The following is a 72089-nucleotide window of genomic DNA, read 5'->3' as shown; positions in this document are numbered from 1 at the left end:
AAGGGCACATGCTTGAAGTATTTAAGGAACATAGATGTGGTATTTCTTCTGAATTCATATAGCCTTTCCACCAAGCAAACTTAGCCTATTTTTTCTTGATCTAGCCTCTAAATATATCTAATATAAATATATTTTTCTTGTTTCATCCAAGAAACCGTTCATACTTCCAAACCATCTATTTCATTTATGAAAACAGAGTTTAAAAAAAAAATCACAAGACCCATTGGGTCCAGTAGGTAATTCTACCCTAATCAAGTCATTATGAAATGCAAACGGATTCTAGATTATTCTGCATCTAGGGATTATGCTCCAAGTAAGTGGTTTTCCAAATCCTGAACTACTGTAAATTCTGCTTTTAAAAGCATGGAATGTGCACTTAAAAGTCATTAAATCTAAGTAAATTTGCTTACACTGAAGATTTATTGCCCCCTAGGAAAATACAATGTGTGCTTGCAATTACTGCCTCTTTGTAATTTCTCTTCTCAGGCCATTTGTTCTCTGCAAAAGCTTGACAAAGGTGACTGTGCTGGTGCTCCGCAATTCAAGCTGTTTTAATAGTGGAGAGCATTTCCCTCGGCCTGCCTCTCTCTCTTCCTGACCTCTCTGCTGTGGCATTCATTAAACTCCAGATCCTGGCTCAAGTCAAAGAGTTCAGATCTCCTCCTTGGCTAAAGAACTCTGCATTGTGGCTTTGCTTTGAACTTCAGCTCCTCCGAGTGCAAGGGTCACATGTGAATTTGTTATGCTTCCTGGCACATGTTTCATAGTAAATGGATCCGATGAAATTCTCAGGGAGTATTTGTTTTTTAGTGTTGCTCTAATACACAATAAATTGTAATTTACGAGGCATAATTGAAGAAAATTCTGGAGGAAGTTGTGTATAAGATTAGGGGGATTATTAAATCAACTTTATTGTGTTTTCAAAACTTAAAAATGGTTTACAGCCATAATAAATTGCTTGAGAGTGCTATCAACCCATAAATTTTAATAATTTAATAAACATTCTGCAGTTAAGTTGGGCTTGTAGCCAAATCCCAGGGCTGGTTTTGTGTCATGTATAGTAATGTGTGTTTTAGCTTACCTGGGTGATAAAGGAATGAGCTGTTCTCATGCAGGACACGCAGTGATGGGTCATTAATTTTAATGAACTAAAACTGGGAACTGGAGTTTGAAGCCAGAGGGGGAATTCAGCTCTGCTGCCCATCCCCCCTGGGTACCTCATTGCTTCCATCTCATACTTTTAAGGAAAGACGCCAACTTTATTTCCTCCAGCCCCAATTCTTTGAAAAAGGATAAGAAAACCAATCTCTGATCCACTTCCAGTTTGGGAGCGGTTAACTACATTGCTAAAAATTGTCTTTCAACCAATAAACTTCACATGTTTGTAGTGATTTGCAAGTTGAATGTTCCTAGTGGTTTTGACTGATTAAAATAATGCAAGCTTATATCAGTTTTACCCAGCACATACAATATGGAATATTTTTTTTGTCATCTCTTGTAAAAGTTGCAGGTCAAATTTTAAACAACCTACTGAGACGCCCATGTCTGTGTGAAGATTCTGCATCGGCTTCCAATGTGTGCCTTAATGAGCTATGCAACCAAGCATCCTATAAACATTATTCACAAGTCTGTCTCCACACACCTCTGCCTACATCTGAACCAAATTAATGGGTGTATCTGTTCAATAAAAAATGAGTTTATCCCTTTTTTATTTTATTTTACTGAAAAGAATTATATGCATCTAAAACCAGAAGGAGATTGCTTTAATGCTATGCTGTCTTTCAATGCCTATTTTTATTAGTAATTATGAAATTGTCACCAACATATAAAGGGCCACAATCATACAATTTAAACTATTGACATCAGACTGTGTATTTTGTGTTTTTAAGAGGCAAATTTAGATCCATAGTTTATAATAAAAAGTATGATAGGTTTTAACTTTTCCTCTGATTTTTAGATCCTCTCATTCTCAATTTATTAATTGATACAACTGGAAAAAATATCATTCCTGATGATTTCATCAACAAAAGAATATCCTTGGTAACTGGGCGAGTCTGTGCCTTTATTCCCTCATCCTCATAGGCACATGCAAATGTGCTCCCTTGCCATGCCTGCATTTCTCCTTAATGAAGAGCTTCATAAAAATCAGCATTCATAGCCTCTTCGCAGTCAGATAAATTAGTTAATGCACAATAAGCAGCCCTTATGTATAATGCAGAAGATTAGTCTTGTCATTTGCATAACGTGATACAAACGGCCCCCTGTTTCAAGAAGTAGCTCCCCCATTAAATTCAAGTCAAAAGCTGGATGACGTCAGTAAGGTAATTGGGCTTCATTTGGCATAGCTCATTCATTGTGTAGAGTTCAGGGCCCTATCCGTGCTTGGTTGACAGCAGTGTTGAAAGGCACTGGCCATGTCCAGAAGCAAATATGTCCAGCCTGGGAAGAAGTGTGCTCACACTGACCCCGCTTCACTACTGGATCCCAGTAGAAAATCACTGGGCACTATGCCCTGTGCACACATATACAGATAGCTAAGTGCTGACAGGAACTTGCTGAGAGGGTGGAAAACCTGGCTTCTCCCAGTAGCTTTTACCAGAATTCCTGGCACAAAGCTACTGCCCAGGACCTTCTCCTGCCCTCACAGAATATCCCATGTCTTTGAGAAAGAAGGGAGTGTTATTTGAAAACTAATGTAGTTCCGAGTGTGTGAATTTGCATGTGCACAGTACTCTCTCTTTCTCTCTTACACACACTTTCTCACACACGCATATACACACAAAGTTACATCATTTTCCTATAATTTTGCTAGAGTTTAGAAGACAAATCTCTTGGGTTTTATTCTTTGACCAATGCTTTGCTATGTTCTTTCAATGATAAAATGAGAGTAATGTTTCTTGTATTTGCTTCCCCGTCTCAAGAATGGGGAAATGATTTTAATTGCATGGCAGCAGGTGGATAGTTTTGTAAAGCTCCGTTAAAACCATGGTGACTACACAATTGTCACTGAAAGATGTTGGACACATTTTACCTATCAGAGTCTCTACATTACTTGCTCAAAAGCAGACTCAACAGGGGTTGGTGGTGGGGGTAGGAGTGGGGGCTGCAAAGACCACTCAGAGGCTACGACCTGTACCAGTCTTGCAGAGGATAGGACAAAAGTTTGGTTCCCAGTTGGATGGCTCATAGTGACCTGAGGTTTACATCTGCTTCCTGACTCCACCTCAAGGGGACTTGTCCACTGTGGCTTCTGTGAGCAACTGCATTCATATGCATGTACACACACAAGTCAACATGAATAAAAAATCAACAAAGAATAAAAAAAGCTGACTATACATACTGCATTTTTAGTTTCTTCCATAAAAATAGTATTTGGATAAACATAAACTAATAACGTCTGAAAATCATGGTTTCTTTTTAAAGATTTATTTATTCTATGTATTATGACTACACTGTAGCTGTCTTTAGACACACCAGAAGAGGGCATCAGATCCCATTACAGATGGTTTCAAGCCACCATGTGGTTACTGAGAATTGAATTCAGGACCTCTGGAAGAGCAGTCAGTGCTCTTAACCACTGAGCCATCTCTCCAGCCCCTATCATGGTGTTTTACTAACCTTTTTTGTTTGTTTGTTTGTTTTTTTGTTTTTTCGAGACAGGGTTTCTCTGTATAGCCCTGGCTGTCCTGGAACTCACTTTGTAAACCAGGCTGGCCTCGAACTCAGAAATCCGCCTGCCTCTGCCTCCCGAGTGCTGGGATTAAAGGCGTGGGCCATCATGCTCCGCTCTAACCTTTTCACTAAGGTTACTAAAGTAATTTTACAGGAAAGTGATTGTTAGGAATGCAAGTGTTTTAAATCATAGATTTCACACTGCACTTTCCATGATCATTTCCAGCATTTTGGGAAACATGATCCAAGTTTATGGGTATGCAGACAGTCCCAGTCTCATCTTGGTCTATGCCGAATTCTACTTAGCTTTGTGTTTATATGCAATCATACTGTCTTTGAAAAGGTAAGATGTACAGTGTAATGCTAAAGATTGGTTTAAATACCATCCTAGGAGTTTTTATTGTTGCTCAGAGGTAATACGAAAGAAGCCAAAGGGGAAAGCCATTGTTAAAATGTATCCAAACATGCATATATTCAAAATAGCACATAAAAGAAGAAAATGGTCTTTTAGAAAAAAAATCAATTAGAGATATAGAACTCAGAAGGAGACATGACACATGCCTGCAACCCCAGCACTCAGTTGGGAAAGGCAGGGGGATCTCTATGAAGTCAGGAACAGCTTTGCAAATTCCTGGCCAGCCAGCGCTACATAGTGAGATGCCGTCTTAAAAAGAAAACATATTTCAGTTTGATAATCTGGTAATTTGATTGCAGTAAATGTAAATCATAGATCAGTCATCTTTTACTGCAGCTCAATAATACAAGGAGCAGACAAAATGAATGCTAATTTGTATAGCTTTAACTGATCTGGAATCAAATCAAAAGTGCTGTTACTTCCCTCCTTGTACGGATATCATTTAGTCCTGAACAAAAATGACAATAAAAAATACAAGGCTGTCTTCAAATGACCGACCAGTACTCTGCTTGAAGGAATACAGAACGACTACAGCTTTTCTCCTTTGATATAGACAATTCATTATGCTGGCCTCTGATTTTGTGTGTGCATGTGGCCATGGCCGTGGGAGAGAATTTAAATGGTGTAAAGGAATTAACACAGATGCTTCAAATAGAATCGAGGCCAAAGTTTGATGTGTAATGTTTGCAATTCAGGCTTATTTCATCTAAGGGTATACTCTCATATTGTAGCCTTGATGGCAATAGAGGTTTTTATTAGGCTTTATTTAATGGTCTACCGCTATGACAGTCTGTGTTATATCTTAATTAGTCGTATTCTTTCTAGTTCAACTAAAATAGCTAAAGGGTCCTCCTGGGATCTCTTCTGGGATATGATTTTGTTTAATCTTATTATTAATGATAATAAATTTTTACTTTGTTGCTGTAGCATCCATATGCCAATGATGGCATTATTTAAACAAATAATTATTCCACATTACAATTCCTTTTAGAACACGACAATAACAAATCATAGTTATGGCTAATTCATAGCGAATTAGGTCTACAACATTAATAAAATTAATTGTATGAAATCTGATTGGATATCTAAGTCAGTTAAGGCAGGGGGTTTTTCTCTGGTCTTTGATAATGTGCTAGTGTCTGGAATGAAGCAACCAGCACAAAACAGCTCAGTGCTTGTTAGCAAACAAAGAGAAATGGAAACTTGGTTGCTAGGAGACATTATTTTTCATTGTTGACAACCCCGATTTTCTTTGATTACTGCCACTGTTGTTGTTCATTACACACACTGAATGATTTTATTTGACATTAGGGAAACATATTTGGGAGTTCAATTGTCCTGTGACTATCAAAATATGTACTCAAACAGTGTTCATCTCTCACTTTAAAGCTAAATATCTCCAGCGAGCCTTTACTCAGAAGGTTCGAAAATATGTGGGTTTTTACATTTTTCTTGTCCGATGTACATTTCAGTAGAAAGTGATTTGGTAAATTAAAAAACAAAGCAAACACCCAATGCCTAAATTTGCATAACAATGAAATTAAAATTTTCAAACAAACAAATACAATCTTATCTACATAAATTCAACAGCATTATCGTTATGATAATTTTTGCCATAATTAAGACTATTTCATTAACATCGAGGAAGATACAATAAAAGAACATGTTTTTAAATTTTGAATGGGATAGAGATTTAGACATCTTGTGTGTGTGTGTGTGATCAATAAGGTTTTGAATTTGTTTATCGAGATGAGGACCTTGGAACTTAACGTTATATGCACAGAATTTTTAAGAATATTTAAGTGTTGACACCATGATATCTGGAGGAATGTCCAGTAGTTATATGGCTATGCAAGAAAGATCTGTGAAGCCCTGTGGTCCAAATGGAGTTATCTTGATTTTCTTTTTTTTTTTTTAATTTTTTTTATTACGTATTTTCCTCAATTACATTTCCAATGCTATCCCAAAAGTCCCCCATACCCTCCCCCCCCCACTTCCCTACCCACCCATTCCCATTTTTTTGGCCCTGGCGTTCCCCTGTACTGGGGCATATAAAGTTTGTGTGTCCAATGGGCCTCTCTTTCCAGAGATTGCCGACTAGGCCATCTTTTGATACATATACAGCTAGAGTCAAGAGCTCCAGGGTACTGGTTAGTTCATAATGTTGTTCCACCTATAGGGTTGCAGATCCCTTTAGCTCCTTGGGTACTTTCTCTAGCTCCTCCATTGGGAGCCCTGTGATCCATCCAATAGCTGACTGTGAGCATCCACTTCTGTGTTTGCTAGGCCCTGGCATAGTCTCACAAGAGACAGCTGTATCTGGGTCCTTTCTATTATGTTTTGATTTTTTTTTTCTGGAATGCCAGTTCTTCTCCATACCTGTTGATTCTTGTTCTAACCTGCTTCCATTCTGAGGACCTATAGAATCCCCGAAAGCTCCCATGTCTACTTCACACAGAATCAGAAACCAAAGAACCAGTGTGTCTCTCTCCATACTGAATGGCCCTTTATTTCTGTCTATCTATGTAATATTCCTGCTTTTTCGCTCTTCTCCTTTCCTAGTTATATATTCAGCTTAACCTTACAAATTTTTGTTCCTTTGGTTTTCACTTGCTACCCTTAATGATCAACCTTTGATTATAAATTGTTATGTTGTCATGTTATACCATGTAACTTGGCTTCTTAAGTGGAATAACTGAGATCACTCTGGGATATAAATAATATGCCATGAGTAAATTGCTATCAAACTGGAACAATTATACATTTGTATAGTTATATTTAATACACACAGCATAATATGCTGAAAATATATTTCATTCAGACATGTCAAGATTTTATTTTAAAAGGAATAAGAGATATGATTAGTCAGGAGCAAATTTAAAATACACCCTTACATTACATTTGTATTCTTTTTTCTTACTTTTGGAAACAAAAGGTTATTTTGTAGTTGCAACTACAAGAAATGTCAACAAGCTACTTTGAAGGAGATTCTAAACTTCTGTGAGCAATTTTATTATGCTAATTGCTGCATGGCTTAATTATCTAGAAGGAGAGATAGGAAAGTACAGTGCTTTTATATAATAGAGGAATGAGTAGAATGTTAATGAAAAGTGTGCTGTGAAAGTGTGGTTCACATTTCAAATCCTAGAACAATCACTTGTTGGCTAAAACAGAGATATAGCCATTAGCACATCACTCTAAATGGACTAAAAAAGAAAGAAGTACTTGTCTTTAAGGTAAATCAGGAAATGGTGTGTAGAAGATTCAAAGAACTAATAGAAAAGTATGTTTAACAAATAGCATCTGGACTGAGTTAAATTACATTAAATGTGCATGGCAAACATTTCAGTTAAAAAGCAGAGATAATGTGACTAGAGGCAAAAACAACATGCAACTGCACAAACATCAGAAATTCATCACAAAATATAGTGAATCAACTAAAAACTAATAAACCAATTCAAATGCTCAAATATGACCTTATTAGCAAATTGTATTAGTTGGAAGAATTATAATTCATAATACACATTGGGCCTCACTTATGTGATGCCATGTACCTACCATAATAGTATCACACAGTCGATTCACTAGCCTATAAAATCCTCTGCCTTTTACCTATTCGTCTCCTTTAATACAATAATCACTCCTTTTTTTACTCTCTTGGTATCTTGGTCTTTTCCAGATTGTTGAAACTTCTTCATAGTGGCTTTTTTCACTTAACAACACATATTTCCATTTTCCTTATGTCTTTGAATGGTTTGATATCTCATTACTTTACAGTGCTAAATAATATTCCTTCATCTGAATCTACTACAATTTGTCCATTCAACATCTAAAAAATATCTCTGTGCTTCCAGGCTTTGGCAATTATGAGAAAAGCTTCCATAAACATCTATGTATACCTTTTCATGAGAATATAAAATTTCAAGGTATTTTAGTAAAAGTCAAGAGCAACACTGGTTGTTGGATGATACTCTAAGAAAATGCTTAGTTTTGTAGGAAGATTCTTTACAAAGTCGACATACTACTTTGTATCCTGGCCAGGATGAATGACAGTTTCATTTTCAGTCTTGGTCAGCCTTGTTTTGCTTGGTCTGGTAGAGATAATAGTTTCTTGGTGTTATAATTTTTATTTCCTAACCTGAAAATATAATGATCATCATTTTATGTTTGTTTGTTCTCTTCTATCTGTAGAATAACGCCAGAGAAGGTCTTAGTTCATTATTTAAGCTGATTATATGGTTATACTTGTTAGTTTGAAGAGTTCTTTGTATGTTGTGGATTATCGTTTATTAGAAAGTTATGTGTATTTTTTAAACTGGTGTTTAGTTAATTCTTCTTCTCATGGATTGTGCCTTTGATTTAATTTGTATCTGTAAAAGACACTACCAAGGTTATCTAGATTTTTTCTTTACTTTTTTCTTTTCTCTCCTCCTCCTCCTCTTCCTCCTCTTCCTCTTCCTTCTCCTTCTTCTTTTTTTATTTAATCTTCCAGGAGGTTTATAACCTTGATGGATGACTTATGGTTAGAAGCAACCCAGCAAAACTTACTTTTTTACGTTAATTTAAAGTAATTTCATTTTCAAATTAAATTTTTTTTTTTAAAGATTTATTTATTGATTATATGTAAGTACACTGTAGCTGTCTTCAGACACTCCAGAAGAGGGCATCAGATTTCATTAGGGATGGTTGTGAGCCACCATGTGGTTGCTGGGATTTGAACTCTGGACCTTCGGAAGAGCAGTCGGGTGCTCTTACCCACTGAGCCATCTCACCAGCCCCTCAAATTAAATTTTGATGAAGGGTGCATGCCCTGTATCTAGATTTGTATTTTCACATGGAAATGTCCATTTGCTTCCACAGCCTTTGTTCAAGGCCAACATTTTTGCTCCATTGTGTTACCTCGCATTATATTTGCAAGGGCAATTGTGAGGCTTTTTTTTTTTATTGCACTCTGCCAATCACTGCTGCAGAAGATAAAAGAAAAAAAAAATATGAGCTCCCGCTTTTTAACTCTCAGTGAACAAATGCATCATGTCTGAGGTCAAGGATGACTGGTTCCCTGGCTGTCAATATTCAGACAGACAATTGATCTTCTCATTTTATTTAATAGCAGTAGCCATTTCCTGCTCTCCAGCCCCACCACCGCTTAGAAAACTAAATGTGTCCGCTGACATCAGTGCACAGTTGAAGTGCCATGTGACATGAATCAAAGACCCTTCGGGCCAAAGTCGAGACTATTTATTACTGAGAAACTAGGGCTTTCCTGAAATTTCCTCCCGTTCAGACAGATAAGAATGAATTAGCTAAGCAAGGGGCTGCAGGTGCTGCGGTGACATCTACAGTCACCGCAAGCAGAGAGGGAAGGAGTTTTCAAAGATTTTGCAGCTGTGTAGACACTTGCACTTGAGTCTTATTCTTCCATGCAGGAAGGGCAGGCCTGCTGGTTACCTCTCATGGTGCTTTGAGCATGAGTGTTGAGCAGGCTGGGAACAGTGTAGTTCTGAAATGACAGGTGGTCTTTAGTCTCCCAAATTTTGCTTGCAGTCCTCCAGAAATGTCAGGGAGATCCGATTGTTCCATGCATCATTTCCCAGGGAAAAAAAAGGCTTCCTTGGTGTGCTTCTGCTTCCTTCTTTGTTCCCGCTCTAGAAAAACTAAATTTCAAAGTGAATATCATATCACTTCTTTTTAGTCAGCTTTAATAACATATAGCAAACTAGTTATGCTTGGCTTCATAGAGAAATGACTTAGAGAAATTCAACGCATTAGGCTTTTTCCAGAAAAAAATTTACAGTTTTAGCCTTCAAGGATGAGAGTTTAAGATCCTCTTTTCATAATTCTAAAATTTGTTCTTGGGTTTTTGTTTCTTTCTTGATTGTATTTATGTTTTCTCGCATAAATGTAGAGCTGTACTTTTCTGGAAACAGTTAAACACTTTCAGTATATAGTGGTAAGGAGTCCTTCTCCCTTTACCTTTTCTGAGCTGTCCTAAGACTTGTTCTACAGACCAAGCTGGCCTCGAACTCACAGAGATGCCTCTGTCTCTGCCTCCCCAGTGCTAGGATTGATCAAGTATGTGGCACTTCCACCTGGCTATCCCTTTGCTCCCTTTCTGATTTTGCTCTTTCCTTCTTTTTCCTTACTTTTATGTTTTTATGTCAGCTTGTAAAGGGTCTGTTGCAACTTATAGTTACTCTACACCCAACAAAGTAAATTAATTTTGCAGTAGCTAGCCCCAAGGAAAAAATAGTTCCAACTCTATAGTCAAAACAAGAGAAAAGGTAAGTAGAATACGTAGATTCTACTCTACTTGAAAACATTTCCCAATCATTGGCTGCAAAGCCTTGATGGATTCATGCTTGGGAAGACAGTCTGTCAGTAAGTGCTATATTCCCCCCTTTTATACAGTGAGATGGTTAAATTAGCTGCCAACTTTTAGAGAAATTCTTAGGACATTAGTCAAGCCAGGTTTTGGGTATATATATGAGAGTGTTTCCAGGGACAGTGACAATGTGAGGGATCTGACTTACTGAATGGTTTACCCTCCTGTTGAATTCAAATTTGAATACACTATTGGATCTAGTAAAAGTATGATTGTTAGAGGAAGTTAGAGGAAGCAAGTCCCTGGGCTTGTCTTGGGGAACCACATCTTACCTTGGACCCTGCTTGTCCCTGCTCTCGCTCTCCTGTCCACCACGATATAAGATGCTTCACAGAGGATCCTTAGGTATTTTAACACATCCCTTCCCACTTTCACCAAGATAGCCACAGAAACCTTTGTGCATTCCTCTTGGCTGCTGGTGTCCTGGAACCAGTGAGGCAGTGAATGTAGTTGTCCTGCAGACCGCTAATAGTTCTCCGGCTCCAGGCAAGTACCTCATAAATCCACATTGTGAGAAGGGAAGAGCATTAAGGCTGGAAAAGCTGATGGGTCAATTCATCTGGCCAACGCTTTGCCATTGGTCATGGAGAGGGAGCTGAACTCGGGTCAACGTGGCACATCTGTCAACACCAATGAGGACAAAAAAGGAGAAAACACAGGCTAAGGCAGGCAGTGACACAATTGTCTCTGCAGCTGCAGCATCTTCATATCTACTCAGGAGAGCAGGTTTGAGCGCGTTGTGACTTATTTTCCTGGAGCACAGTCATTGCAGCCTCCCTCGTGCCAACACACAGGATACATTCAAGCAAATTATCTTGGCTGTATTGTCCCCCACAGAAATTAACATAACAAGCAAGCATATTCACAATGGCTTTATATGTCAACACCATAGATCTTGCTGGACAATTTGTGGACAAATTTCATATAAATGTCTACTTAGGCGAGTATATTAAATTATCTCATGAAATAGGATGCACCTGCTGTACAAACATGAGGACCTGAGTTTGGACTTCTGGAACCCATGTAAAGAGCTGGGTGTGACTGGGAACAGTGGCTCATGGGAAGGCAGAGGCAGGGAGATGGATCTCCATGAGTTCAAGGTTAGCCTGGTTTCCAGAAAGAGTTCCAGACTAGCCAGGTTTACACAGTGAGTGAGATTCTGTCTCAAAACAAAAATGCACGAGCTTATAACCCCATTGATGAGGAAGGTTCGGGGACAAGAGGCTCACTGCCCCACCCCACCACAATAAAAACAAAAACAAAAACAAAACAAAACAAAACAAAAAACCCATAAAAACAAAACCCCAGAGCTCCAGGTGAGTATGAGGTCCTATTTCAAGAAGATAAGAAAAAAGTGTTAAAATAGTATGCTCAATGTCCTTCTTTGACCTTTGACCTTTACCACACACACACACACACACACACACACACACACACACACTTTCTTTCTCTTTCTCTCTCTCTCTTGCATGAGTGCCTACACCCCCCCACCACAAATACACAGACATGCACCCATAACTAAATATATATAAACAGACACATACATGCACACAAACACTTTTTCTTTTATTATTATTATTATATCTTTCCACAGTCTAGTTGTTATCCCCCTCCCAGTCCATCCTCCGACCATCCCATTTCTCTACCCCTCACCCCCTTCTGCAAGAGGATGCCCCACCCCCCACTTCACCAGACCTCCCCACTCCCAGGGGCCTCAAGTCTCTCAAGGGTTAGGTGCATCTTCTCTCACTCAGGTCAGACCAGGCTGTCCTCTGCTGTATAACACATACACTTTTTAAAAAGTGTGACCTATCTGCATCATCTTGATAAATACAGGGAATATACAGATGTGAGAAGTATGTCAAAGGCCATTTAGTGGATAACTTCACAATCAGTGTAAACAACATTTAGTAAAAGTCTATTGCTTCATTAATAGACTAACATAGCCCATGGGAAGAATAAAGTTATCAAAAAAGAAATATGGGTTTGTGACATTTTTATGATAGTAGTCATGATAACCATATGTTTGAAATGAGCACACAAGTAAAATCCAGTTTCCACTCTCCTGAAAAATAATATCCAGAGTGAATTGCAAATAACCAGAGGCAGTCATATAACTGATGTTTTTTATATTGTTTTAATGGAGTACTTGTAAAAGCAACCTAAATGTCTGATCATTTATTTTGTAAGAATGATGCTGAAATGGTTATGGTAAAATTTGTAATATACATCATTGTTAGTCATGCCAGAGGCAAGTGCCTTTATCTCTGAAGGAAATAGCAGGTGTCCCTGTTGCTCCATGTCATGTCACATCGTCTCCTGAACTTTGGTCTCAGCAAGAGCTATGGTGGACTGAGACTATGCAACTGTGGTTTGAGTGAGAATTGCCCAAAAGGCTCATATCTTTGATCCTCAGTTGGTGAAACTGTTTTGTAAAGATTAGGAGGTGTGGCCTTTCTGGAGGAGGTGTGTCATTGGGGATGGGCCTTTGCCTCCACTCTCAGCATTCTCTGTCTAGTGGTTTTGTCTCACGATAGGAGATCCCTCAGCTCCTGGTCTAGGTCCATGCCTGCCTGCATCATGTTCTTCAACACCATGGTTGTGGACTCTAGCCCTCTGAAACTATAAGCCCCAAATCAACTTTAATTGTATAAATTGTTTTGGTTATGGTATTTCATCACAGCAACAGAAAAGTGACTAACACATGGACTTTTCTGCTCTGACAGAGCCTTAGCAGATGGTTTCTCTCTCCCCTTGTTTCTGACCTGGGAACATCTGCAATCAGAAGTGAGTAAACACAGATGTGAGATAAAAGGCAGCTAACCATAGAAGGGGGCAGCACAGCTGGAGGGCAGTTCTTACGCTATTGTCTTCTTGGCTGATGTATTAGTCCATTTCAATTTGATTATTTTGATTTTATGATTATCACGAATAAACTAGGCAACTTTGCAAGGGCAGAGGCTCATTGATCGCATTGAATATCTACTCAAGGGCATAATGTCATGATGACTTGACCTGTGACTATGTCATACTGTGGTGTGACCACGTTCAAGAGAAGATAGCATGCAAAACAGCCATGGGTGGGGCAAGATGAGAGAGAGAAAGAGAGAGAGAGAGAGAGAGAGAGAGAGAGAGAGAGAGAGAGAGAGAGAGAGAGAGAGAGAGAGAGAGAGGCTTTCTTCAGTATATCATGGAAGCATATCCCCAAGTGACCCAAGGACCTACCCATGGCCATGTGTTCTATATGTTCAACACCTGCCATTGCATCACTGAAGACCAGATTTCAGACAATGAACCCTTGAGGACACATCTGAACATCTTCAGATCGTAGTGGGTGATAGCCTAGAGTACACAGCTTCCTAGGAAAAACTCTTGGAACTGCATCCTCATTCTGACCATTTCAATATGCACATGGTTGTTGCCTCCTCTTCCTGTAGCCTTGTCCTCTCTCATTCCTGTTTTCAATCATCTCCCAAGTCCATTAACTATCTCTAGCTCTGCCTTCTGAGAGCACATCTATCAGGACAACGACTAAGACAGCCTCTTCTTTTTATACGCAAAGGAGTTTTTAGAGCTCACCGAGTGTTCACCTAGAATCAGGACAATCTGAGGGGTTTAGAGTCCCCATTGTTTGACTGCTTCATTGGCCTGAGCTGGAATATGATGGCAATAGACCTGGGCCCAAGGGAGTCCCAGAAAGCTCAGCTTGAGCTTATATTTGCTTCAAAGTATTGTGTTCAGTCCTCCTGAGATGGAAGATATTCCTTAGTGGGGATGTGTGTGTGTCAGAATCACTGGTCTTACGTGAGTTTTTGATTGGTTGGTTTTGGCTTGTCTAGACAGGGTTTCTCTGTGTAATCCTGGCTGTCTAAGAATTCTCTTTATAGATCAGGTTGATCTAGAACTCAGAGATCTGCCTGCCTCTGCCTCCTGAGTGCTGGGATTAAAGGTGTGCACCACCACGCCCATCTACATATTCAAAATAGTGTAGGAACATATGGCAAAATTACAGTGGAATGAAAGGCAGGTAGTGACTGACAAGTTCCATGCCATGCCTCTTGTCTGCTTCCATGAACAGTCAACTTTAATCACCTCTAGTTTTGGTACTACAGGTGAACCCCATAATCTTAAGTGAACCACAAATGATATGATTTTTTTTCATTTAAAAATATCTAGGGTAAATAGGCATATTTTATCTCTTTAAAATATTCTATGTCTGTTATATTTATTGGTTTGTCTTTGAATAATGTTATTTGTAGTTTTATACACTATATTTTGCTTCCTGTTGTAGATCTTGATGTCATTTCTTTATTCTTCATATTATATAACTATTGTATATAGTAATATATAATAAGTGTGTTAGAATATTACCCTCCCTTATAGATGGGAGGTTCAACTTACAATTGCCTATTTTTCTATATTATTGAACTTAGCATTTACATTTAATTCATGATCATAATTATGGCTTACATGCTTTGCCTATGCATTCTAAAAGTTTAAGAGAACAAATGATAAATCCTTATACCAATAGAATCCTGTTCACTGGGGAGCCAAGAGTGTTCTGAGATTGTAAATCTTTGCCTTGGGCCCCAAAGCACAAGCCTACACTCCTGTGATGTCATTAATTCAGCATCTGAGGAATCAGCCGAAGCATCTCCAGCTCAAATTAGCTAATGCTTGAACATAATCACTGCAAGAGAAAATACTAGAGTCAACTAGGCACTTCAAAAATATCTCTATGCACATGAAAAAGCATGGTTTTTTGTTTTACAAAGTAAAACTTGCATTTTTATGCTAGGTTATAGTGTAACACATTTTATACTTTCCTAATAATTTCTCTCTTTGATCCATGAGTTATTTGTCAGACAACTTTATACTTACTCTCTCTCTCTCTCTCTCTCTCTCTCTCTCTCTCTCCCCCTCTCTCTCTCTCTCTCTTTCTCTCTTTCTCTCTTATTTTTGAGACAGAGATTCTCCATCTAGCCCTGGCTGTCCTGAAAATCACTCTGTAGACTAGGCTGGCATCGAACTCAGAAAACTGCCTGTCTCTGCCTCCCAAGTGCTGGGATTAAAGGCGTGCGCCACCACTGCCCAGTGTCAGACAACTTTAACACATTAAGTATTTCTCAGATATAAGAAGATATTTTGGATATTGTATGTACTAACTTCAAATTTTATTTTATTTTATTTTATTTTATTTTATTTTATTTTATTTTATTTTATTTGGTCTAAGGATGAGCTTAGTATGGTTTCTACCTTTAAAAATTCCATTGACATTAAAAAATGCATTGTGTATTTCAACAGTTGTAAATACACTGAGATTGCACTACCACATGTGTAGGATATCTGCTTTGCACATGTGTAGGATATCTGCTTTGCACATGTGTAGGATATCTGCTTTGCATATATGTAGGATATCTGCTTTGCTATTACTGTGTTTACGGTTCTGTAAACATCTGTAAACATCTGTCTTCAAACTGATTCAAGCCTACACAGTTCAAGTCTGCAAGTGTTCAGTTATTCTATCAGTTATTGTGAAGAGATAGGAACTCTCCAAATACTACTTGTGATTGTTTATTTTCGTCTTAAATTTATTACTTGTGAGCATATGCATGTGGGCAAATATTTGGTGTAGTATTTTTATGGATATATAGTTTAAGTAGCTACCATTTTCTGATTAGTATTTTTCAAATGACCTATACTAATACTTTTATCTTGCTGTCTAGTTTTAAAAGAACGTAGTCATCAGTTTTGTATGGTTGCTGATATCTAAGGTTACCATCACACATGTGCTGATATTCTTTTTTTTATTACGTATTTTCCTCAATTACATTTCCAATGCTATCCCAAAAGTCCCCCACACCCTCCCCCCCCCCCACTCCCCTACCCGCCCATTCCCATTTTTTGGCCCTGGCATTCCCCTGTACTGGGGCATATAAAGTTTGCCTGTCCAATGGGCCTCTCTTTCCAGTGATGGCCGACTAGGCAATCTTTTGATACATATGCAGCTAGAGTCAAGAGTTCTGGGGTAATGGTTAGTTCATAATGTTGCACCTACAGGGTTGCAGATCTCTTTAGCTCCTTGGGTACTTTCTCTAGCTCCTCCATTGGGGCCCTGTGATCCATCCAATAGTTGACTGTGAGCATCCACTTCTGTGTTTGCTAGGCCTAGTCTCACAAGAGAGAGCTATATCACGGTCCTTGCAACAAACGCTTGCTAGTGTATGCAATGGTGTCATCATTTGGAGGCTAATTATGGGATGGATCCCTGGATATGGCAGTCTCTAGATGGTCCATCCTTTTGTCTCAGCTCCAAACTTTGTCTCTGTAACTCCTTCCATGGGTGATTGTTTCCAATTCTAAGAAGGGGCAAAGTGTCCACACTTTGGTCTTCGTTCTTCTTCAGTTTTATGTGTTTTGCAAATTGTACCTTATATCTCGCTATACTAAGTTTCTGGGCTAATATCCACTTATCAGTGAGTACATATCATTTATATCATTTGAGTTCTTTTGTGATTGTGTTACCTCACTCAGGATGATGCCCTCCAGGTCCAACCATTTGCCTAGGAATTTCACAAATTCATTCTTTTTAATAGCTGAGTAGTACTCCATTGTGTAAATGTACCACATTTTTTGTATTCATTCCTCTGTTGAGGGGCATCTGGGTTCTTTCCAGCTTCTGGCTATTATAAATAAGGCTGCTATGAACATAGTGGAGCATGTGTTCTTCTTACCCGTTGGGACATCTTCTGGATATATGCCCAGGAGATGTATTGCGGGATCCTCTGGTAGTACTATGTCCAATTTTCTGAGTAACCGCCAGACTGATTTCCAGAGTGGTTGTATGCTATTACACAGGCTCTAGCTCCACCACAGCTCTATCCTAGCCATTCAGTGTTCTTCCTGTTCTTCAGGCTGGATAATTCCTGTTCGCCTCTCTTAAACCTGTCTACACCTTATATCAGTTCCAACTCCTGCTGGGGGCTTCTAGTAAGTTTTTTATTTCAATTATTGTGTTTTCAGTTGAACTTCTGTTTTTTTTTTTCAGGATTGGAATAATTAGGTGATATTCAATATTTAAGAAATCACTGATTCTATGCTTTCCTTCTCCATGAACCTCTTTGTATTGCCTCTGTGTGCTAAGACTCATTTTCATCCAAGGATGAGAACCAGGTTACATTTTTATGTTTAATTGACCTATTGGGAAGCATTTAATTATGTGATGGCATCAATCAGTTGGATTAAGAGATTGACTTTTGTGACAGTCTTTAACTATTAGTATTAGTATAAGGAGATATGTGCATAAAACAGAAGAATTTGAAAACTTAAACCAAACAACAAGAGAATGGTTCAAAGTACATCTTAGCTCCAAATGCAAGAAGTACAATTATAAAACACTTAGAAACAAATACGGAGAAAGAAGCTGGAGCGGGTGCTCAGTGGTTACAAACACTATTCTTGCAGAGGATGTAGGTTCAGTTTCCAGCACATATATCATATAGGTCACAATCACCTTTAATTCTAGTTCCAGGAGATCTTGTGCTCTAGAGACTCCACAGGTACCTACATGCATATAGTGTGCAAAAATTCATGCAAGCACACACACATATGCATAAATTGAAAAAGGAAATCTTTAAAAAGTCAAAACCTCTAGAGTAAATAATAAAGCTAAGGAATGTTTGCATATATATATATATATATATATTATAAATAGTGAACAACACAATTGAAAATCAAATTGAATCAAAAATTTAAACATTTGCATTTTCAAAAACTATCAGTAATTTAAGGCTCCTTGCTCCTCTCTGCTCCAGAGACAGCCATATCTTCTCATTCAGTGTCAGCCTCACCCCTTAGACATATTGGTGAAGATTGGAGTGAACAGATTTGTCCATATTGACCATTTGGTTACCAGGGCTATCAGCTCATTTAGGAAAGTGGATATTGTCATCAATGACCCCTTCATTGACCTCAACTATATGGTCTATCTGTTCTAGTATGACTTGACCCATGGCACGTTCAATGGCACAGTCAAGGCTGAGAATGGGAAACTTGTCATCAACAGGAAGGCCATCCCTATCTTCTAGGAGCAAGATCTCACTTACATCCAATGGGGTGATGCTGGTGATGAGTATATTATGGTGTCTACTGGAGTCTTCACCAACATGGAGAAGGCAAGGAAAATCTGAAGGTTGGGCCCAAAAGGTTATCATCTCTGCCCCTTCTGCTGTTGGCCCTATGTTTGTGATGGCTGTGAATCACAAGAAGTATGACAACTCATTCAAGACTGTCAGCAATGCTTCCTGCATCTTAGTCCCCTGGCCAAGGTCATCCATGATAATTTGTCATTGTGGAAGGACTCATGACCACAGTCTATGACATCATTGCTACCCAGACTGTAAATAGACCCTATGGAAAGCTATGACATGATGGCCATGGGACTGCCCATAACATCATCCTTGCATCCACGGGTGCTGCCAAGTCTGTGGGCAAGGTCACCTCAGAATTGAATGGGAAACTCACTGGCCTGGCATTCCATGTACCTACCCCCAGTCTTTCCATCCTGGATCTGACATGCCATCTGCAGAAAGCTGCTAAGCATGAAGACATCAGGAGGTGGTAAAGCAGGCATCTGAGCGTCCACTAAAGGGCATCCTGGGCTACACTGATGACCAGGTTGTCTCCTGCAACTTTAACAGTGATGCCCACTCTTCCACCTTTGATACTGGGGCTGGCATTGTTCTCAATGACAACTTTGTAAAACTCAGTCCTGGTATGACAACGAATATTGCTACAGCAACAGAGGGGTAGAACTTATGGTATAAATGGCCTCCAAGGATTAAGAAGCTCGGGATCACCTGCCCCAGCAAGGACAGGAGAACAAGAGAGAAGTCCTTGGCTGTTGAGGATTACTTGTCCCAACTCGGGCTTCAAACACTCAACATTTCCCTCAAAGTTTTTATCCCAGACCCCTAGAATAACAGGAAGGATCTAGGGAGACCTACCTTCTTGGATATCATCAATAAAGTTCAATGCAACCAACTCACCCATACACACACACACACACACACACACACACACACACACACACACACTCACACACACACACACACACACACACACACTCACACACACACACACATCCACACTATAAAATTGATCCTAAAGCTTAATAAGACATCAAATGGCCTCCTTTAAAAATAGTAACTGCACATAGGCATTTCACTATGGAATATGTGAAGCTGAAAAATGAAAAATGGACAGTATCATTATTGTCAGGGAAATACAGATCAACAGTTCAATATATGGCATCTTTGACTTATTGGAACAGCTAAAATAATGATAGAAAACAAAATGTTTCCAGAACTATGAGAAGTGGGACCCCAGAGGCCCTTACATAATACATGCTACTGTTGTTGTTTTTGATTGCCAACCAGAACTAGATGATAAAATTCTGTGGCAGCATACTTTGGCTGCAGAGCACAGAAGAATTAAGCTGGAAGTAACCCTTCAGCCTCCTGTATGCCTGCTAACTTGCATAGTGCATAGTTCCAGAATGTGCTCTGTAGACTGCTAAGGGAGAAAAACCATCAGTGCTTTTACCCAGCTGTGGTTTCTTCAGGTAGCAATAACCAATCAGCCAAGGAAAATGTGCTCATTGATACAGTCATGGTGTGACTGTTTTGGAGGTTACCAAAGACTTTCTGATCAGTCTGTAGGACCATACTATCATGCCTACTACTGTACAGATTATTGTACAGTTCATCAGAAGCCCATGACTCAGGAAGATATGTGAGCTATTGGTGAATTTGCTATTGATGTGGTGCTAAACAGGCATGTCATCACACTGCCTACTCCATTTATGTTTCTACCTATAGTGCTTCTTACAGCCTTGGTCACAGAAACTTCTTTTTTTGCAGTGAGTGATGATTAGTGCTGAGACTAACAATGGATCAAACTGATGAGACTGATTACTGAGTGCTCATATATAAGTGGAATGTCTCTTATCACCACCTTCAAAGTTCAGGGAATACCATGGAAGGGGAGGGTTATAAAGGCCAGAAGCTAGGAAAGAGTGCTATAGAGCTGTGTCTATTGAACATGACCTAACTATTGCACCCATGAACTATAGCAGTGTTGGTCACCCGCACAAGACCTGCACAATACTGAGCCCCTCAACATTGCATCATGAATGGAAGAGAGGTTATGAGACTCTGTCCACTCCAGAGTAGCTATAGGTAGTTCATAGTTATTGGAAGAGGTATGTTCTTAGTGGTATAATCATGGTCTTTACTTGACCAATGGCTGTGGCCATGGAAGTAAACAGCATTCATAGTCATACAACCAACCATAACTAGCCATTCTGAGTCACCAAACAACAAACAAAATCTATGAAATAGGAGGGGTGCTTACTAGAAAAGGAGGGGAGTTTATCAGGAGTGAGTAAGAATTAAGGGAGGATATTGGGTGTGTGGTATATGCTCACAGTCAAGCACATATAAATACAACATTTGGAATAATAAAAAGAGTAAGAGAAACTGCAATCCTCAGGCATCAATAACAGGTATGTGCGCTGTTACTTAGGAGACAACTATGCAGCATGAAAATTGTCTGTTAACCGCAGAAGCAGCCATGTCCCAATTTCCCATTTTGTGTGCATTTTTGTCTCTTATCATTGGACTTCTTTGCTTTTCAATTTCAAGTCTTCCAGTGTTTTCCATCACTCTGAAACTAATGAACAAACTTTAGACAGTGGTTCATAAAGAACTGGAAAATCTGACCTCTAGCATTGAAGACATACCATAAGTGAGAAATGTATTTTGTATGTGAAGTCACTGGCTTTGGTGTTGTTGGGTCATTCTGAAGATTTTTTTATGTTATTGTTGCAGTATACTTCTAACCTCAAGCCTTTGTTGGTCTGGATCTACCCACTTAAGTGACTTCTTTAAACTCAGTGACATACTTCTTTTTCTGGTTTACTAACTCAGTATCTGGTCCTTCAGGAGAAACCCAACAGTATTGCATGTGTTCCTCTTGACTGTAGCCATTGTAGTTTTCCCTCTTATTGTTGTTTTAACATTTGCTTTGTTTATGTAATTTATGTTTACTTATATCTGTCAACATTTAACTGGGAGAAGGGACCATAACTGTTTTCTATCTTTATTGTGCTCACAATACTAAGATGATCTTGCAGCATAACTGAGTCAGGATTTGTGCCATACGTGGATCCCTTTAGTACAATTTTATACCTCATTTGGGATGGCTATTCCCTAAGATGAACTACTATACTCTGTGTTTATGATCCCAAAACTCCTCTCTGTTACATGAATTCAGTGATTCAGAGTGTACTAGAATAAATTAGCTTTCAGCATACAGTCCATTGACAAGTTTTACCCAAATATTAGGGTTTGGGAATTTAGATACTTCAACTGTGGGCTCTTGACACTGTATGTGACTAATATGAGTATATACATTTGTGAAAATATATACATATATAACAGTGTACCATATATATGTATAAATATGTTTATCAATTTACATATGCTGATTATCCCTGTATCCTTAGGATAAATCCCACTTGAGTTGACATGCAATCTTTAGAGGAATATTTGGGTACTGTTTGCTAGTGTTTGTTGAGAAGTATTGCGTCTGTGTTGTCAGGCGTGTTTGTAATTTTCCACAGTTACTGTTATTTTTAATCTGTTTTGGAGTCAGGGCAATCCTGACTTTATAGAATGAATTTGGGGGTGCCCTCTTTTTCTGTGGTGAGAAACTTTTGAAAATAAATAGTGTTAATGCTTTGCTAAGAGTATATAAAAAGGTTCTGTAGTAGTCTAACACATGGCATACATCCTAGAAGATGTTCTGTATGTTCAGGAGAAAAAATGTATATTTGGCATCCATAGGGAGAAAGGTTCTATAGATATGCTAGGCTCCTCTGAACTGTAAAGACTGTCTTTGATATTTTCTTCCTGATTTTCTCTTTGGTCTGGGCTCTCGACACTCTGGTAGCAGTGGTGAATTGAAGTCCCACTATGACTGCACTATTGGATCTAATAATGTTTCCTTTGTAATACAGTATCTGCCACTGAATGCCTGCATTTTTATAGTTTTTCCTTGAGTTTATCCCTTTATCATCATTCAGTCACCTTCTTTCCTAGTTTTACAGTGTTTGATTTAAAGTCTGGTTTATTTGGTATAGGTATAGCTATGTCCATTCATTTTTGGTTCCCATTCTCACGAATCTTTATTTCATCTCCTTTGATTCTGTATATGCTTTTAGCAATGAGAAGTTTTATTAGTGTGGGGTAGGAGGAATTGATACATCACTTTTTTTAAAATACATTTTTAAATAAATATTTTTATAAGAAATATTTGTGTGTGGGGTATGTGTGCCATGCTGCATTAGTTAAGGTCAGAGTACAACTTGCAAGAGCAGATTATTTTCCTTCCTCTCTGTGAGTCCTTGGGATCAAATCTGGTCTTGGGAGCAAGGGACTTTGGCTGCTGAGTCATATCAGTGGCCCTCATTAATATGTCCTCAATTTATTTATATTATGTCAGTCTAAATATTTTAATGAGAGAAATTAATACATTTGTATGGGGGGGTTATATTTACCTTGAAAGACTTTACCTGTTGTTTTATATATGTTATTCTCTGGTGTTTTTGTGGAACCTGTTTCTCCTTATTGCTGCTCTTTAAAGAATCAGATTCTTCTCTTGGTCTTTTGTAAAATCCCACTTTAATTGGGTTTTATATTTTCTCTGTGTTTTATGATTGATCTTATCTTCCTTTGCTTCTCCAAGCAAAGTGACTTTACTCATTGTTCTCTGTGTCTGGTCTGATGAAGATGAATTCCTTGTTTCTGCTTAGTTCAAAGATGCCTTGTTTCTCCTTCATGTCTGAAGAGTGGTTGTTCTTGGTGTAATGTGTTTGGGATGGAAATTTGATTCTTTTAGGAGTTTAAACACAGCATTGCCCTCTCTCCTGTGTCTGTGAAGTTTCTGCTGGAAAGTCTTTCATTAACCCAGACTGGCTCTCTTGGACATCATTTGCCATTTTTCTCTTGCTATGTTAGAATTTTCTTTTCTTGGACTTTGACAGCTTTGTTATAATGGGCCAGAAGTGAAAACTATTTACTCTTTTGAGATTTTTAGATCTGAAAGTACTTATCTTTCCCAATAATGATAATTTTTCAGCCAGGCTTTCTTTCTGTTTCTTCACTGGGTGGCCCCATAGGTCTTGGGACCTGTGCCATTCTTTTTCCATTAGTATTATTTTTAATCTCAATTTATTAAAAATAACATGTGTTAAAGATGAGAAAATCTTTCTTCTGCTTGATAGAGTCTGTTATTAGGGTTCTTTGTATATTTTATATTCGATGAGTTCTTTGGAGCCAAAGTTTCTTTTCATTTTTATAATAGTCTTCTAAGTGTCTAAATTTAGATTGTGATTTGTTACAATAATTTTGCTGAATTTTCTCTCTACACTTTTTTCCACCTTGTCTTTTAAATGTATCATTTTTATTTTTTAATTATGTGTATATGTTTGTGTATGGACATGCACACATCAGTGCAGGTGCCCATGAGACTAGAGAAGAGGGTGTTAGATACACAGGAGCTGGAATTACAAATGATCATGAGCCATGAGATATGAGTGTTAGAACTGAACTCGGGTTCTCTGGAAAAGCAGACAGTACTCTTAACTACTGAGCCATTTTTTCAGCCACCCTCTAATCTTGTTATGTTTATTTAAAAACATTCTTTTGAAATATTTCACAGGTTTTTCTTCTATTTTTTGTTGGGATGTGAGTGCGCGGGGTGGAGGTGTTACCAGGAAGGTATATAGTTCCTTTGGAGGTATCAGTTACATTTCTATGTCCCTGGGTTGACATTGTTGTTTTTATCCATTTGTAAGCATGGCTTTTGCAGTAAAGGACCTTCTTTTGCAGATATGTCTGTCTTATTGTCCACTGCTCCCCATGTATGGAATGGAATGTGTGGTCCCATTTGACTATAGTAGCATATTCTCTGTGCAGTTTCTTCTGGTATGATTGATAGCTTTAGGCTAGATGTGTGGAGCAGTAGAGGCATGGAGCCCATCATTCTCTGCATGCTAATGAGGTGCAGTGGAGGCAGTATGCAGGTAGTTGTAGGTGTTGGTATCAGGAACTGACTTGGCAGATTGCCTCCAAACCCATTGATGTCACCCATAGGTGGCAGGGACCCCATGCATCTGTTGCCATGGCAATTGCCATACATTCCCAGAATCCAATTGGCTGACCTCCCACTTTTACCTATGAGCAGTTATGTCACAACCCAAATAAAAGGCAGACCCTCCTGAACTCTGCCCTCTTTTCCCCCTTCGTCTTCCACCTTTGCCCTCTTCTCCCACAAAAACCTTGCACGTGGAACTGTATTGGCCTGGTGTGGTCTGTCCAGACAGGAGCTGTGATTCTAACACAACAGTAGGTGTAGGGACACTGATACATGGCACTAGTCACTAGTTGTCACTAGTGTCTTTGTAACTAGGTCCACAGGAATAAAAGGCTACCTTATAGTGTTTCTGAGGTTTGCAGTCTCAGGAAGTGCTAGCAGGTGAGGGTGGGCATACTGTAGAATGAACTTACTGATTTTTAAGGGCTGCATAAAGTCTAGTTACTCCATGGCATCTACGTCAAGAAATGGAAGAGTATAGTGCTTGCGTGCCAGTAGTCAAGGGGACATGGTGGCTTTGGAGTGACACACAGTGTAACAGAGGTAGAGTGAGAATGTTGTTAATCTCAAATGGGCCCATGCTGCTAAGGCATGTTTATTGGTGTTTATTATGACTTGGGGTCAACTTGGCCTCTATAACCAGGCAATCTTATATACTCCTCATCATGGCGTGAAACCTGTAAAGATCAGCTACGAAGAAATGGTCCATGCGTTCTCAATATCCCTAGGGGATGCTGGCCCTCCATTCATTTATTTTTTTCAGTCAAATTGCTTTGAGCAAATCTTAGCTGGAGAAGTGGAGAAGTTAGTATAAATTGCTCTGTTCCCCTCTTTATATGCCATCTTTACTCTCCAGGATTTTTTATGCCTCATCTATTCATTTTCTGATATTTTTCCTGAATATTCTATCCAAATATTAGCCATTCATGTCTTGGGTTCTTTGTGGGGGGGAAAATGGATCCTATTAGATCAGTAAATCTTCTTAGAGGAAAATTGTTCACGGACCCTGAAATTTTGATGTTTCAGGTAACATTAAGCACGATGTATCTGATGCATAAGAGTGTGTTTACCTCTGAGTATATGTGTGAAGTCTAGCACTGATTCTCCAAATCATTGATCTGTATTCCCGGATGAGGGATTAAAATATAGATAATTTAATTTCCAAACTTTTAATCTTTACACACGAATATTTTCCAGAGAACATTTTAAAGCTGGTGCAATGTTCTGAATTAACATGTATTTTTTATCATTGATTTTTTATTTTATTAGATTTTTAAATTTACATTTCAAATGCTATCCCAAAGGTCTCCTATACCCTCCCCCGCCCCTGCTCCCCTACCCACTCACTCCCAAAGTACCCAAGGAGCTGAAGGGGTCTGCAACTCTATAGGTGGAACAACAATATTAACTAACCAGTACCCCCAGAGCTCGTGTCTCTAGCTGCATATGTAGCAGAAGATGCCCTAGTTGGCCATCATTGGGAAGAGAGGCCCCTGGGTCTTGCAAACTATATATGCCCCAATACAGGATAACATGTATTATTTTATTGTGGATTTTCTTATGGCAGTGTTCTTTGAAAGTCTATGAACTTTTAAAATTCTATTTTAGTTGCATTTCTATTTTTTTCATTCTTTGTTGTTTTATGACTTTATTGCTCTCTCAGTTCTTGGCAGTTTTTAAGATTTATTACTATTAAGTGTGAGGGACACGCACATGCCATGTCACATGTGTGGAAATCAGAGGCAAACTCCGTGAAGTTGGTTCTCTCAATCTCTATGTAGGTTCTGGAGATTGAACATCAGGTTTGAAGGTGTGCACTTTTGTCCAATGAGTCTTCTCTCCAGTTTTCTGTTCTATCAGTTTTTGTTGTGGTCTTCATTCTATGTCTTCTGAGCTGGCCAGGCATTGTAGAGAGTCAGAGGTTAAAACAGAAGTGGGAAGCCAATGCCTGGTAGTTGGTTTCACTCCGAGTGGCTTCTTCATAAGAGAACTTCTTTAACTCAGCTGTGTAATCTTGAACATTTTCAAGAATCAGAAAAAGAAGAATCTTGCTAAGCTGCTACCCCTCAGCTTTCTTTTATCTACAATTTAGTATAACTTCTAGTGGCTTTGTATATATATGTGTGTGTGTGTGTGTGTGTGTGTGTGTGTGTGTGTGTGTGTGTGTGTGTGTTTTAAGACAGGGTTCCTCTGTATTGTCCTGGAACTCACTTTGTAGACCAGGCTGGCCTCGAACTCAGAAGTCTGCCTGCCTCTGCCTCCTGGGTGCTGGGATTAAAGGCTTGTGCCACCATGCCTGGCCTTCATTATATTTTTAATGGTTGTCAAAGTTAGAAGATGAAGCTTGGCGTGTTCTTTACTCTTGTACGCCTGGTTCTGAGAGTGTGTAGTCATGTAGAAACATTCTTTCAGAACTCTCATGAAACCCCATGCCATCATTTTAGAAGGAGATACAAGAATCAGTTATTTGATGTTCCTACAGGTCACTTATTCCTGAAATGGGAACCATAATGGCAACCAGACCATTATGTCATGGAAGTGTCAGGGGAATACAGAAAGAGTGTAATTCTGAAGTAGACCAGCTTACATCTGTATAAGTTCTTCAGTTGCTTTGGATTATAAATGCTGGCCAAATACAAAACAAGGTTGAAAAATATTCCTTGAAACAACCAATCTAGTGGGTATTTGAGAGCACCCAGGGTATTCATCACCTGAAGTAAGAATGTGTGAGATTGAGATCCTGTTCCAGTTCTAGCTCTGTGGTTTTCAGAGTTCCTCCAATTCATGTATGTGTCACCAGGTGTTTTGTTTTGTTTAGAGTTTTGAGATATTAAGAATTTTTCCTGTTATTGGGTAATAAGTTTTCAGGAAAGATGTTACATTGGCTTGTTTACAATCTATCCTGGGTCAGCTTTGAATGGTGGCATCAACAGAAGGTCACTTATCCAACCATTTGAGGCAGGTTCAGTAGACAAGTGAATCTGTGACTTTGGGTAAGTTCCTTGAGTCATGATTTTTACCTGAAGTGAAAATTTCTGGTAATGTCATGTGATGCACTCTCATGTGAAGTTTTGATGAAGCAAGACCTGTGAGAGGACACATGATGTTTGGAGGGAGTATAAGTAGGACCCAATAGACAGGGGTGGGAGTGTTTACATAGGTAGCCATGCAATGCTTTGTTGGTCTTGATCTTTGCTGATCTTTTCTTTGTTGAGAGAGGCATGGCAGCGACCTTTTCCTGGCTTTCCACTGGTTCTGGTCATTCTCACTGACTCGTGCTGATTGGGTGGAGGCCTGGTTGTTTCTGCTGGATTGTGCCACCATTGCTGATTCATGTTTGGTGAACTGGACTGCTGGTATCCTGACAATGGAGATTTGAATCACCCCAAAGTATTACTTCTAAACATCTCCACATCCCCTTGTCCTCTTTACCATTTTATTCTCCCCTACCTTTGGACTGTAGATTAGAAAGGGGGGAGGTCAAAGAGTTTGAGAACTCTTATTAATGTAGGTTTTATGAACGAACAGTCTCCCTTGCACTGAAAATTTGCAAGTTTTAGATTTACATTTTAAAAATGAAAACTTTTATCCTGTTAACAAACATAAAGGTCTTAGTGTGACTTTCCTTTCCTTTCCTTTCTTTTCTTTTTGAACAAAAGACCAGTCAGAACTCATCAATTTCATTGGCTCCCATGAAGAGTGGAATGGCATGCATTGTATGGTGAAGATAAAGGCCTTTATGGTTGTCAAATAAGGGGACTCTCAAGGGAAATTTTTTAAGTTTTTTTCAGCTCTTTTTTTTTTACTTGTAAAACAAATATTGTATATTATTATTATTTTATAGGAAACAATATAATAATAAGTAGTCTTATTTTCTGTAGGTAGGCACATGGTCACTAATCTTTAAATGTCAGTTAACTGTTATTAAGAGTAAAAACAAAAGAGGAAAATAAAAAGAAAGAAAAGAAAAAAATATAGTTGCTGTTGGCCTATAGTAACTGTCTATGCTTGGCAACAACATTGTGTGTAGCACAAAACCTTTTAACATTTATAGCTTAAAGACTGTGGGACTGAGAGTGGAAAGATGGTTCATTTAATAAATTATGTGATGCTCAAGAAAAGAGGAACTGAATTAGAATTCCCAACATTCATATAAGGTACAATGTCATGATGAGTAGTAAGTGTGTTTGCAGCCCCGGAGCTCTGTGATTGAGGTAGGCAGATTCCTAGAGGTAGTTGACCAACTATTCTAACCAATTGGTGTGTTCCAGACTTAGTCAGAGACCTTGTCTCAAAATATAAGGTGGAGAGCAACTGAGGAACAGGCGCACACACCCAAACACGCACATACACCACATAGATATATGATGAATAGTTAGCTTTCAAATTTTCCTGATCAGGTCCCTGTTCTAATAAATGATGGGAATGTGTTTAGAATTCATCCTGGCCAAGAGTAGAGTAAAACCAAGGTGGTATTCGTGCTCCTTTCAGATGAATATGGCACCTACTCTAAAGTTACCTAAGAATTCTTGTGTAGTTTAGAGATGAGTTCATCCTGTGGGCACAGACGGCAGCAATAAAAGCAATGTTTAACTTTTGCGTAGTTAACCATATTTAAACAGAATAAAATGTTGCATATCCTAAAGAAGTCCTAAGATAATTTCAGAAGTGGTGGCTGGAAATAAGATCACTGAGTGGCTTTAGGCAGAAAATTTAAAATAGCCACCATCTTTTAGTGCATTAGTGATGGTGTGAAGAAATGCAAATATGTGTAGTAATTTCAAAGATAATGCATGCCCCTGACTCTTTACAGTTTGTATAGAGTTAGTAAATTTTTGTATAAGAGAAACCTTTGTCTTCTACGCATTTTATCATTAGAACATTAAAATTATGATGATTTTTTTTAAAGCCCTCCATGTTCAAAACTTACTGGAAAGAATAACTGAATTTTTTAAAAGATCATTTCCACTTTGCATGATGAATTATTTCTGAATTTCAGGCGGCTTTAGCCAAAATTTCTATCCAACTTTCTGTTCCTATTGATAATATATAACTGTTATATTGTTCTCAATAACATATCAGAAGTAAGCTATTAAACCATAATACCAATAAAACACTGACTCTCTTTTTGAAATCAAAAAGTATCCAATATCCATGTCAGAGTGAGGTTTGTAAAAATGTCATTATTCCTGAATTGTGTTATTGCCATATAATTTCACTGAAGGATGAGGATAAGAATTATTCACCTAAATATTACTCAGAGAAGATAATGGGCACTGTCAAAATGCTGCTTGAAAATACACACAGCAAAACATCTATGAATCTATTTTTTTTAACTGAGATAAAATAAGACAAATATACCTAATACAAACTGGATATGTAAAATATCATTAACAAACTATTTAAAATCAATTGCACTGAAAATAAATAATCTCATTTATTTTTGTAAGAAACCACCACAGTCTGGCATCACACTGAGTTGAGAAGCCTGTTTGTTGAATTAGGGGAATCGTCAAGGTGCAGGCCCCTGGCTGGGGGGACAGTTATGAGCTCGCATCATTTTATGCGCGTGCAGTCTCCTTTTGGATTACAAATCACTGAAGACAGACCTAGTCATCTGTACAGTGTTTGAGGAAGACATTTTCTCTCTTCTGTTTCCTATTTACAATTCCACTGGGTTCATAAAATGGTCAGATGCTACGGAGCCATGAACAAACTACAGAGCTTTTAATAGAGCCATTCATCGGCTCCCTTGAAGGTTAGTGCTCTCTCTCCAGGGAGGGCTCTCGGATAATAAGAGGAAAATGAATGCCAGTTGAGCACCTGTAATCAAATTACTCTTAATTCCCTCAACTCTTGTCAGATACCGAGCCTCTCATATCGTCTCATAGGTGGGCATTTTACAGACGCCCGTGGTGTAAAGCAGTTGGTTTTACCTTCTCACTTCTCTCTTGTTTTCCAGCCACCATCCATCACGACTGGGTAAATCCTGTCAGACAGAAAATCCCAGCCGTTGGAACAGTCAGACATGGTGCCAGCCTCGTCTACACTGCACCTGTCATTCCTCGGCATTAAGCATGCGAGGAAAGGAGCCAGAAGAGCGTTAGTGGAATGGATGCGGGCAATGTGCCCAGCATGTCAGCAGGGTGGCCTCCACTGTGGTCTAGTAGGATACGACTACTCCTGAGGAAGCGTCACAGCCTCCACTTTGCAGGAAAGGACTGATCTATGTAAAAGCCTTGCAGCCTCAGACCCAGAGCAAGCCGTCATTTAGTTCAGACTCTTGCACACCCCCACCTGTCACATGTAACAAAACAAGAACAGTACAAAACACCAAGCTTCAGACCCTTTCAGCTGGGCTATAACTCATCCGGCTGCGAAGGCTGCAGAGGGAATTAGTGAACGGCTTCAAGTGTTCCTTTTCATTTATAGTGTAGCACTTGGGAGCCGAGATGGATGCAGGATACAGACACAGACATGGTTGGGATTTTACTGATTTTATTTGTATGGGTTGAAACTTATGCTTATGGTTTTTAACTTTGACTTTTGCTGAACATATATCAGGCATAACACGTGGAAAATAACAGGCTTGTACAATTACTGAGGCATGCAAGACAGTGAAGGTATGGTATTTTTTTTTTATTATTTTTATTACAAGTGAAATGGCTTTCACCTTAGAGCACCTTTATGGGCCAAGGGCTACAGGTACGCATTCAACCTTAAAAATGATGCTGTTTCAATGGAAATAATTTTTATGGTTTATTCTAAAGCTACCTATAATTGGTTCTGGCATAATGAACAGTAGACTTAGAAATGCTTACCTCACTGGTGTGTTAGGCCAATAGATTAAAACATCCCTTGCTAGAAATAGGTATAAATAGAGATGCTTCCTATTTTTGTCTGGTCAGCTACCTGAACTTATCATCTCATTATCTTAATGACTAAATGTCAGGTACAGCATTACATTTCATATTAAAGTAATGAGGGAAATTACTAAACAGCTAGCATCTCTTTGCTTGTTGTGCTTATGACTTTATATTTTTTAAGTATTTGCCAATGTTGAAGAAAGCAGGTGGACAGATAGGCAGGTAGACAATTTATTCTCGTGCACGAGAAGCATGCACATTTTCCTATACTTCCATTCATACTCTCACAAACATTGTGATCTTTAATATGTTGCTTATTTTCTCTGTGGACTCCTGATTATTCCTCACCAGGCCATGGAAGGCAGTTCTGTCTCTGGTGTCCTCAGTGTGTCTCACACTGGGTTTATTTCACTGTATTTTGCTGAAATGTGCATGTCTCATTCCAAAGGCATTTTTGACCCCTGTTCCATTCCTTACATTTAGGGATTGAGGTTTGGTCATTTCATTGTAGAGAAAGACATTAACACTTCTGACACACACACACAAAATCCAGAGCAGCTATTGACAGGCTAATAATCCTTTGCTGTGTCTCTGATCCACTGTTTTATGGCTTTTACTACCTGCAAGCTGTATGGTTAGTATAAATATTTTTCGCCTTCTGCGAAACACACAAGTGGTTATTTCTCTACCATTGCTTCTTCCCTCTTTACATCACTAGTGCATGTGATTCCTGGGTCTGAGATACTCATCTGAGAATCTGGAGAAAAATGAGCCCAAGGAAACTCAAAACCCAAGGAAATTAAAAAGACACGAGAGGAGGCATCTTTGAGAATTGCTTATTCTCCCGGCTCTGGAAGAATTACCCTACTTCATGTGCCACGTGCAACTATTTAATGTTTTATTGCTATGTTTGCTGTTATATATAGGCACAATAGATCCACTCACATACCCTTCCTTAATGACATCTAGGTTTCAAACTGTACTGTGCAGGTCATGCGTAAATGTTAAAGTTGAAAGAATGCATGTTTTTAAATTTGAACATGTGATAGCTGATACCACCTGCTTGCTTCCTAGACTGTATGAATGGTAAATAATGAGATACATCATATTTATTATCATATCTATGTTTTCTGGTGCCAGATACACATGTTCCACTTTCTCTATGCTCTAAGCTCCTGTTCTCTTAAGGAGTCATGGATCTAGGTCTGTTGTTCTTCACCTAGTAGGAATGGGTTGCTCTCTACTCCCCCTTGATGGGTGTTTTCACATCCAATGAAACAGGTTCCATGTTTATTTTACACTTAGAATGTCTACTTAACTGACCCTGAGTTCACTGAAAACTTTAGTGACCATTTTTTCAAGTATGTGGAAGAGGACACAAACATGAAACTAAGGCAGAGAAAGTGATAGAGATGACCAATCTCAAAGAGTCTTGTGACCATTGTTGAAAAGATATATTGAGGTATACCTGGAAAAGCCTCTAGTCACTATACTTTCAAACCAGGACTGATTGGTGAATGTCAGCTACTCACACACATTCAAACGTTAATCCCCAAACCTAGAAAAGTGTTACATTATCTGACAAAAAACAACAACAACAACTGCAAATGAATGTACTTAGGATTATTAACATTCCGACAGAGAGATGATCCTGAGTTTTAGTTGTAGACCTAACTTTGCCACGCAATTCCTTAAAGGAAAGAATTTCTCTAGTCAGTGTTAGAAAATTCATGGGGCAGAAGAGTTGAAGTAGGGAGAGTATAAGTACACGGCACACTCCAGACATCATTCTTGAGCTATAGATGGTGCGCATCTATAAGATGAGAGCTGGAGGGAAAGGCCTCTGGGAGCCAGGTTACCACCTCATTAACTGCTAGCAAAATTCAAGGACCTCATTTCTACCCTGCAAGGTCTAATTCTGCCAAGAGAAGCTGGGCTCAGCCCTGAGCTGATTGTCCTCTGGGTCCCTCTGCTCTGCTGGTGAAAGCTTTGACTTTGACCTTCTGAGCCCTGCAGCACAGAAACCAGTGTGGATACTGTGGCCTCTGACCTGAGCAGAGTTCAGGTAATAAATGTTGTTTTCAGCTACTAACTTTGTCATAATCTGTTATAGCCTTGATAGAAAGCTAAAACCAATGCAACTGAAGAAAAAAAAAGGTTTTTGGCTCTTCTAAACAACAACAACAACAAAAAAGTCCTCATGTCATCACAATTATAATTTTACCCAAATATATTGCAATATTAGAAGAAAATATACCAAATATTTTTGGAGAATAAAGTACTCATTCTCTGACATAAAAATGTTGAAATATTATTATATAATCCATATAGATTTCTAGAATGGTTTATTTGGTTTGTTGGTCTCTTGATAGGGAAGGAGACATCTTGAGAATAAGAATACTGCCCAAGATTGGAAATAAGTGAAATATGAAGAGGGTGTGTACATTAGAATGCATCTTGAGTGTTGATTTTGTTACCAGAGACCTAAAGACATACCTGGGTTTTGGGATTAAACAGTCTAGGGTTAGGGACCTCCCTCCTAGAACGTTTTTCAAACAAAGAAGAAACACGGAGACAAGAAAACAGGTAAATGAGATTTTAATAAGACAAAAGCAAGGTGTGAGAATAGCAAGTCATGGAGGCCTAAGGGACTTACTTGTTACGCCAGGCCTTTGTTCATCATAGTTTTTATTGACAGGAGCATGAAAATCGTAGTCTATTCCCTGTGGCTTGAACTTCTGGTGTAACATCTGTGCGTTATTTTTTTTTGGGGGGGGTCAACCATTCTGTACAGTGCCTCACCTGTAAGACATCTGAAGTAGGCACCTGGGCAGAAATATTAACTTGCCCACATGAGTGAATCTTAATTTGGGGATCTCCTATCATAGATATCTGGCTTTGGCTAGGTAGTAGGATTCATGCCTGGTCCAAAGAATAAGATGTGTCATTAGGTAGGTAAAGATGCATAGCTACATTTTTGTTGTTGTTGTTGTTGTTGATAGTTTACCTGCTGGAATTTTCTGGGTCATACATTGAAGATCTAAACAAATTTTATTGTCAGGGTTTAACCTTATTGTCCACCAAGTGTTCCGGTTGTGGTCCAAACCAAGGATGTGTGTTTGAGAGAGCAAAGTACTAACCATATTCATTGTCTGCTTGCTTCCTGTCTAGCTTTGGGTCACTTGTGAGCTTCTGCTTGCAGCTCTGTTTTTAATCTTTCAGTGGACTGGCAGAGGTGGCAAATATGTGGCAAACAGCTTGGAATTTTAGCAATATAGTTCTTAGAGTCTACCCTGTCGAAAATCGGCCTCCTATCTCAATGCCTAAACTGAGCTGACTAACTCAACTGTTGACAATAGAACTTGCTACAGGGGTGACTAAGCCCATGAACAGGTCAGAGGCAAGTTAATTAAAAAGGCCTCGCAATGCCTCAGCAGGTGAGAGGGCAGAGGCAAAGGTTAGTAAGGAGGGAAGGGGCAAGGTCAAAGAAGAGGAGATCTTTCATTTAATGGCTTCCGAATGAAGATTTTTAAACACGGAACTCAGGAGTGCCAAGGGATATGTGAGAGATTTAGATTTATAACCCAAAGCCAAAATGAAATAAAGGAAATAGTTGGGAAGAAAAAAAATCAAGCTATGTCAGGTTAGATTAAAACAAAGTATTGTCAAGCGGTGAAGATTGCCTGCACCTGAAATCTGTGTTTTCATCTCAGACACTCAAAGTGACATGCCACCCTGGTGTGACTGTCCTCACCCACTCAGATTCCAACCTCCCCAGGAAAAACTAGATTTTCTTCATAAATCACAAAAGTAATCCGATAAAACTGGTGCCTCAGCACAGGGCCTCAGGCACATAAAGACTATTATAGGGCAATGTTCCAGGGGCTCCAAGAGCATCTCTGAGGGGTCAACCAAGCCCTTTAAAAAACATAGGCAGGGTCTGCATGAACTAAAACTGCTGAATTAAGCTTTCATTGCATAAGGTGTTTGTGTCCTGGCCCACGCAGGTTGTGTTCTAGTTGGTGCTCTGTTGCTGTGGTATTACACTTACTCAAATGAATGTAGGGAGGAAAGGGTTTATTTTACAACCCATCTTTGAGGCAAGTCAGAACAGGAACATGGTGACAGCAGCCACAGCATAACCACAGAGGAACACTGCTTATAGGCTTGCTATCCTCTGAGTATCCTTTTTTCTTTTCTTTTTTTAATTTATTTTTTATTAGATATTTTCTTCATTTACATTTCAAATGCTATCTTGAAAGTCCCCTATACTCTTCCCCCACACTGCTCCCCAACACATCCACTCCTGCTTCCTGGCCCTGGCATTCCCCTGTACTGGGGCATATGATCTTTCCAAGAGCAAGGGCCTCTCCTCCCATTGATGGACAACTAGGCCATTCTGTGGTACATATATAACTAGAGACACAGCTTTGGGGGTTACTGGTTAGTTCATATTGTTCCTCCTATAAGGTTGCAGACACCATTAGCTCCTTGGGTACTTTCTCTAGCTCCTTCATTAGGGGCCCTGTGTTCCATCCAATAGGTGATTGTGAGCATCCACTTCTGTATTTGCCAGGCACTGGTATAGCCTCACAAGAGACAGCTATATCAGGGTCCTGTAAGCAAAATCTTTCTGGCATATGCAATAGTGTCTGGGTTTGGTGGTTGTATATGGGATGGATCCCTGGGTGGGGCAGTCTCTGAGTATCTTTCTTATATAGCTCAGACTAATTTGCTAAGGAACGGCACCATCCATAGTGGGCTGGGAGCTCCTAAATCCAGCACAATCAATAAAATGCTCCATAGACATGCCAAGAGGCCACTCTGGTGGAGACAATTCTTCATTTGTGATACCTTCTTCCCAGGTTTGTCCTGGTTTGTGTCACATTGACAAGAACTATTATAAGTTGTAATCACTAATGAACCTATATGAAGAATGATGAAACACTTTTTTACAAATAACTCTATAACGAGACTATAAGCACATTAGGATATATTCTCTAGTTCTGAGATCTGTCACAAATGTGTCTTCTCTGCAGATATACAAGCGAATAGCAACTGTTCCCTGGGACAAGCTCTCTGGATAAGCCTTACCTGAATTCTGAGCCTGAATTGTTGCTATAACCAGGGGCTCATTTTCTGAAGTGCCCCAGTTACCAATGGAAACCCATTGAGAAGCTTCAGCAGTCATGGGAACTGGATTATCCCTCAGCAGTGCTCACTTTTCTTCATGTTGTGACCCACATAGAAGGGGATAAAGACATCCTTCTTCAAGCAGACTTCATCTGAATGTATGCCAGGACACAGGGCTACACACGACTTACACCCTTTCCAGCGAGGACTATGAATTGTGAATTTGTCAAACATACAAAACTGCAGAGGCTCTGGAATGTTCTGAGGACTATCTTCGTAATATTTGGTATGGCAGCTACTATCCTACTGCTGTTTTCTCTCAGAACTTTGCTGTTTAAAGCTAAACCATTCCATCTGTTCTCTCTTACAAAATGATGCAGAAACTCTCTCACCTGCCATATTCCAACCTCCTCACCCAACCAGATCCCATATACCGTTCACAAGGGTCTAGCCAGAAGAATCTAAATGACTGTCCCTTCCACGCATCTCAGCCACTCCTCAGATCTAGACAGGTTCCACATCCATTTCCTCATCCACATCTGGGCACCTTCGCTATCATGGCTCTCAACCTCTAGGCTCTGGTCAAGACACATTCCATTAATATCCAACTTACTGGTCCTTCATGGACAATATATTTTTCAGTTTCTCAGATCTTGAACATCTTGTGCTAAGGTCTAGCAAGATGAGTCAGCCTGATTCTCCCTTAAGCACAGCCTCCGTAGTCCCCAGAATAATTCCCAAACTCCAAGCTTAGACTAGTTCACACAGCATGCACTGTCAACTCCCTGTGTACACCTTTATTCTGCATAAGTCATTTCCAATCTTCAGTCTCTACCCACCCCATTCATCCTGTGTTCTACCCTAACCTTTTTTGTTCCTATTAGACACAGAACTAACAAAGCAATTCCCAAATATCCTGGTCTCATTGCAAAAATATAAACAATATGAAATATCAAGGTAGTACCCATGCCCCCAAATTCACCAGTCCTGTAGAAATGTTCACTAGTGATAATTACCTAGACAAATCCAAGGGCACAGAATTTAAAAGAACAATTATAAAAGTCATCAAAGAATTCAAGGACTTTAAATAAAACACAAAGAAATATCTAAATGAGCTTAAAGAAAATGAACTTACATAAAAGAGAATAAATGCTTAGATGATGTCCAACACAAACATAAGGCTGATGAAAATGAGGTAATCTGGAATTTAAAATATGAGTTCAATAAAGAGACAGAAACGTCAAAGAGAACAAGCAGAAATGAAGAGGGAATTGAAAAGCTGGCTAACCCAACTAGAAACCTCCAGGCAAAGCCTTACAAGTGAATCCAGCAGAAGACAGAATATTAGAACTCAAAGATAGGGTTGCAGATCTAGAGGAAAAAAGTAAAGAATATATTTAAAACTTGAAAACCCAGAAAAAGATTTGCAGGGAGTGAAGGGCACCATGAAAACAAGCAAAATAAAACAAAGAACCAGAAATCAAATCTGCACATTATAGGAATAAATAAAGGAGACAAATACCATGTCAATGGCACAGATAACAAACTAAACAACATCCTAGAAGAAAATGCCTCCAAACTAAGGAAAGCTATACCGCACATATACAATAACAACACAAAACACCAACTAGGTGAGACTAAGAAGGTTCTCCTCACAGCAGATCATCATTAAAACCCTCAAAATTACAATAACCTCCAAGGAAATAAAGCCTCTTGGAACAAACCCATGTGAGGAACTGAAAGACCTCTACAATGGAAACTTTAACTCTCTGAAGCAAAACATTAGAACACGGAAAAATGTGTTTTGCAAATTGTATCTTGGATAGCCTACGTTTCTGGGCTAATATCCACTTATCAGTGAGTGCATATCATGTGAGTTCTTTTGTGATTGGGTTTCCTCACTCAGGATGATGCCCTCCAGATCCATGCATTTGCCTAAGAATTTCATGAATTCATTGTTTTTAATTGCTGAGTAATCCTCCATTGTGTAAATGTACCACATTTTCTGTATCCATTCCTCTCTTGAGAGACATCTCAGTTCTTTCCAGCTTCTGGCTATTATAGATAAGGCTGCTATGAACATAGTGGAGCATGTGTCCTTCTTACAAGTTGGATCATCTTCTGGATATATGCCCAGGAGAGGTATTGCGGGATCCTCCGGTAGTACTATGCCCAATTTTCTGAGGGACCACCAGACTGATTTCCAGAGTGGTTGTACAAGCCTGCACTCTCACCACCAATGGAGGAGTGTTCCTCTTTCTCCACATCCTCACCAGCATCTGCTGTCACCTGAATTGTTGATCTTAGCCATTCTGACTAGTGTGAGGTAGAATCTCAGGGTTGTTTTGATTTGCATTTTCCTGATGACTAAGGATGAGTGGATACTTCCCTCCTTCTTAGAATGGGGAACAAAATACCCATGGAAGGAGTTACAGAGACAAAGTTCAGAGCTGAGACAGAAGGAAGGACCATCCAGAGACTGCCCCACCCGGGGATCCATCCCATATACAACCACCAAACCCAGACACTATTGCATATGCCAGGAAGATTTTGCTGACAGGACCCTGATATGGCTATCTCTTATGAGGCTAAACCAGTGCCTGGCAAATACAGAAGTGGATGCTCACAGTCACCTATTGGATGGAACACAGGGCCCCTAATGAAGGAGCTAGAGAAAGTACCCAATGAGCTAAAGGGGTCTGCAACCCTATAGGAGGAACAACAATTTGAACTAACCAGTACCCCCAGAGCTCGTGTCTCTAGCTGCATATGTAGCAGAGGATGGTCTAGTTTTCAATCAATGGGAGGAGAGGCCCTTGGTCTTGTGAAGATCATATGCCCTAGTATAGGGTAATGCCAGGGCCAAGAAGCAGGAGTGGGTAGGTTTGGGAGCAGGGTGGAGGGAGGGTATAGGGACTTTCAGGATAGCATTTGAAATGTAAATGAAGAAAATATCTAATAAAAAAAGGGAAAGATGTACTACACTCATCAACGAGTAGAACATGGTGAAAATGATCAACCTACTAAAAGGCATTTACAAATTCAGTGAAACTTCAATGAAAATTAACATCTCATTCTCATAGAAATAGATTTTAAAAAGCCTATCATAAAATATGTATAGAGTGACAAACAAACAAACAAAAAACCTAAACAGCCAAAACAATCTTGAGCAAAAAGGGCAATGATGGAGGATTTGACACTACATACTTCAAGACACACTGCAAAACTATAATAATATAAAGAATATGGTATGGGTATGAAAATAGATATGTAGACCAATGGAACAAAAGATAAGAGCCATACATTAATACATGTAACTCCAGCCATTTAATATTTGACAAAAAAAAATTCCAAAGAGAGAAGAAAGCATCTTCAGCAAGTGATGCGAGGATAATGTGGAGTTTAAATGTGAAGAATGAAAATAGACCTGTATCTGTTCCGTAGCACAAAAATTAACCCAGATGGATCAAAGTGAAAAGTGAAGCTGTGAAACTTCTAGAAGAACACATAGGCAGTGCTCCAGGGGATACAGATGTAAGAATGGGCTTTTTCATTAGGACCACATTTGACAAGGAATGAGGGCCCCAGTTAATACACAGGACCTCTTAAAACCAAAAAGCCTCTGCACAGCTAAAAAAGCAATTAACTGAGTGGAGAAAAAGCCCACAAATGAGAGGCAATCTTTGCCAGCTATATATCTGACAGAGGATTAATATCTAGAATGGATAAAAAGCTCAAAACATAAAAAGTCAAAAAAAAAAAAAAAAAGAAAACTACCCCCGAAAACAACAAAAACATTCAAAAAAATGATCTTTTCAAAAGCTCTTCAATTGATGAGTGAATAATGAATATGTATATGCATACACATATACACATATACACATATATACATACGTACATACGTACATATGTACATATGTATATATACACTCACATACATACATACATATATACATATGTGTATATATATATAAGTATGATGTTTATTTGTTGCTATAATTTTGCAATATGTCTTGAGGTGTGTATATACTCATATTTTCATGATTCATTCATATATAATACATTGGTCACAATTAGCAAATTATTTTCTAATTAACTTCTGTGAAGAATTTACTCTTTGAAAATGGCAAGGTTGGTAGGTGGGGGAGCCCCCTCATAAAAGCAGGAAGAGGAGGATGGGATAGGGGGTTTGCAGAGGAGACACCAGAAAAAGAGATTACATTTGAAATGTAAATAAATAAAATAACCAAAAACAAACAAACAAACAAACCCAAAACAACAACAACAAAACGGGCAAGGTTAAGGCCCCTTTGGGGCTTTTGCTTCCTTCTTTATGTAGTGAAGAGGTTTTTGAAGTCAAGAAACTCAAGACCTTTGACTCATATGTCGTAGAAAATACTTGGTTACCAGAGCAACTTTTGCTTTCAGTTCTAGTCACCTGAATATCTATCATCAGCGCAATTCCCATTGTGTGACAAAAATACAAAAGTAGGGAGTCAATGCTTGTCGGATAATTCATGGACTACCTTGAATCTCACAGTCACACCCACATATACATAAATATTCCCTTTAAGCTTTCTCCAATTTATCTCCTGAACTCATCTCAGCTGGTGATAGAATATGGAAGTTTGTCAATCCAGACTCTCTCATGCATTTAGAAATGCATTTATACTTGATTAATTCTGAAATTTGAAAAGATTTTTCAGTTTATATTCAGTGATTTAATTCATCTCTTTTTTTCTGCCTTCTGTTAAAAGTGGACATAAGCCCTGAAAGGAGAAGCATGCCTCATATTTTCTTGCTTTTCAGGGAGGAAGGCTGCATGTAGTCTCTCTTTAGACTCTTTTTGATTCCTGCTATTAAAGTCTGAGGCTCACAATGCAACATTTGTCTCATTAATGACTCAAAATAATATTGTATTAAAGGCAACGTGCTAATTTACTTTCCCATTGCTGTGACAGAAATGTCTGACAGAAGCCAGCTAAGGAAGGATGTGTTTATTGTGGCTCACATTTTAGAGACTTCAGACCATGGTTGCTTACCCAGTACATGTGAGAAGCGATCACAGCAATCGGAGAGTGTGGCAGACTCTCTTTGTTAATTGACACCTTACCCACTCTAGGCCTTGGTGAAGTATATCATGCTTAAGGACTAAGGTATTACTCTTCACAGCACATGTGATACTTCAGTGTTTTCTGATCCACATACAATTGCTATAGATCTGTAGTCCAGAAACATTTACCCTACTGTCAAGAAGAGAACAACATGGGACATTGCAAGTGAGATTGTAAATAGGTGGGCTTAAGAGAATGGCCCAAGGCATGCGTGAGAGCTTCTTTATTATTACCTAATCTCATCCTATGTTCTTGGAGAATTTTTGTTATCCCCTAAGCAGTCTTGTGCTCACTCTATTGAAATCCACAAATAACTTAGAGCCTGGAAGAATAATATGGTTGCTGTCAAGGTACTAATCGAATGTATTCGTGTTAATGGCGGGGCTGCAGTGTGGTAATGTTCACAAATCAAATTGTAAGTAATAAATATACATCATACACACACACATACACACACACACTTACATGTTTATTTTACAACTAAACAAATGTAAATTACATACATATTTAAAGTAATTACTCTGACCAGAGGCTTTCATAAATATAAGTGAAAATAAAATGTAAGTAGCATGTGCCTCCACCTCAGAGTGATTCCTCTGGTTAGTACATAATTCTGCTACTGATACTTGGCCCTGCCTTGAATCTGCTTTCAAATACAAGTTATTTTCCTTCAGCAAGGATTTAAGTGTTTGCTTTGTAAGAAGCAGATAATATATACTTGTATGCAAATGTCTTTATGAAACCTATCACTACGTACAATGAATATAACATACGCCCAGTAATAAATACACTGTGTGAGCTGTATTTTCTGACAGTAGCACTGTCCCGCCTTTATTATGTGCAAGCATTCATAGACAAAACATAAATTACAAACATGGCTGTGTTCCTATAAAAACATTATCGAAAAATCTAGGAAACTGGATATGACACAAGAATTATTATATACAGATACTTTAAACTGAGTTAGAAAACCATCTTTTCCTGGATTTGTCCCATTGGAACAAAAATAGATTAGAAATGTATGTTTGGATGAAATACGGTTTTGATGGGTGTTGATGAGGGGGTTGCTGGAGTATTAGTTTAAGGAGGAAAGCCTTCCCACACAGTGTGCAGCACTGACTAACAGGTAACCCAGATTTAAAGAGTTCTGAGGGAGAACAATTGTGAGGCTGGCTGCCCTTAAATCTTCAGCATAAGAAAGTATATCTAGTGACTGCTGCTGCCATCAAACTCCAGCTTCTTCAGATTTTATATGTGGACTCAGTCTCAGTAACTCTCAGGGAAAGATCTAGGATTTGAGTGCTGGGTTGGACTGGACTCCCCCAGCCTTCTGGAAGGATAAGGTAGTTACTGGGCCCTCTGCCTTTCCAGTATATAGATGGTCACCTTTGGAATACTCCCCTCTTAATTTGCAAGCCAATATAACTAATCACCATTTGATATATATATATATATATATATATATATATATATATATATATATATTCTCCATTGATCCTTCTTCTTTAGAAAACACTTTTTAATACAATGCCAACTAACAGTATTTCTCAGTGGTGAAGGTCAGAATGTATCTTTCTTTTCCTTTCTCTAGGAAACACACCCAGTGTAGTCTTCCATATACAAGTCGCAATTGAGTTCTTTTTCAAAACTTAGCAAACTTTCTTGTACTCTGTACAGATGAAGACACTTTCTGTTCTTATTGGCAAAGGTCTGTGGTCAAGGGTAAATTTGAGCTTACTGACCACCACTCAGTGAAGAGTCAACACACTCCTATGGACAACTTCCACATTTGGAAATTGCCCAGAGTCCAAACACAATATGCTGCAATTGAGTCATTTCTGGACTCAACATTTTCAGGTGTGAACTTTGTAGATACTTTGAGATATTTAGCACTTAAGAACTTTTCAGAATATTGTCATTTCCTATTTCTTCTATACTCCCATTTGGTGCCTTCTTGATAGCAGATATAATTATATTAACTCCAAGAAAAGAACAGGGACCTACTTGGATTTTATGTCCCTTGGCTTTGTTCCTCTCATTACCAGTACTTCTATTAACATCTCAGAGGGCACACACACGAGACATATATTTCTAACGTATCTGCCTGAGAGACATATTGATTTGTAGAGGTAATGACAAACAAATGATTGTGTTGTCACAGCAGACTTTCAGTAGGACTGAAACTGGCAAAGGAGTATAAGATGCTGAAATGCAATGCTTTATTCACAGGGGACATCAGCATTCTCTACTTGAGGCAACATGAAAAGTTCCCTATTTTCTTCATTGTGATCCAAATTAAAGCAAAGTTTAATTAAAGTTTCATTAAAGAAAGATCTTTTGTAGTCCCGGGTAGCATCTTTTTCTTTGAGCCAAATATGTTGTAGAATGGCGTGCTTTCATCTCCAGTTTTTAATGTTGCACAGAGGGAAGAAAGAGAATTGATACACCATTAATGAGGCGCAATGCGGCTCAGCCAAGAGCATAAAGCGCCAGGTGTTCTATCAGTTCTCATCGAGGTTGAATGTTCTGCAGCACAGCCCCTAAAAGATCTTCTGATTGGCAGTCTCCTAACATGCCGCCACTGTGGGACTGCTTATAGGGAGCTGCTCCGTTAATCAGGCTTCCCTTTGCATGCTCATCCCTTCAGCTACTCTTCTTGCACATCAACCTTTTGGATGCCAAGTCTCTTCCCATCTCTCTCTCTTGTTAGTTTCTCCACCTCTCTCCTCTGGACTCCCACCCTCTTCTCCTGTAAATAAGCTTACTCTGTTAGTATTACCCTCCTTTAAAACATCTGACACTTCTTCTCATTGCAAAGATGTGGCTCATCATGCCCCCATTCAGTATTCTGCATGGCCTTTGACAGTATGTTATTTCTACCTGTAAATGGATTTTAATATTGCCTCTACAATTTGGAGAGGGACATAGGGAAGACTGGGAAATCAAAGGACAAATGAAAGGTAGATGGTTTCTTAGCTTAGAGTCCCTGAGAAACACACCCTGAAGGAGAAATGTGCGTGCAAGGAGATTGCATAGGAGTTTCTTAGGAAATAACACTTAGGAGCACAAAAGGAAGCCAAGGCTGCCAGATCAAGAAGCTGAAATGCATAAGTGAAGCAGAGACTTCTGAAATGGTCTACAGGAAACTCAAGTACTGAGACAGCTCTTTAGAGATACAGTCTTTGCTAACTGGTCAATCCGTGCAAGAAGAGTCATTCTCACAACCATGGCTCTTGAATAAGAATAATTCCTACTACTGCCTCTTGATTGATAAGAATATCAACTTTAAGGTCCATCCACCTCCAATATATTTATAACCTAGGTTGAGTCAATATTTGATCCAGTGAGGATCATGTGGGCTCTGGACTCCATAAGGAACAAAAAGAGACTGTCCTCTAATGGAGCTGTAAGAACTAGCCACCATGTGTTTGAAAGGACTGGATTTTGAGTCCTTAATTCCTATGTCAAATCATGAAATTAAATACAGGAAAATTTATATGAGAGCATTCTCTCAAAATGTAGATGACTTTATATTCTGGGATAGACCCTAGAAAATGATTGAACTAGTAACTCCAAGGACTTCTGAAAACATGGGAGAAAGATGACCCACATCAAGAGTCACCAAAGTGTCAGAAACCTTTTAGCCGATAGGACAGAAAAGAATTGAAAACCTCAAAGACAGTCATGCTAGAATAGACTTATAAGTCTGGATGATGCCCCAAGTGATATTTCATGGACTGGTCATCAAAAATGAGCTTATCAGAGAAGTGCACATGTCATTGCAAATCTAAAAGCCAGCTCTCTTCTTTCCTACAAGACTGACAGGAGGAAAGTTCGTTGTAGAATGGATAAGAATCCGAAACCGCCAGGGCCATATGGCAGCGCTTAGATGAAGGGAACCAAGTGTGTATAATCATTGCATCAACTGCCAGAAGATCTTATTGTAGAAAATTGTAGAGATGCAGTTTTAATTTTTTAAAAATTATTCTTCTCTCACAAAATACATTCTGACTATAGCTTCCCAACCTCCCTTCTCCCTCAGATCTACTCTTGCTCTGTTTTCACTCAGAAAAGAGTAGGACTCCCAGTGATATCAGCCAAATATAACATAACAAGATGCAAAAAGACTAAGCATAAACCCTCCTATCAAAGCTGGATGATAAAAGCCAGTGAGGAAAAAAAGGCCCCATGAACAGGCAAAAGAGTCAGACACAGGCCACTCCCATTGGTAGGAGTCCCACAAGAACCCCACCCTAAGTGACTATAGCATGTATGTAGAGGACCTAGTGTAGACACATGTAGGCTCTCTGGTTGCTACTTCAGTCTCTATAGGCCTGTTCCTATAATCCCTGCAGAGTTGATTTTGTGGGCTGTGTTCAGAGATGTGTTCTTAAAGGCAAAGTACCAGGTACATGGTATATTATAATTCAGCTTAAATATTCATGATTAGAGTAGAACTAGATGGTCCAAAGGCTGATGTTTCTTAACTAATTTAAAGATTTCTCATGCAATTTCTGGCTCAAGCCATTGTTCACACAGTATACACGAAAGAAACCTGAGATCTTTCAGCAAGTGTATAATGAAGTCCTATTTAATCTTTTTTTTTGAAAGAGACATGCCTTTATTTTCTTAGATAACTGTACTGCAGGAAATGGGAAATCTTCAAATGCATCTGTGGATATTAGCATGAGTCTTAGAAACCAAATATAAAATAAGGTGTCATCAGTCCTGGTAAAAGATGGCTTGAGGTGCTTTTGCCAAACCTCAGGAGTAGATTAGCAACACAGGCCTTGTGTATCTGGAGCAAGATCATGATATTTACAATAGAGCCTGGCATGGCATGTGAGAAAGAGCTTCTGTACTGCTACTGGGCTTTGCTAATGACACAGTGCCTTGGTCATGGAACATCAAGTAATCAAACACTAAAATAGCAGCTGATCGTCCTGCACAGGAGATATCAAAACCAAGTATGAACTATCAGAGGCCAGGACAACGAATGGGAAGAGGAGAATTGTCTTCTGTGCAAAAAAATAGAGTAAGTTCAATTGACATCCAAGAATGATATTTAAAAAAAAGAGAGAGAGAGAGAAATATTGTGTTTAGTGGTAAAGCTTTGCATGCCCCAGCTCCAGGATTAGCACAGAGTCAAAGTAGCCGGGAAGGATGGGGACCCCAGGGACCCTCATATGGCTAAGACGATGACGAAGGCAATCATCAAACAAAAGAGCCTCATGGTTACAGACAGAACAGAGAGCCCAAAGGGGCATGGGAGAAGAACTGCTGCCTGAGATTCTGGTTCCCAGCACACCCATAGTCAAATACCATTCCAATGCCATTCCCTGATCGAGGCACACTAACTATGGTAGCCTCAACACCAATAGACTTCAATGAACTTGGATGCTGTCCATGTCCCAGAAACAATCTAGGCCTGGAATTACCACCTGGTCTGTGGGAGAGGGAAGCTGCTATAGGAGGGCTGCTTACATGGGGGCTCTTCTCTCCTCGAGAGGGAGGCAGACACCGGCCAGATTAGACTCCTGCTACAGGAGCAGATCAGAACTGGAGAAACGGACAGTGCCTTTATTGTCTCCTTTTCTAAGTCTGCACTTCCACTCCCATGCAGTCCTAGCTGGAGTACACAGTGCTTTCTCTATTAAAGGTGAAAACTCACATTCAATAATTCTTAAATTATTTTATATGCCATACTCATCAAGACTAAGTCTGAGTTCCATAGTTCCATTGGTTAGTGTGACAATTAGCTCAACCTACACTCCCCACCCTCCAACACCACCCCACTTTTTTTTTTCTTTGCAGTCTTGACTTTGGTCATTGCATAAGTCGTCCTGCCCTCCTAGCACAATAATAGTGAAGCCAGCACTTAGCCTAGTATTTGCCACAAATGTGTTCTATTAAATGTGTCCCACAAGATTTGACTGGGTCCCAAGATTTGCCTAGGGATCTTCTAGCAAATAAATTGAGAAAAATATTGAGTCTCTCTTACAGTTTCATAATTTTGAAATGATGCTTGAGATGAATTATGAAGAGTACATAGCAATTCTCTAAATGAAGACGATATCTAAGGACCTTCAGAACCCAGAGAACAACTTGAAGAAAGTTCAGAGAGGTGAAGATACCTCAAGTATCTGGATATTATTTAAGTGTCTGATCAATTCAACTGAGAGATCTATGATGGAAGAATGGTGAAGCAAATTTCTAAGTAAAACTATAAGCATATTCCTGCAGATTTTGGCTCATTTGCTATGTCAATTTAAAGACATAGTTTCTATCTTTGTGGCATAAGTAAACAATAGGAGACTGTGTTATCAATATGTTAGGGAAGCAGCCCAGGACCAGAGCTATAGAATGTGAGTGGGAGGCAAATGGAGGTAGGGCTGGTTAACAGGCTGTTACGATTTCTAAAATGAAAGGCAATCACAAGACCTAGTGATAAAAATACAACGTAGACTGTTTCATCCTAAGTGGCACCCTGCCCTTCATCCTTCAGGCAGCTTCATTTATGAGTTCCCACTAAGATACATAAAGATAGAAGAAGAGAAATGTTCAGTAAAATTGAAATGTAAAACGAGAATATCCATTTCCGTAAGATGGAGGGCATGTTTACTAACCATAAAGCTGTTAGAGGTATGTTGAGGAAAACAAAACAAACAACAAGCAAACAACTAGAACTGGCTGGGGGGAGGTTCCCCAGAAGCTGTTGCTTGTACTTGGGATATGTGCTTCCAGCTAAGTTGCCTTGTCTGGCCTCAGTGGGAAAGAAAGTCCCTAGTCTCACAGAGATTTGATGTGCCTGGGTGTGGGGATACCATGGGGCTTTCAACCTGTTCAGAGGAGAAGGGGAAGGGGAATGGGGGAAGAATTGTAGAAGGAAGTGACTGGATGGGAGGGGGGCAGTGAGTGAGATGTAAAGTGAATAAGTAAAAATTAAATTAAAAATTTTAAAACCCTGAAGCCTTGTTTGTTTGTTTGTTTGTTTGTTTGTTTAAATCCATATGCCCCCTATCCCTTCTAAATCCTTAGAAACAATACTAGTTAGGAAATTGAGACTGTATCATTTTCTTTCAGTCATTGCCCTTTTGGTGTTCAAAGTATTGTATCTTTTATTCTTTCCAGTTTTTTCAATAGTTCTAAATCTCTGTGAAGTTTTCAGAGTAGGAGCAGCAAAGAGAGACATAAGAAATGATGACGAACTCTAGCAATTCTTAATCTCTGGGTCATGACTTTTGGGGGTTGAATCGTTTCAGAGGGGTTGATATCACATATACTGTATATCAGATATTTTCATTTAATTCATACCTAGCAAAATTACAGTTCTAAAGTAGCAGTAAAAGTAATGTTGTAGTTGTGGGTCACAATAGCATGAAGAACTGTATTAAAGGATGTCAGCATTAGGAAGACTGAGAAGCACTGGACTATAGCTTCACCTGTGGAATGCATCAGTCCTAGAGCTGGTGAAGTCCAGGATTATGGGCTTTCATACTATATAATAACAAGCAGAAAGTATTACCTATCAAGTGGGCAAGAAAGGACTAAGCAAGTTCTATGGTAAAGGCAGTACAGAGGTTGCCAACTCACATGATAATAAGGACATTAAGCTATTGGTGTGGGCAGAGTTCTCAGGGCATAGTACCTGTTTAAGGCTCCATCTTTCAGAACTGGTGCACTGAGGATTGATCACCAACTTGTAAATTTGGGAGTCCACATTTAAGTCATAGTACACCATTGGAATCTTGGGTTTCCATAAATAGTTTACTATAGAATAAGGCAGAACACAGAGTTTCAATCGGATAATTAGCATTTTGTACATTATAGACTGTGAGTGAGCGAGGGGATAACATCACAGGCCACTCAGCAAAACTCATCACAGCTGGACCAGAGGGTAGCTATAATTTTGGGAAAGCAGCAGCAGCTTTTAACATGTCACAAGCTTTGGGATAGAGTTTGGTAACTTCTGAAGTGCTAGGATTATAGCAGTCCCAGGGTTGGGGAGGCAAAGATAGCTGGGTTCCTGGCATTCACTGGTTAGCCAGCCTCATCTACTGTCTTAGTCAGGGTTTCTATTCCTGCACAAAACATCATGACCAAGAAGCAAATTGGGGAGTAAAGGGTTTATACTGTTTATTACCAAAGGAAGTTAGGACTGGAACTCAAGCAGGTCAGGAAGTAGGAGCTGATGCAGAGGCCATGGAGGGATGTTACTTACTGGCTTGCTTCCTTTGGCTTGCTCAGTTTGCTTTCTTATAGAACCCAAGACTACCATCCCAGGGATGGTGCCAACCACAGTGGGCCCTCCCACCCTTGATCACTAACTGAGAAAAGGCCCTACAGCTGGATCTCATGGAGGCATTTCCTCAACTGATGCTCCTTTCTCTGTGATAACTCCAGCCTGTGCCAAGTAGATACACAAAACCACCCAGTGCATCGACTAAGCCAGTACTAGGTCAGTAAGAGACTGGATGTTAATAAACAAGACATAGGTCACCTGAAGAATGACGTCTGAAGTTGATCTTGCCTGCCCATCTCCCTCTCTCCCTCTCCCCCTCCCTCTCTTTCCTCCCTCTTTTTCCTCCCTCTCTTTCCTCCCTCTCTTTCCTCCTCCTCCTCCTCCTCCTCCTCCTCCTCCTCCTCCTCCTCCTCCTCCTCCTCCTCCTCCTCCTCCTCCTCCTCTTCCTCCTCCTCCTCCCTCCCTCCCTCCCTCCCTCCCTCCTTTCATTCCACTTAAGTAGATGGTGGTCATTGAGAATGGCCTCTATACATACTCCTGACTCTATACTGGGGCAGTTCTGTTTTTCTACTAAACTTACCTCTCACACTTTTATCAGCTCAGTATTTACCTGATTGCCTGAGTAAACATGGTCTAGGCACAGCCATGCTGATGTCCAGACGATAACTCCAGTACTCTATCAAACCAAGCAGAGTACATCCTTTACTTAAGATATGTGCTCAGTCAGTCCTCTTTATATGTGTACTTATGTTTGATTTACACTTTGGCTATATCTACATATAGAGCTGCTGAGTGCTATGATTCAAACATTTTTAGTTCAGTAAGGATTTTTTTTCCATTTTATCATACATGGAACTGGACATTCCAACATGAGTAAGAAAATTTCCTTGTTTTCCCAAACAAGTGAAGCTGTGTGGTATTTTCTTCCATTTGTACTGAAAAGTTGTGATCATATGATTATTGACATGCTCATGTTTCATCCTCTGTAAATTTGCCCTCTGTTCAATTTCTACTTTTCTATTTGGTCCTTAAAGTAAAACTTACGGGTTCTTTAGGAAGTCAGTTTCTTATGTGGTGTTTTGCTGATGAAGGAACATTTTACTAAAGTGGACACAGGTAAAAGGCTACAACAGACTCCTGAAGAAACGGTTCACTGAAACAGACACTGCTTAAAAAGATGTTCTAGGAAAACAAACACAAAAGAGGACACGGGATAAAAGATTCTACGCTAATCACACACATGTATTGGTCCATCTTACATTACATAGTTGAGCTCCATTTGGTGGGACTCCACAGAGAGAAGCACACCAAAAACCATCTGTGATGTGCTGTGGCTTCTTGCTGCTTCCTTGCTCTCAGGTAGATTGACAGAATGATGTCAGCTGAGACAGATATCATTCTGAGTTTTTCTAACTCAGTCTCACATGCTGTGACAAGACCTGTGGCGGACACATGATGTTTTGGGGGTAATATAAATAGGACTCAATAGACTATGAGAGAGCTTGGCTTACTTACATAATGCTTCTTGGTCTCCTGTCTCCATTGATCTTCACTTAGCTGAGCCAGGCACAGCCATGAACTTCTCCTGGCATTCCTGCTGGTCCCTCCTGCTGTCTCCTGATTCAGCTGAGGTCTGGCTGTTCCCACTAGGTCTTGCCCCTGCTACTGCTATCCCAACACAGCTGACCTGGACTACTCAGTATACCCTTGAAGTGTTTGCGAGTGAATTGAGCTGCCACTGTTGACCTGTAAACTAAACTGCTGATTTCTTCACAATGCAGATGGGATCTGCTCTAAAGAACCACTGCTAAACAGGTTCACTCCCTTGACCCCCCATATCCTCTCTTTTCCACTACCCCTGGTGGGTGGTGGGCTAGAGGAGAGGCTAAAATATTTAATAACCATCATTAAAAGTAGGTTTAAAAAAATTAAAACTGCAGATCCTTTCTGTTGATTATAGGAATTTTATACATTATAAATACCAGCTTGAAGTCAGTAGAATTACAAATAATTTTTTTCAGTTTCTGACTTTTCGTTAAACTGAATTCACAGTATCTTTTGTCTCAAACATTATTTAATTTTTAATGCAAAATAATCATTTTCAGGCTTCTGTTTTATATGCCTGGTTTAAGGCAATTTTTTTTCTTTACTGAGCAAATAAAAGCATTATAGGAAATACTATAATAAATTTGTTAAGTCTTTGTTCAATTGGTAAAAAGCTATACCATGTCCTGTAGGCCACATACTGAATACATTTGTCTTATACAGTTTTCATTTTCTTCACCTGTGAAGAGGCCATCTACATTTACAATGCAATTAGCACATGAAAATGTTTTATCGATTTGTTTTCCTCCCTATTAGTAAGTTTGAAGTTACATTTTAGAAAAGTTCAACACTAAGTGAATTAATAACACCAGGAATATTAGAAAGAATCTTTAGTGCAGTGGAGTAAGCCACCTCCATAATTCAGCTCGCTTCCTGTGGGCTTGCGCACGCATAGCTTGAATTTACTTTTGAATCCCTACGTTGTGCTTGCCAGTTAAGCATAATAGTATTCAAATCAAAAACAACTAAACCACAGCCATCTGAAACACATGCATATTCATAAGCTTGAAAAAGAACGGCTTAAAAAATATACACACGACTAGAACTCAAGTATGCCAAAAGATAATCTCTGCATGCTAAAATAAACTAACGTTATACAGATGTGCAGCATAAAATCATATCTGATTTATATCTCTCAGACCATTCAAACTAACAATTGTTTGGTTAAGGTATCTGGCAAAATATTTATGTCTTTCATTTAGTGATTGCTGGATCAAGAAAGGCTAGGAAAGGTCATGCTATTGACAAATTTATTTAGCATTAAAGCACAGAAGGGTGTCTTTAACTGTTCAAAGCATATATTAATAGCTGAGCAAATCATCCCTGGACTTATCAACTGGCATTATAATACAGTTATTTAACTTGGAATTTTATCTTTAAACCTACTTTTTCAAAGACTTTATTCTGTGTATTCTTCCACCATATAAAATAGTTCTCCTGTTTCATAAATATGATTGAATAATAAAGGATATATGAGTGCCCACTCTATGAGCATCTCTATAAACTTGCGTAAAGAATATAGGGATCATTTCTCACTGAGCAAATCTTGGTTTTCGGTTACCAATAATATTTACTATCTCTGCGTTTCCTTTGGTTCAGCAGTATTATTTGAATATAAATAGATTAAATAGATAGATACCTTTCTTAATAGTTAAATTCTGAAGTGGCTTAAATAATAGAATAATAGCATGGGGGGAGTTGGGATAATTCCTACTGCCAAACTCCACAGCTGTCACAAACTGACCTCCACTTTGCTCAACTGCCCCCTTTGTGCTTGAATTCCTCGAACTGGCCTTACCTGAGGCTACCACCTTTCAAGGAGGAACCTGCTGTTCTCTGGCCTACCTTCGCAAGTGCCATTGCTTCTAGACCTCTTTCAAAAGTCTGTGAGCTCCAGGGGGCCAATTATGAACCATGGAGGAGGCAGCTTACATCAGAACCCTTGTGAGGTTTCTCTTCTCTACTGCAGTATAGCAGCAGACATCAGGGACCTGACTGCACGAAGTGATGCTTAGGCATCAGATGCAGGAGGGAAGAATGAGATTTGTGAAGCTTTTGAAAAACTGGCATAAACAGCCTGCGGCATCAGTGCTCATGGCTGGGCTTGGGTGTTAGGAGTGCTTTACGTGGGCAATGACTGGGTCTTGGCTGGCCTATGCAGAAGACACCTCAGCTTGTGACAATGGTAGTGATTGCTGCGGGTTTACTGAGGTGGTGTCTTTTCCAAAGCTGCTGCTGCATGCTTGGAGAGATCCACAGCAAGCTCTAGGAACTGTTGGTTTTCCGTTAAGCTGGAGGGGAAAAGAGTTTTTCTCTTTTTTTATTCCTCCTTTTTTTTTTTTTTTTTTTTTTTTTCCCATATTGTCAACAAGTGAAGACTTCTAGAAAGCTTTTGCTTCCTCATAGAGACTGCGCTTTGCCTCATCGACTTGCATGGAAGCTGCCACAGGTATAAGTATTTGCAAGGCCTAGAAAGCAATGAGCATTCTAAAAGCAATAGACTGCTAGAGAGGAGAACACAGGTTAAACAGAATTCTGGGGTGTCAGTAACTTTTCTAATTGGATGCCAGTTCAGCAGTATTATTGTTGCAGTGTACAATAAAATACCACAACCTTATGGTGGTAGGAGCAAAATATTTATTTTTCTGTTCTAGAAGCTGAGAAATCCAAGATCAGGATTAGCATCATGGAGATCTTTTGGTGAAGGATGCTTCCGACACTTAATCTCCATCGTGTCTTCACATTGCAGATGTGAAGAATCTCTTCTCAAAGGACTCTAATTCCCTGCAAGATCCCTCTACCTTTATGATCTAGTCACCTCCTGGGGGCCATTCTTCTTAATGCAGTTTTGTGTTAGAAGATTTCACTGTATGAATTCATAGAGGAAGTAAACATTGAGACATTGTGTCATTTAGGAATGGAAAGGGATACAATGACATCAGAGTCAAAACAGGCACAGTCATTGGCACTTATTATGTGTTCTGGTTGACTCATTCTTTTTTCTTTTTTCTTTCTTTTTCTTTTTCTTTTTCTCTTTCTTTCTTTCTTTTCTTTTCTTTTCTTTTTTTTTTTTTTTGGACAGGGTTTCTCTGTATAGCCCTGGCTGTCCTGGAACTCACTCTGTAGACCAGGCTGGCCTCAAACTCAGAAATCTGCCTGCCTCTGCCTCCCGAGTGCTGGGATTAAAGGCATGCGCCACCACGCCCGGCCTGCCTCATTCATTTGACTGCCCTTTTGTGCTTGGTGATGTTATGCCCCCACGGCTACTGTATCTCACTGAATCCACAGATCTTTCCAGGATTCTTTTCAGTAAGATACAAGATGATACTCATGCTTCTTGCTACTGACCACGCATTTATCACTATTGACTACTATGTACTATATTAACCATCTTCACTTACTTTTTAATGTATTGTGTTGGAAACATCTGACATATTTCAAGTGTGCTAAGTAGAGCAAAGAAAAAGTTACCCTCTATTAGATCCTCATGGAAGTAGCGTTCTTCCCAGATTAGAGGTTCCAATGCCTATTGGAGAAAAGCCAACCAGAAGAACTGGACTACACAGGGTATTTACACTTCATAGGCACTAGGTAACCTGTACATCCAGGATGGGGTTGTGTTGTTATACCTTCTCCCAAAAACAAAGGCAATCAGTTCTAAACACAACTTTTAATTCCTAACTAGAAATATACCAACAGCCAATAGACAGCTATTTTCAAGCAGATGTGCAATCTAGAGTTCTTTTAATTTGCAGATTTTTCCTCTCTCAATGACAGCTTTACTGCAAAGATTTCTAAAGCTTTCTTGCTATGTTGGGAGAAGTCTAAGGACTGAGAGTGAGTACGCCCTCACCTTTGAGCACCACAGAGAAAGAGTCTAGCATTTTAGATTCCCATATAAAACCATTTCAAAGGCTCTTGGGTGGGATACCAACATGAGCACCACATGTCCTTTCATTCACTAACTTGACAGGACTATGGAAGCTGCTTAAGAGAAAACCCAAAACATTTCAGGATACTCGGAGCGTTTCCACACATCCCTTATGGCTGCTCAACTGGAGTTCATTTTGAAAACTTTTCTTTAGAATGGCGAATGTTCACCTCCTTATCATTGTTCTGACTTACAAGAGAATACAAATATTTCCCCAAGAACCAAAAAGTTATTTTAATAATATTTACAGAAAATGGAAAATATGAGGTGATAGCAGTGCTGTGCAAGTCAGTTCTCATGTTTCTTTAGCAGGGAAGAGAACAGAACCACGAGATCGTTCTTGAATATGACTATGACCAAAGTTAAAGATTGCCCAATTGTTGCCACCCAAACTAAACCTCTTTTTCCTGCAATTAACCATAAAGGAAATAATAACACCACCAGTGGATGTGGTGTGAAAACTTAGAACTTGTGTCTTTGAAAGAACACAAGCAAAGTAAAGAGAGGTCAAAGTGTGCATGGTGGTTTGGAAAGAGGCATGCTGGTAAGACAATATCAACATAAAGGAAGTCAGTCTACTATTTAGACCTAGTAAGTCAGGGCTCCAAAGGTCTAACCTCTGCCTCTGTCTGACTGATCTGCTTTGATCCTCCTACCTCTGGATTAACCTATTGTGAAAAGTTTCTCTCTCTCTGTCTCTCTGTCTCTCTGTCTCTCTGTGTCTCTGTCGCTGTCTCTGTCTCTGTCTCTCTCTCTGTCTCTCTCTCTGTCTCTCTCTCTCTGTGTGTGTGTGTGTGTGTGTGTTTGTGTATGTGTATGTGTTATTCCACTGACTCTTTCCTCATGCTGGGCACTTTCTGTCTCCTCTGGTGAAACTAAGTTTTGTAATTTCTTTGTGGTGTGCATGTTGGGGGCCAGCTGTGGCTCCTTATCCTCTGTTTCCTCCCTCTCAGGGTGTCCGGATGATATGTGTTGGGTTGGAAGGATAAAACAGAAGCCAGAACAGGTCATGTTTGTTTGTTTGTTTGTTGGTTGGTTGGTTGGTTGGTTGGTTGGTTTTTGCGGGGGAAGGGAGTTTTTCTGAGGATCTTAGTGTTACAGCTCTTTTAGACGAAGACCTTTTCTGACAACCTTCAGTGAAGCAGCTCTGTTAGACAACCTTAACTTGTACTATATACTTCACTGGGGCTGGGAGAGTGCTATATATAAACTTTGGAAAGTAAGGAGTTTTCTTGGTAAATGAAAATCATCCACTGGAGTTTAAAATATTGTGAATGTTTCATTTGTATGTGGAGACATTCCGGGAATGCCAGGTACTTGCTGGGCAGGTTCTTATTGGGAAAAGAGAAAGTTGAACTTGTAGGTCTGTCAAACTACTCACTCTTCCCCAGGTAAAGAGGGTGAGAGGTGGGGATCCCCAGACAAGGTCAGAGACCAGAAGCCCTGCTGGTAAAGGGAGTCCTCCATTCTGCAAGGAGGTCAGAGGAGCTATCTGGTCATGGTAGACTGGTAGACTGACTTTAATTAACAGGGTTTCCCCACATTTGTTTACATTTATTATCCATTTTATTGGAGTCTATTTGTTGTACATGACGATAGACTACATAAAACATTTTTATAAAAGTATATGTGACTTTGATCATATTCATTCCTCACCTGACTCTTTTTCCTCCCCTTTCTTCCAGTCAAATCTTATTGATTCTCCTAGACAGTCTTAATTTCATGTGCTATGTAATGTGTGTGCACGCGCACGCATGTGTGTGTTCACACCCATGTCCAAATCTCCACAAAATCTCAGACTCATAGAAGGGGGGTGGGGAACATGTGGCATTTGTCTTTCTGAAGCGTAAAGTTACATTTGAGTTGAACTCAAGATCTTTCTGTTTAGACACATTTGGTTTAGAGAGAGCAAAGATTCACATTCAATCCTTGGCTCTATGAAATCCTGCTGGACTATTGTTTCGTGAGCTGTCTGATTGCCTCCCCTATGCCTTCCTCTACCTGGTTCACAAAAAGGTGGGCAAGTATCACAAAGATGTGCATGCTGAGAAGCCAAAACCCAGCTTGTGGTCATTAATGGTTTGATGCAGCCTGGGTAAATGCCAAATTGCTAGGCCTTACTTTTACATTTTTTTCCTTCTATATAAGGCCTCTCTCTTAACAGAAATTTTATTTTTGCTTAAATACAGCCTCATACAGCATAGATTACCAGCACAATATACAAACAATATTTGTTTAAATGATTGTAAATTTACCTGAGATAATCAGACTTCTTTTGTGTCATCTGCCAGATGACCTATGAAGGAAGCTTAAGAAATTGAAGCAGGGGAGAAAAATAGGAGAATTCCCAAGAAAGCATTATTCAAATATCATCTTTCATTCCGAAGACTAAATATAGAGGATTGTATAGGAAATTATGTGGCTTTTGTAACAAGTTATTTCATGTTTTTTCTTAGTCGCACTGTCTGTGAAAGCATCTGTCCCCACGTGTTGGTGATGTGTCTGCATTTATTAGTCAGCTTGGGTCAGCCGTGATTTGCAATGTTTACGTTCACAATAACCATGCCCAGTGCATGTTCCCGAGACGGGATCTCTTGCAATGGTTCTCATTTGCTTTCAATCACTAACAGATGCACAGTGTATGATCATGTCCTTTTAACCTGCCAAAGGGATTAGAGGAATTCTGAACTCTAAACCAAGTGGTTCCTCTGGGTCGCCTGACTTTACTTCTTGAACCTGAATGATAAGAGTCACAGGTAACATTATCTGGCTCTCATCTTAATGTTTGACCTCATTTTCTTTATTTTTTTTTCTTCTTCTAAGTTTCATACTTTGTAAACCTGTGTCTTTAAAAAGCTGGCAATTGGTGTGGGGAGTATTATCAAATTCAAAGCCCATCTTGAAACCTCTATCACTACTTCAGATGGCTTTTTAAAATATCGTCTAGGATCATGTAGTGTCCAGGTAATTGTAGTCAAGAGGCTGATAGGGTGGTAGGGTAGTGGTGGTGGTGAGGTGGCAGTGGCCTCATTGTGATTCTGCAATTAGCCTCCAGGTGACTTAAAGCCAAGAAATCCTCTTAGTGTGTAGACTTCTTATCAATAAATGGCAGCTCTTAGATATCATGACCATTCCCTTCCCACCCATCAAGATCTACAACTCAACATGATCTAATTTTCAATCTAGGTGCATGTGTGTGTATGGTGTGCACACGCACATATCCATTTGGTTCCATAATGAACCTGAGTATATAGAGAGAAGAGAGAGACACAAACAACTCTTTGAAGATATGACAAAGCAGAAATAGGTGAGTCTAATAATACTAAACCTAGAAAATTTGAGGACTAAGGAAGGGAGATAACCAAGGAATAGACTAGAAAAAAATATAAAAAGGAAAGAAATATAATGCCCAGGATGGCATGCTGTACTGGCTAGCCTTATATCAACTCTACATGCCAACCAGAGTCATCCTCAGAGAGGCAGGAGCTTCAGTTGAGAAAATGCCTCCACAAGATCCAGCTGTAAAGCATTTTCTTAGTGCCTGATGAGGAAAGGCTCACTCCAGTGAGGGTGGTATCATCTCTGAGCTGGTGATCCTGGGTTCTATAATAAAGCAGACTGGGCAAGCCATGTGAAACAAGCCAATAAACAGCACCTTGCCTTGGCCTCTGAATCAGCTCCTCCCTCCAGGCTCCTGCTCTGAGTTCCTGTTCTGATTTCTGTCCATGGTGAACAGCAATCTGTAAGCATAAGCCAAATAAAACCTTTTCTCCCCCAACTTGCTCCTCATAGCGATAGTAATACTAATTAAGACATTTCCCTTCATGTTTTTCCTCAAATCCAGGAAATCCGAGTGTAGAGATTTTTATTGATTAATCTTCATTTGGATCCTGAGGTCAAATCTAGCCAAGCAAGAAAAATCCAGCTGAGGAGAGAACCCATTTCTTTGCATCAGCATAATAGGTTAGATGCAGAGTGTGTTAGACTCTTTATGACGTAGATCATTTCCTCTGGTATTTTCCAAAGTCATTTCAGAATTAGGCAAGCATTGAGTTGAGATTACCCTCAAAGTCTTAGGATTATCCCAAAATACATTTTTGTAGTTTAGGATGCACCCGCATGAAATCTTCTCATTTGGTTGGTCAAACGAGTTGACCCTTTACATGAAACTCAAGAAGAATGAAGACTGAAGTGTGGACACTATGCCCCTCCTTAGAATTGGGAACAAAACACCCATGGAAGGAGTTACAGAGACGGAGTTTGGAGCTGAGATGAAAGGATGGACCATGTAGAGACTGCCATATCCAGGGATCCACCCCATAATCAGCATCCAAACGCTGACACCATTGCATACACTAGCAAGATTTTATTGAAAGGACCCAGATGTAGCTGTCTCTTGTGAGACTATGCCGGGGCCTAGCAAACACAGAAGTGGATGCTCACAGTCAGCTAATGGATGGATCACAGGGCTCCCAATGGAGGAGCTAGAGAAAGTACCCAAGGAGCTAAAGGGATCTGCAACCCTATAGGTGGAACAACATTATGAACTAACCAGTACCCCGGAGCTCTTGACTCTAGCTGCATATGTATCAAAAGATGGCCTAGTTGGCCATCACTGGAAAGAGAGGCCCATTGGACACGCAAACTTTATATGCCCCAGTACAGGGGAACTCCAGGGCCAAAAAGGGGGAGTGGATGGGTAGGGGAGTGTGGGTGGGTGGGTATGGGGGACTTTTGGTATAACATTGGAAATGTAAATGAGCTAAATACCTAATTTAAAAAAAAACTCGCTATGTTTATAAAGAGCGACTAATGAAAACTTTTGTATTTGTTATCAAATTAATGGGTCATAGCCTGTGTTCCACAAGCCAGGTTTGACCACCCATCTCAAGAAACCAAGGAAGAGAGACAAATTAATAGTGAAGAGCACACGAAAGAACAATTTCTTCAGTGTGGCCACCTTGAGAAGAAAGACAAAGAGATGTGGGGACTTCCTCACATTTATCATGAAGGAGGTCATCTTCACCTGAGGGTGGGGTTTAAATAGAAATCGAGAGGTATGTACACCTCAGCCCACCACTGCCTCGGATTGGATCCCAGCGTCTCCGACAGGGAGAGATAAAGCTTCAGATCTTTCGCCAGTTCTCCCTTCCCTTCTCTGGCTGCTCCAAGGGCTTCGTCCCTTTCTTCTCCAGCAGGAGATTCCTAGGGGATCCTAATTTTGTGGGGGCTACTCTTTCAAAAGTCTGGTAGCCAGAGAGGGGAACACAAGTGTCCCTTTGGAATACCCTGCCAGATGGGCTGCGTGTTCACTTGCTTTTTAACGTCTAATGTGGCTGGGTGCTCCTTAGATATTGTTGGAAGACATAAAGCTATTTTGTAAGTTTTATTTCAAAACAATAAATGTGTTTTTGCTGTTCTGGGTAAGACTTGTGTGACTACTGTGGTTTGTGAGTCCAAATTCATGCAATTTGTAAGGATTCCAAATTTCTAAAACTAATTTTCTAATCAAGATTGTTATGGTAACCCAAAGGCACTTTCTAAGTTCCAGACAATTACCAAAACAATAAAATATTATCTCTTGTGTTCTTTAATGTACACTTTGAGGAAAACTCATCATAAAATAATTCCATGGCATTTTCATCAGTCGGCTTGCACCCTCTCATCTGAGATCTGGTGTCTAACTTCCCTGCACCCACTGAAACGTGACTCTTTCTCGTTGTCGTAGAACTAACAGCTAATTAATTTTGACCAGGTATTAATCTAGTACTCTGGGTGTCCTCACAAGTTCTTGGGTTTGCTCAGTCATACTGAAGCTGAGTTCGAGTGTCACATTCTCCCTGTTTTTCTGGCAAGTGTGGCCATTTTGAGTTACCCAACCAGACACAGATTCAATGGAAACAAAAGGGTGTAATAAAACATACATTCTGTTTGCTGCTCACAGACCCTGTCCTTTTCTGAAGATTGTCAATGCCCACGTGTTTTGTTTTGGTTTGGTTTTAGTACCAAAGTTATTTTGTTTTAAATTTTCCTTTCAAATGACATATTGAAGTTCATTTGAATGCAGGTGCTGTCTAGCAACACAGTGTGAATTTAAACACTCTTTCCTGGAGGAAAGATGGAGGCTCACTAGACTCAAGATGCAAACCACACAAGTTTGGAAAACCTGGGACTAGTGAGGCTCACATGACCTTTTCCTAGCTAGGGTGATAGGACTCTAATATGTTGACCTGCGTACAAATCATGTAGGAAACTCCAGAGAAGATGCATCCATGCGTCTGCACCCAAGCTGGGGTGAACGTTTTAGTGCTACAATGGCTTTTGAAACTTCCTTAATCCTCTAAGTAACTCCTTTGCTCATACAACTATAACAACCCCAATGATAAACTTACTGTTTGGCCGGGGTGGACCTCGGTAGAATCAACTATTTGATCTATCACCAATGTCCTGTTTGGGGTGAGTAAGTGTTTGTTCACATCTCTCCAGGTAAAGTCACACAACAGCTTTGAAGGAAAAATGTACTGTCTACAGTTAAATATCTTTGTGGAATCATGTAGCCATTTGTGGCATGGCATTATCTAGAACGACATAAACATACACCAGTTTGTATTACACAGGGCACTGACAAAGACCAAAGAAACAATAACATCTAACTCCTGCTTCATAAAGCAGTGGTTTTATTGGGGTTACTTACAGAAACACGGGTGAGGGATTACATATAGGAACATGGTTAACTCAAAGGCTATAGCTCTGAAGAGCCCATCCAGGTGTGGGTCAAGCACATGAAGGTCATGTCCTTCATTCTCCCTGTACCATCTACAGCCAGCTCCATGAATCTCCCTAGCAGTAGTCTGTTGCTCTTGTAGACTTGAGGCAGGACCTTGTCACTCTGTAACTCTCTAACTCTGTACTGAGCTGTCTAAGCTTTGGTAGCCCTGACCTTCTGAGCCTCCCCTTTTCTTCCAGGATGAATATTTCAAATGGAAAGAAGTAGCTATGCGAAATATTATCACTCTGAACTCATGCAGGCATTCCAAAGATGGCTGGCACACAGTATGTTCACAAATAATGCTAGCTATACTTTTTATATTGTGTCACGATTCTCCTGATTCTTTCTGTGCAGCTTTTCTCATCCCAAGAAATAGAGCTGGCTGCACTTCAGTCTGTTCCACCCGCAGAGCAGAGTGAAATGAAAGAGTGGACCCCTGCTGGGATGAATGCAGTTCACTGGGGCATTTCAAATCATAGCTAATAATTTTGAACATTAATATGTGCTTTTATAAATTGTATCATAATACTCTCCTAAAAGGTTGAGGTTGGTATTATTATTACTTTGTGCGTGCATGTGTGTGTGTGTGTGTGTGTGTGTGTGTGTGTGTGTGTGTGTTTGTGTGGTGTTTGACTGGTATATGTGTATGCTCTGTGTGTGTGTGTTGTATCTGTAGGTGTGTGTCATGTGTGTGTATGTGTGCTATGTCATGCATGGGAAGGTTAGAAGACAACTTTTGGGAGTGATCCTCATCTTTCCACTTTGCTTTCTCTTGTCGTCTTTGCCCTGCATATGGCCAAGGTAGCAGGCCCCACATTTCCAGATGATTCTCTTGTCTCTGCTTCCCATTTTCTCTTGGAGGCCTAGGGAGACACAGACACCAATGAAACCCAGCTGTATGTGGTTTTTAAAGTCTGACTCAAGTCATCAACCTTGTGCAGCAAGCCCTTGAACCCAGAGAGTTATCTCTCACAGCTCTATTTTCATTTACAAAAATGAGGAAAACATAGTTGAAAGCAGTTAAATCGCTTATACCTGCAGCTATGTATGGAAAAGATCTCAGGCTTTCCTTTGGAAGTGAGCTCCAAAGTCTCAACTCCTGATGTTCCCAACAAAGTGTCTGGGACATAAGAGGCCTTAGTGGATTTTTGATGGATGATCATGGTTACTGTAGTCATCCATATATGGTTGCATGTTTGTTATTTTGTGGGATACAGGGAGTGGTAGGGACAGCTAGAGAATACAGAATCATCACTATCTGCTAACTATGGATCCCTTCCCTTTGGGGATTTTCTTTCACTTATATACTATAACAGTCTTATAGAAAAGGCATCACTCTGCTAGTATTACAACTAAGGATCCAAGATCCAGAATGGTAGGATCTATACAAGATTGTACAATGAAAGACAGCCAGGATGGACCCTAAGACGATCTGTTGATAGTATTCTTCAGGCTGTTACAGATCTTTATAACAATAACAACAACAACAACAACAAAAATAATAACTTAGTACTAGTATTATTTTTTTTTTTCTGTTTAGGGGTCAGGGTGGTTTGAATAAAAATCACCTCCATGGGTCCATAGGGAGTGGCCTTATTTGGAGGTGTGTGGTCTTGTTGGAGTAGATCTGGCCTTATAGATCCCTAGGGGTGGGCTCTGAGGTTTCAAAAGCTCAAGCCAGGCCTAGTGGTTAACTGTCTCTTCAAGCTGTCTTCTGATCCATACACAGAACTCTTAGTTGCTGCTTCAACATATCCACCTGTTTGCTGCCATTGCTTCCCACAATGACGAGAATGAATTAAACCTCTGAATGGTAAGCCAGCCCTAATTAAATGCTTTCCTTTTTAAGAGTTTCCGTGGTCATGGTGTCTCTTCATAGCATACAACCCCTGACTAAAACAGGGGTATTTTGCTTGCAAGTATGTCTGTATACCACATGCAAGCCTGACATTTGCAAACATCAGAAAGGGTATGAGGTCTCTTGGAACTGGAGTTACAGACATTTGTGAGCCATCATGTGGGTACTGGGAATTAAACCTGGGTTCTCTAGAAGAGTAGTTAGTGCTCTTATTACTGATCCATCTTTCCATTCCCACACCATGCTTTTGTTGTTAAGGATTATGGGATGGTGAAGAACGAATTGTAGCTGTTTTTGTCTTTGTGGGTTCTTTGGGGGAAAGTTTCTTCTTCTCCCACATCCCTCTCCCTCCTCTCCCCCTTCCCTTCCCCTTCCCCCTCCCCCTCCTCCTCCTCCTCCTCCTTCTTCTTCTCCTCCTCCTCCTCCTCCTCCTCCTCCTCCTCCTCCTCCTCCTCCTCCTCTGTTGCGCGCGCTCAACTGGCCAGGAAGAACGACGCTGCTACAGGATCCTTCTGCACACGTTTATTCAGTCCTGTTTCTTCTTGTTTATATCTCTCTTGTTTATATCTCCCCTGTTTATATCTCCCCTGTTTATATCTCCCCCGAACCCTGGGCCTCTCACTCCTTTTATACTCTCTCTCATCCACGAACCGCAGGCCACGCCCCCTCGCCAGTCACGAGGCTTCAGCTAATCAGGGCAGCAGGGGCAAATCTCCACCAAATTGGATTCACCTGTATCCTGGTACACCTGCGCAGCACTCAAGATGTTTGTGGTTTATATGAGGAAGTCAGGTGCAAGTCATATGACTTAGCTGCAGTCCCTGGCGCCTTTGGGACTGCCGCCACACCCGCTCCCCACACTCCTCCTCCTATTCCTCTTCCTTATTTTTCTTTGCTCACAACTACTTAACAAACCATGACCACCAACAACCCACCCTGCCTCTCAGGGCCCTAGCATTTTTATACCCTCTAAAAAGTTCCCAGAATTCCAAGTGTCACACAATGGCAGAAACTATCTACATCTGGCAAAATCAGACCCCTGCCAGAGCATGAAGCAAATTATAGTCAGCTGCTGTGGTCAATCTGAAGCAGTCCCATATCCCACATCTGGGACTAAAACAAAAATGTATTCTTGTATGCTTGTATTTTTGTGTTTTTTAAAGAAACCAAAATTCCAAATTTATCATTCTACCTTATTACCTTTTTATCCCTAACAAAGAGCACAGTGATTTGCCCACTCGGTAACTTCCGCAGAGACAGCGTGTTTTCTTTATATTTTAATCTATAGTATCTCTCCTTTTTATTGTCCCACTGTCTCCGGCCGCCATTATTCTTGTACACCCAGGTCTTTCTTTTCACTTACCTTTTCTTGGTCATTATTTTTGTTAGTTGTTTTTATTTTTAACGACATTCACTTTATTTCCTGTGTGTGTGTGTGTGTGTGTGTGTGCGCGCGCATGAACACATGGCATGGCACACCAGAGGACAATTCACAGGAGTCACTTCTCCCCTTCTCCCAGGTGAGTCCTGGGTTTAGAACTCAGGTCGGCAGGCTTTCCTACTTAACATCTGCATTTTCCTGCTAAGCCATCTGGCCGACATTGTTTGCTTTGGTATGGGGCCTTCTTGTGTTTTCCAGGCTGGTCTTGAACTCATGGTCCTGCTTTTGCTTCATGAATACTGGGGTTATACATATGTGCTTTCATGCTCTGCCTGTCTCTAACTTTAAACTCCCAACTTATCTAAAGCTGCACAAAGGCTTCCCAGACCAGTCAGCCTTAAACCAATGCTTCCTCCCGGGCAAGCTCGCTTCTTCCACACCACTCACTCAGCATCTATGACTGACTTTGTCTGGCAGCTTTCCAAGGTTGGTAAGCATCCTCCTCCCCCTTCACTGATTACAAGCTCCTTCAGGGCCGGAACTATTTTATAGGAAAGTGTGTTTAACATAGTCACCAAATTAGTGCTTTTTACATAGTGAGTTTTCACTCTCCTACAAAGACAGCTTTATTACCTGCTGCTACGTTTCTGTACAGAAGAAAATCATTTTGTCCATGTGGCTATTCAGTTAACTGAGGTGCAAAATGAAATTTCCATCTCGCAGGAGGCCACTTTCAGAGGGAGCCGATGTGTGGTATAAATGTAGCAAACATATGTGTTTTTACTTAAAAGAAAAACAGTCTAGAATTGCAAACTTTTAAAAAGCAGCTGGTGATGAGTGTCACATTCTTACCTGAAATCGTAGCTCAGTGATGGGAGAGAGCTGATGGGGATGACAGCCTTAGTGATGTAGAAGTTGCGTCTAGATGCCAATGTTTACTCTGCCAATAATCACAACGGATAATTCACTACTAAATGTAGCGAGAATGTGGCAAAGTACCTTGTTGCTATAACAGGCAGACTTTGAATTGAGCAGCGACAAACATTTGGCTCACAAAGCTTAGTAATGCATTCCCATAGAGGCCCTTTTCAGAGTTGCCAAAACCACTGCATTCAGGACATGAAATCAGAAAGTGGAATACGGACATAGGTCATGTTGATAACTGCCCAGCCCCGGAACATATAATGCCTTCTAGGGTTAGTACCATTTGCTTTGAATTGTCTGCTTAGTTCCCTAGAGATAAGACTCAGAAGTCAAGGAGAAAGAACATTTGAAAACATTAAATCCACACATTCTGTGAATCTCTCTCCAGCAGAGTTTTCTACTGACATCTTTTTTTTTTTTAAATCATTTGTATTCTCTTATTCTGCACTTTTCTTTTCTTTTGTGACTCTGAGCCCCACATCCTGCTACTAAGAAAGCACTGATTATGTCAACCCTCACGTTTAGAGGCAACAGAAGATTTTTCGGTTTGATGCTGCTTCGTTGGTATACTTTATATTATATCTAAGTTTATTATATAAAGGTGGTCTAAGCTTTCTTCTATACTGAAAAACACCATTAATTATTCAAGATGGCAATGTTCTGCACCTGTCTATATTTTAATATTATCAAAAAGTAAGTGTTGGGGCTGAAGAGATATTTCAGGGGATCAAATATTTGCCAGGTAATGATTAGGACCAATCTCCAGCACCCACATAGATGCAGGATGGATCAAAAGCCCACATGTATTAGCAGGACTTGAAAGATAGCAGTATGGGATCCTTGAAGAAGCTGGCTAGCTTAGGCCAGCCTTATTGGCAAGTCCTGTGTTCAACTACAAGACCCTATCTTAAGAGATAATGTGCAGCCTTGAGCCTCCACATGCACATCCCCGCCCACCCACACATGTGCCCACATACACGCAAACACACGACCCACACAGGCACATACAAAAGTAGATAGACAAGTAACTAATTTTCAAGCAAGCACTTCTTCACTTACAAGGAACAAACATCAACCCCAGGATTTAAATCCCCATCTTTAAAATGTGCCCCACGCCACATGTCATCCACATTGATTCATACTAGTGACTACCTGCTTTCTTAGTTTAAAAGACAACTGGTTTTCTCCACTGGCCTTGGCTTACCTGTTCAAGACCCTACATTATACATATTTTCCATATTGTTTGTGGTCTAGAAAACTGCTCAGCTTTCAGGCCAAAATCGAAATGTTTTCTTTATTTCTCAAAGAGTTTCTTAACAGTGAAGCTTCCTGGGTCTGTCTTTGTGCTTCACAGGCCTGGTATATTTGTATTGTAATTTCCTCAATAGTCCGTGGCTGTGTGTGAGGCTTTGAGAAAGAACTAAGGTTGCATTGCGTGAGTCTGTTTGATCTATTTTCCTTCTTTGCAAATTTAGGACCTTTTTGGAAGAGAAATAAAGAGAAAGGCTGGAGAGGCTCCAGATGATCTTTTGCAGAAAGAATGGAGGGATTAATACAGTGCACGCTGGCTAGCTTTCTTGTTTTCTTCTTATAAATTTCCCCCAAATTGTAGTTATAATGAATTGCATTGCTCTTATGCTAAACCATCAGGAATAAGCTATTATTCCCATGCTGGCCAGGAAACCCCAGGGAAACATCTTTTTTTTCCTGTATGTAAGTACCTCTCTCACATTTGCCCAGCAAAGGGTATGTTGAACAGTTTATAAACTTAGTAAATCATTTCTCAGTAGAAAGTGTCCCTGTAGCTGTTGGATGTATGGGAAAGAGAAAATAAAAGAAAATAGCGTTCTTTTGTCAGCGGATCAAGAAAGGACGGCACTGACAAGAGGTAACCACTGCACAGACAGAGCTAAAGCCCTGCTTCTTACAACACAGCCCTCTCTACCTTTTCTTCCCCAGCGTCTACTGAGATCCGTCAGCTTTGGACCAGAATCAAGATTACGTAAAACTACAGGGAGATATAAATACTAAAGTGACAAGATCTGCTTTGGAGATGTTCATAGGCCTAGCGGGGTAGGAGAAGCAGATTCTCTGCCAGCATGTATCTTTCTCCCCCACACTGCGGCAGCCCTAATAACCGAACACAGATGCCGAGGCTGAGTCTTTCTCTCCCTTTGTTAAGTGGTTTGATTTTTTTTTTCTCCCCTCAAAGCACTGGCAAAAGACACCAGTGTGGTTTTCGAAGTAGACAGCCGGTTCTCCTCTGTGGCTGCCTTGGGCTAAATTGCATTCAGTGAACTTGTATGCATGGCTGTACATGACGTGGGGCACACTTTACCCATTGCACACTGGAGGCAAAGACTACCAGGGGAAAAGGGTTTGGAGGCCACAAAAGAAAATATGACTATCCTTTGTTTTGTTTTTCTGAAAATATATTTGAGGCCCACAACTTCCCACTGAGACGCCTTTAAAAGAAGAAAACCTTAACTGAATCACATTCCAAGATATCGCCTCAACGACGCAATGACGCACATCAGAGTGCCGAATGTAACAATTGCTAGGAAGCACCCCGCCTTGCACCCCCCAGCTCCCGGAGAAAGCAAATTCTTGAGACAGAGGATAAGGCCTGCACTCCTAACGCGCACTCCACGGTGCCCTGGCTGATTACTCTTTTCACCCTGACTCAAAAATGAAAGGAAGAAATAAGAAAGCCTGTTCCCATGGTACTGGGGTGAAGAGGAGGCAGGAGGCAGGGGTGCCAGGAGGAAGGATTTGGGGCTCCTGTCCGTCAGTGCCAGAAACCCGCATTTATGTGACTCCAATGCTCACTGAGGAAACAGAAAGAAAAGCTTGTGATGTGACTCCACCCCCTCCACCACCCTCAGTCATTCCAGTTTTCTTTAAACTGCTGGGTATATACAGCTGGCAGCCAGAGCCCCAGAGGAGGCGGGGGTGTGGGGCATATAAATTATGGCTGCATTTTACAGCGAAGGTAAACTTAAACTGCAGGCCAAAAAAAAAATGGGTTATAGCCAAAAAAAAAAAAAAAAAAAAAAAAAAAAATGACAGGGAGGGCAGGATCCAGCAGGCCTCTCAAAAGAACAAGGAAGAGAAGATGGATAGAGTTATTCAGGGAACATGGGATCAGGAAGAAAGGAGGGCGGAAAAAAAGCGGAAAAAAAAATCTAAACAAGTTGTGTAAAATCTGCTGCTTTAGTGGGTCTTAAAGAGCTTATGTCAGCTCAATTCTATGTGGTAGCATAATGTAAATCTATGGGAAATGGGGCTTTGGGCATATCTACTCTATTGCATTGCTGCAGATTGCCAAGCATGGTAATAAATGTCAAGTGGTTATTTATTTGATTAGAAACTTCATTAGATTGTGATTTGATGCTCTGCAACCTTCCATTTCCCCCACCTCCCACTGCCACCAAAAAGAACGCTCAGTTTTGAAATTCAATCCCGCTAGCTGGACGGGGTGGGGGTGGGGGTGGGGGTGGGGGTGGGGGTGGGGGTGGGGTGGTGTCATGAAATAAAAAAACAAAAAAAAAAAACAAAAAACAAAAAACGAGCAAATACCCTCATCTAGATGGCAATGCTCTGCATAAATACAGAATCTCCTCTCCAGCAAATCTGTGGCACTTTGCTAACATGATGGAGATATGTTCTGGCAAGGGAGTGTACTTTTTTTTTTAAGCCCCTTTTTAGTCTTTTGCTCGATGGAAGGTTGTTTCCAAAGTAAGAAGGAATTCCTCTGGCTTCAGACAGATTCTGTCTGTGTGCTCTCTGCTCAGCAGGCTCAGCTTGCTATCTTGGATTTGGCTTATTTGCAGATTTCCTTAGCAGGGAGAGATGGAGAGGTGATGGCCAGCCTTCCAGTTTGGCCTGGGTAATGTGGGACTCGGCTAGCTGGTGCCTGGGTATCTATTTCAGCCCTGTTCAGGGCGTAGAACATGAATCCTATTATGTTTACAAAAAAAAAAAAAAAAAAAAAAAAAGGTGTGGGGGGGGGGGACTCCTTACTGCAGCAGACAGGGTCAGGTATCCTGTTTACAGTCAGATTTCTCAGTGTTCCTTCAGTTTCTCCTATGCCTTTCCCAAAAGACTCCTGTGTTAGGTTTGAGAAACAAAGAGAGGATGAGAGAAAGTGAGGGACCCAGCTTCTCTCCCTCCCTCCGCAGGGAACGGTACTTGCATGTCAAAGGACCCACCAAATAGGAATTGGGCTGGCTTTCAGAAAACCAGGGATTTAAGCACAGTGTGGGGCATGTATTATTGCCACAGAGCTCGAGCTGTAAAAAAGCCTAAAGAGACAAGCTTTATCTCTTTGCCTGAAACCCTCTTGGAACCTTCTGGGAGTGCACATTCTAAATCAAGAATCAAAACGTTTCCCCAGCACAACTGCAAATTGAAAATAGGCACTTGAACAACACAGACGGAGATGGGGGAAGAAGCGTGCCTTTGAAATGCCTACAACCCACCCGGAGACACTCTGGCTCTTTCTGTAGAGTATTCATCTGCAGGAAAGGGTGTGTGGCTCAGCAGAGGCAGCTGACAGCTGACAAAAAGATATATTAGATGCCCACACTTGCCCCTTGCCAGCCCCTAGTATGTTTTTTTTCTTACACTCGCCTTAGAGGAAAAGAACAGATATTTGATTTAGAGAAGCAACCTAGTAGCTATAGATTTTTGCTGTTCTTCCCTTCTGCCTCTCCCCACACCCAGCACTCTCAGTATATTGTAATTGAAACAAAGGCCAGAAAGATACAGTTCTTGCATTAGTCTAAGTGGCGTGAAACACTGGAGAAAAGAAACTTAGAAATTCATTATGTGCTGTGTGGTAGGCAGCAGCAACTCACAGGGCAGCAAGTCTTTCCTCCTTTTGTGGGCAAAGTCACTATCTTAAAAACAAAAGCAAGCAAATAATGAACGAACAAACAAACAAACAAAAAACCCTCTCTTGTGAGTACCAGTTAACCTGTTCCTGAGAACTCTGCTCTGTGTGGGTTCGGTGTGGTGAGACCGCAGAGGGCTGTGGTCTAGCTTAATAGCAGTCAACCCCCTGCAGGAAAGGGCACCCTACCTTCAAAGCTGGTGAAAGAGGAGAAATTGGAAGCTCTGGATGAGGCTTTGAGAACCTGCGGGAGTGTGTGTGTGTGTGTGTGTGTGTGTGTGTGTGTGTGTGTGTGTGGAGGGGAGGGTGTTGGGGGGGGAATATCAGATCTGTGGTTTTTCCTTCCAGCAGGAGGGCCAAGAAAGGACAAGGAGGCTTGATGGAGAGAAGAGGGAGGGGATAACGTGAGTGAAGGCACAGAGGGAGCAGCATATGCAGGGCCATGAACTGACAACAGGCTGAGTCCATCTGTAGTTCTCCATAAGAGAACTGAAGCACACCAGTGAGCTGGACTGCCAGAAGAGAGAGGCTGGGTTTCTACAGAGCAATGCTCGGAGCTAGGTAACAGGAAACAGTTACATGACTGTATTCAAGCAACACATTTTTAAACAGATTACTGTCTTGATGTTAGGGAGCAATATAAAGATTACGGGCTCACATTAGCTGCTGTGTGTATATTTAATTCT

The 72089-nt window shown here is 40.1% G+C and overlaps 3 long non-coding RNA genes across 3 annotated transcripts in view; 2 read left to right on the top strand and 1 right to left on the bottom strand.

Moving 5' to 3' along the window:
* Positions 1-1359, top strand: part of Gm34345 — a 5002-nt gene extending 3643 nt beyond the window's left edge. Inside the window, exon 3 of the long non-coding RNA XR_386251.1 lies at positions 487-1359. This is a non-coding gene — a long non-coding RNA (predicted gene, 34345). The remainder of the gene's footprint in view (positions 1-486) is intronic.
* A 29366-nt stretch (positions 1360-30725) lies between these two features.
* Positions 30726-37796, top strand: Gm41734. The gene is made up of 3 exons (XR_877440.1): positions 30726-31309; positions 33463-33617; positions 36592-37796. It is a non-coding gene; the product is annotated as a predicted gene, 41734 (long non-coding RNA).
* Positions 37797-63027: 25231 nt separating this feature from the next.
* On the bottom strand, positions 63028-71654 carry Gm41733. Its single transcript, XR_877439.1, has 3 exons — positions 71593-71654; positions 66438-66525; positions 63028-63209 (listed from the first exon to the last, which is right to left on the bottom strand). It is a non-coding gene; the product is annotated as a predicted gene, 41733 (long non-coding RNA).
* Between the last annotated feature and the right edge of the window lie 435 nt (positions 71655-72089).

The sequence above is a fragment of the Mus musculus genome, chromosome 18, assembly GCF_000001635.26.
Source record: "Mus musculus strain C57BL/6J chromosome 18, GRCm38.p6 C57BL/6J".
NCBI classification, from domain to species: Eukaryota; Metazoa; Chordata; class Mammalia; order Rodentia; family Muridae; genus Mus; species Mus musculus.
The sequence above is the reverse complement of the archived record's forward strand: the minus strand, read 5'-3'. Positions and strand labels throughout refer to the sequence as shown.